Here is a 72,089-nt window from a genome sequence, read left to right as displayed (position 1 = left end):
TATGGCTTGACGGTTCACAGCATTAACGTGGGTCTCATGTCTGTAGCTGGTAACCCAATAGCAACACTGAGAAGCAGGCAGACTATTTTGACGTGTGTGTAGGTTGTGACATCACTCACAGTCAGACAGAAAAGCAACTTCCTGTTAGGTTCTTCAAAATAAAGTGTCTAAGCTAGTTCCAAATAATACTCAATCTGCAACCATAAACAAGCATGCAGTAAATAATGTGTTTGCCAAATGTTTTTAAATTGTAAATATTACTTATATTTTTACCAGTTAGATTACTATTAATTTTTATCATTATCGTGAAATAATTCACAACACTGATTCTGTTCGATTGTGCTGCGTATGTGATGCCTTGCTTGCATTGTGATTTCACTCCGGGTCCTACATTGATTGATTGATTGATTGATTGATTGATTGATTAAAGGCTATTAGAAGTTTGCATAGGAAAAGGTACAGTTTCATGACGGTACAGTTCACTGGTACAAGGTCTACTAAAAGGAGATCCTAGAAAAGACTAAGCTTATTCTCATGCGATTGTAATATTGTGCTGCTCGGAAGTTTGTTGAGAAGTGAAGTTCTGACAACCCGGTGTCATGGCCTAACCATTCACCAACATAATACACTGCTTTATTGATTATGCACCAAAAGGCAAATTATGACAAGCTAAAGTTTAGCATCGCCAGCAATGACAATATATCCCAGCACAAGTCGCCAACACATTCTTCTTGGGGATCAAGAAAGTATCCTCCCTACCTACATCCTAGCACTAAACGTGTCTCAAAACAAGGCTAACGTTATATTGACTTCTTCCTAATAAAAGTTGCTTACCTCTTGAAAAACTGCAATTAATTAATGCAAGTGACAACATAAATATAGCTAGCCAAGTGACTCACGTTTGCTTTTAATCTAGGCTATAATTACACATTTCACAAGTTGCTTTACTTGCTTACAGCATTACGATCTACAAGCTCACAACGCGTCGCATCAAGAAACATACCTCTGCTCTGCTTCTTTTGGCCGGCAGGAGTGAAACGTAGACGTCTCCAGGACGTCTCCAGAAACTGATGGAACAGCGCTCTCCTTGTCTCTTGTCCATTAGTTCTATTAGATTCCTCTCGAAGTCATTGTCCGTAAAATGTTCACTACACACTCGCAGAGGTCCGAGAATCGCTGGGTCTGTATTTTCGTTGTAACGTGGGTGTTTGATAGCTCTCAACCACTGCTTACAACGCTGCCGTCGTCGGTCCCCTTTTGGGAATGTGTGATAAGACACGGGTCCTTTCTTCCATAACATCCAGGCACAATACAAAACGACGGCATCTTTATAGACACAGACACACACGAAACAACTACTGCTACTACAACTAGTGCTACTATGAAAACGACTGCTGCTGCTAGTATGGCGCGCTGTTGTTGTTACGGGAGGAACAGAGTTGTTGGAGGAGGAAGTGGTTGGACGAGTCGCGCAAAGCCCCGTGGGTAGTGTAGTGAAAACGGGACGCGCCCTAGGAAGTGAGGTCATAGTTTCGCGTTTTGAAAAAAAATGTAAATATACCGCCAAAATAAAATCCCTTTTTGGTTTCCATGTCAGAATATGATAATATGAGGTTACAAAAGCCCTTGAAAACGACCGGAGCTCCCCTTTAAGGACGATTTTGAGGCAAGGGAGCATGGTGGAGCAGTTGGTAGTGCTGTCGCCTCACAGCTAGAAGATCCTGGGTTTGATTCCCGCTGGGGACCATGTGCGTGTTCTCTCCTCCGCGTCATCAGTGCCCATACCCTAGGTGGGGTTGTAAAAAGCGCCTTTCTGTGTCGAGTTTGCATGTTCTCCCCGTGTCTCCTAGGGTAGATACCCTCACAAAATACATGCAGTAATCCTGGTCTCTATACTGCCTCCCCCTGGCGGGGTGCCTGATGGAGGAGAAAGGAACTGGTTGGAATAACGTACGTGTTCCTGTCCAACGGGAAAAACAAACAAATATTATTGAACTCATGTCTCCATAGGAAAAAAAAGTCATTTTGGGGGTGAACTACTCCTTTAACCACTTCAGCCCTATAACATTTCAGCCATTTGAAAGTAGACAATCTGCAAGCTCACAATGTGTTGCAATGTGACGTAGGGTACATTTTAGAATGCTGTACTTTTACTTTCATTTTACTTTTATCTCTACATTGCATTATTGCTACTTTTACTTGAACACTGATGACCTTGGTGGTGTGGTGGATATTATAACGGTGGCCAAGCTTCAGGGACGTGCTGGCCATTGGGAAAAGCGGGACAACTCCCGAACGGCCTGTTCATTCCCAGCCGGTCCAGGGCGGCCATTAGGAAAAAAATAAAAATATAATGTCGGCCGTCGTTCCATTTTGGGGGCTGGGCGGCCAACAAAGTAAATCTTCACTGTCGGGCAGAAACCTCGTATCTCCAAGTTTCAAATTTGTAATATTTTTTTTCGCAAAGCAAAGCCCTGCTTCATCATACAAGGTCGTTGCACAAAAGTAGTGAAAACAGCAGATCTACAAGCACACAACGCCTCGCACCGCGAGGCGTTGTGTGCTTGTAGATCGGCTGTTTTCAGTAGTTTAAATCATTTTTTAAATGATAAATACAAAACAAACGGTTTTGGACATACAAGGTTTCCACCCAACAACGACAAAATATAACTCATGTAATTGGCCCACTGGCTTGTCACTTGTCACACATCTTTGAGTAGCAGCAGCGCTATAGAGAGAGATCTCTCTCTATAGTGCGCAATGAGGGCCTCTACAACTCTTTTTCCCGGGCTGAATCAGGGGCCCAGCACGTCCCTGCCAAGCTTCCTCTAGGTGCGTCCAGTTGACAAGCACTGGTTCAGACACCGCTAAAACTCATATGAGGACTAAAAGAAAAACATGATTGCATTGTACTTACTTTTGTATTGCTACGGGGGCAGGGTGACTTTTTTACTGTGGGTCGTTCTGATCTTTAAAACAAAACACACATTATATATTCTGGTGTTTGTAGTCAGGATATAATATTCCCCGAGTGAGGGTTCTAAAGAGAAAGAAGCAATAAGAAAACAGGCCAAATCATTTGAATACTATAGTGGCTTTGAACATCTAAGTGATAATAATAACTTTAACAAGTGTTCACAAATAGCATTAGGGAAGATTTCCATGTGGCTCTTTTTTAAATCTGCATGAATATCAAAGTCTAAGAATACTTTCTGAGTCAGTCCATCAAAACATTCTGAAATGCCATCAATTGTGGTGCGTTGGTTTATCTGTCTGCACAGCTTGCAGACAGTTTATCTGTCTTTGTAAAATCAAATGTCTTCTGGTGATGCAGCGTACACTGCAGCCCACAGGGGTCCTGTAAACGGAGGGCATGTCAATCTCCTTACCAGCACTTCTGAAGCTTTTCTGGATCTCTGGGCCCAATAGAAGGTTTTGAAAGTGTAATAAGTAGGGATGTCCCGATCACGTTTTTTTGCTCCCGATCCCGATCACATATTTTTGCTCCCGATTCGATCCCGATCCGATCTTTTGGCAATGCATTAAGGAAAAAGAAAAGAAAAAATGCTTTTATGTTGTCCCTTAAGGTTTTTTATTTATTTATTTAAATAACAGTATCCATTCTATCCAAGCTTATTTTTTCACTTAGTGCAGCATTGTATCAAAACAAATTAAAAAATAAAGCTCATCAGCTTATATATTCTTTAAATATGTAAAGACAAGGTGTTTCTCGATCTTTTTCTCCCGATTCCGATCTTTTTAAATTGACCCCCATCTCCCTGATTTCCGAACTCCCGATCTGATCGGGACATCCCTAGTAATAAGTGTAACGACCTGAGGCCATTTTTACAAATGCCTTCTAGATCAGTTCGTTCTCACACTTTTTTTCATAAATGTTCAAAAATGGCAGATGTACAAGCTTTACCAATCATTTGGGGGCCCCACTTGCAATATCCTCACAGCCAGCCAGTGGGGCCCCAGACTGCAGATTGAGAACCATCGGCGTACACAGTACAGTACAGTTAGCATTCTATTGTGCCTTGTTTTTGCTAAATGTTAATAAAGTATTTAATCAATCAAAAATCAAACACAAACACTATAATGTTAATGATCCACATCTCCATACACAACCTCACCTGTTTGCTGGATAAAATGTCTGCTGGCTCCTCTGGCTCAGACTTTGCTGGCAATGTGCTGGGCTGTGCTGCCAAACCCCACTCTATGTTTTTCTGCTGAAAAAAAAATAATACTAAAATCTTTGCTTCTGGTGGGGGGGGGGGTCCCTGGAACAAAATATTGTGAGATGAGGGACTGCGGCCAAATACACATCATGTGTATTGTTTGAGCACCACTGATATAGAAACATGTTTTTTTTTTGTTTTTTTTTTAAATGTCTGGATTTAGAACTAAGACGTTTGTACAGTCGGCCTCAGTTCTCAATGGGTTAAACCTTAAGACAAAGTTCAGGGTCATGTGAACCTCTTAGCCTCTGCTGATTCCTACTGTATCAGTGGACACATTTTAAATTACATCTACGCTCCGTGTTGATTGCTTCGCAGGTCGCCGTTTACTATCGTTTTCGGTTTTCAATTAGGCTCACTCAACGAGCGTGGCAGCAGATGAACGTGAAACATAATGTGTACGACCCCCTCGGGGGAACCTGACCACTGCAGACTGCAATCATGCATTGCCTATTATGTCTGGTTCTTTTGGGATTTCTACCGTATATACTGTAGCTATACAAACCCATTAACCTTATGTGTTTTGCAACCTGCGACCACAGGCCGCAGCTACAGTATGACAACTCTTAAATCTCAGGAGCAATTGCAACGTGCCATGTTTTCAGTGTTGCTGCAAACAGAAGCAACAACCAATATGTGAATAAATACCAACAAACACCTAAAACAGACTTAATAAAAGTGTAGTGTAGTAGTTACTCTCTCTCTCTCTCTCTCTCTTTCTCTCTCTCTCTCTCTCTCTCTCTCACATGCACGCACGCACACGCACGCACGCACACGCACGCACGCACCCACGCACCCACGCACGCACGCACGCACGCACGCACGCACACACACACGCACACACACACACACACACACACACACACACACACACACACACACACACACACACTCATCTCTCACAAGGTCAGTGTGAGAGCAGCAGAAAATGTTTTCTTATACATAATGGTAGATGAGCTGACATGAAATACATGACACAAAATAGACATATGGTACTGGTACACATCGTTCTCCCTCTCTGTCAAACACACGCACACATGTGCTTGCACACACACACACGCACGCACACACACGAATCTGGGAACATGCCCTGCCAATGCTTGTATGTGGTCTGAAGGAACGCAGTGTCAGACATGATGAATGCCACTGCGCACTCCTGGAAATGCTGGTTTGCCTCCAGAGTCTTCAAATGCCAAAATGTGAGTGGTATTACGAATGGTATTTTGCACACACACACACACACGCACGCACGCACGCACACGCACACGCACACGCACACGCACACGCACACACACACACACACACACAGGCCAGGGAGCCTGCATGTGCACTGATGTGTCGATGGTGTCGTCCAGATAAAGGCTAAAAGGGTATTTACTGATCCCGGAAGGGAAACGACTTTTCAGCATTTTGCATTTTAGCCAGCAGAGTGTGCATGCTGGGGGAACAGTATGGGGCATTGGGGGGAACAGACTTGTTAGGGGTTAAGAGTCTTGCTGCAGGGACACTTTGACACGAAGACTAGAGGAGCCGTTACCCCAGATGCCCTCTCTACCTACCTTTTTATGGCATGTTTGAAAGTTTGAATACTTAACTGTTATTATTGTTATTATTATTTGTTTTCTTGTGTGTGTGTGTGTGTGTGTGTGTGTGTGTGTGTGTGTGTGTGTGTGTGTGTGTGTGTGTGTGTGTGTGTGTGTGTGTGTGTGTGTGTGTGTGTGTGTGTGTGTGTGTGTGTTTTATCCCACGATTTGTTAACCCATTTTTCACCCAGTGCCAATTGCCTTTAAGCTCAGTGGTGGAAAAAGTACTCAATTTATTTACTTAAGTAAAAGTATCAATAATGCAATGTAGAAATACTCTGTCCGGAATTCAATAATTTTGTAAAAATACCAAAGTATTGTCATCAAAATGTACTTAAAGTAAAAGTACTCATTATGCAGAATGTCCCATTTCAGGATCTTTTGAAAATAGCAGATCTACAATTCTAGATTGGTTATTTTCAAATGGCCGAAATGCATATTATAGGGTTGAAGTGATTAATCTATGTTTTGAAATAATAATCAATCTACAAGTAAGTAGTAAGTACAGTTTTCAAATAAATGTAGTGGTCGTGGAGTAATATTTGGATCCGAGCTGTAGTGGAGTAAAAGTAAAAATAGTGAAAATTGGAAATACTCCAGTAAAATACAAATACCTCAAAACTGTACTTAAAGGGGAAGACCGCCCATTTTCAATATTGAACTATGTCATTAATATACCTTAGAGGAGTTCCCCCTCTTCTGTGTTGCCTGGAACTGGAGGATTGATTTTGGGGTTTGTATTGTAAATTACAACTTGATGACATCACACATTGTACTTTACAATACAAACCCCAAAATCAATCCTCCAGTTCTAGGCAACACAGAAGGGGGGGAACTTTTTTTTTATTTCCACACAACTCCTTTAAGGTATATTAATGACATAGTTCAATATTGAAAATGGGTGGTCTTCCCCTTTAAGTACATTACTTGAATGTACTTAGTTAATTTACACCACTGCCTATAGTAATCCTCCCTCTGCCAACCAGGGGAGAGCCCCGAACTGACGTGTTGAGTGCATGAGGAGTGCCGGGAAGACAGGGGGCAGTAAGCTACTTCTGCGGTAACCGCAAGATATGTGAATGAAGAAGAAGCTAGACCAATCACAGACGTCGATTTCACGGGATGTACATGTTTAGCAGTATGGGTAATGCAGTTCTTCTCCGTGTGATCTTGATTAAAACGTATTTTTACTAAAACTAGAGTGATTGCATACATACTCTGGGGTTCTACAGGAGCATAGAACTATTTTATAACCACCAGCCTAGTGGTAAGTGTACATTGAATTGCTACGACCTTGTGGCTGATAATGAAAAACCCTATGGTGAAAATGAGTGGGCTTTTTTACTTCCGCCACCTCACTGCGATGCTCTATATACATTGACTGAAGTATCGTGGTTGTGGTTGAGTACTTTGTCCACCACTCACTGACAATGATGTAAGGAGATGAATGCAGAACACAGATTCTGTTAACTCACAGAATAAGGAAGGCCATGACCGGGGTGTTTGAGTGATGTAAGATTTCAATTACAAAAGCAAATCTCCTCTGGCAGAGAAACTTCTCAGACAGACAATGGGAGGCCAAGCTGTCTGCTGAATAAGCCTACAGGGGGAAAGAACCACAGTTTATTAAACTGACTGATAAAGTGTCTGCCTTTAAAGGGATTAACTTTTAAAATTCCATTTTAACCATGACAGATTCATTGAGAACACAAGTCCTTGGTTCTCAAGTAACTGATGTTGTCCTTAATGCGTGAGGGGGCCATGATATGTGACTGAGGCTGGAGGAAACGTCCAAATGTCGGCGATTTTAAAACAGTAGAAAAGTGAGAAAATGAAGTCAATGTCGTTTTTTGTATTTTTCGTTTTTTTCCATATCACACAAGTTCGAATTTAGAACAAGGGTTTCATGTCAAAAGATAGTTGTTTTAAGGTACTACAATGGCTACTTTTATTTGTTAAACTAGGCTACTTTTGTAAGGAGTTATCCGTGTTTTTTGGGGGAGGAGATATTGCGCTCTGAGAACTCATTGTCTCGAATTACACACTTTGAGCACCGCCCCATACAGCATGGTGCATCTGGTTGTAGTGTGTAAACACTCTCAGTGACTAAGTGAGTCGCTCTCGGGCACACAAAGAAAGACGTGGCGATGATGGCTTCTCGTAATGGAACATCACGAACGCTTCTTACCTTTTGTGAACATTCTGTCCAAAAAGTAAAGGTCCTATACACTTCTCTCAACTGTTTACTTTTCAAGCGTGGAAGAAAATCCAATCAGCGTGTTGAAATAAAGAGTTTTTGTCAGCCGGTGCATTATTTTCCCTTCTATTATTCGTTGTGTCTATACCACGTGACCAGGGGAGGTAGCGTGTCTAAAAACAAAGGACCGGCTGACAAAATGAGCGATATAAACTTTATTTCAACAAGCTGCTTAGATTTTCTTCCACGCTTCATGGGGCAAGAAAAAGGCAAGAAGCGGGGCTTTGTTTTACTACAGACGAGTGGCCGAGCTGCGAGATACGCTATAGCGTTAGCTTCACGCTAGCACTGGCTGTTTATTATGAGAAGCAGTCGCCGTTAACACAGAGAGCGTTACATTTGCGCTATTTTGATAATGAGGCGTCAGCTTTATAGTTCAGTTGTTACTCAAGCTCACTGCAGCCCATGAATGGACAAGTTTCTCCGTTCTGTGTCCGAGCTAGAGTGCCCTAAAAAGTGTGTTTTGCAAGCCCGCCCGCCGCTTCCCACGTTCTTACTACAAAACGGGCTGCAAATGTGCTCTGTGTTGCTAATGCTCCCAAGAAAGAAAACGTGTAAATCCATTGATCCAAACTGTAGAAGACCGTGCTTCTGCTTTAGCTGTCTGCTTTAGCTGTGTACAGCAGATGCTCCACAAGCTTCGTAGCCGACGTTAAAGAGTACACTGTAAACACTTTCTTTTGTAATGACTTTTTTTTACACTGTAAAAACTTTTTCTTTTGTAATACACTATTTTAGTGAAAAATAAAAACTACAAAAAGAAGAAAATGACAGGATGAGCATATAAGGAGGGGAGGAGGTAGAAAAGACCACTGGCCACTATTTCTGACATGGCTGCAAGCACTATAGCACAATATATTACCACAGGTCTACTACTAAATAGTAGTTTTAAATAATTGTAGTGGAATAAATGTAAATTTGAAGTTGACAGCTATACCACTGTGGGTGTGGTTTGACTTGGGGGGAGTGATTTAGGGGTGTAGGTAAGTACCTCCCATTGTCACACCCACTTCTGGCTACCTAGAGGTGTCAAAATGTTCCTTGCATTCAAATGGCCTTTTAAGCACTTTGGGTTGTATGGTGCAACACGTTTAAAATGTCCATAACTTCTTCAAATATGCTCCAATTTCAACAAATGATACATCATATGAAAGCTTAGATTATGTACTTGGATAATCTGTACAAAAAAGAAAAATGACCAATGCAGACATAAGGAACAAAGTACCAGACCCATATTTCCATTACTTTTTAAAAAAAAGTTAAATTTCCCTTTAACTACCCCACCTGTCCGCACTGGCCCTGAACTAAGACACTACTGTCCTTTCCAAACACTTACCTGTGTGAAGACATTTTGTATACTGTGATGACAACCTCCAAGAAATATTCAAACTTCGATTGTCATGGAGTCTTACCACTCCTCAGTGTGACTGTAAGATTGCAGCAGGGAAACAAGCCCAGGGGTCTCACTGTGAGTTGAAATATTCATCTTGTTCTTCCGTTACCATATTACTTTAAAATGACCTGGAACGGTGCAATGTTCTGTTATTCACAGGTGCCACTCCTCAACACACCATATTGATTGTTTTGGATGTCACACTACCCACTGTGCTGAAATGCTTGATAGCGAGTGGACTCGCTGCCATCGAAGGGACATCATCAATAAAACCCTATGTAGCAATTGCTCCCGGTGAGCAGGTTGGTACCACGCACGGTTTCCTCCGCCATCTGTGTGTGAAAGTGTGTGTGAAGGGGTGAATGTAAAACGCTTTGGATAAAGGCGCTATATAAATGCACCATTTACCATTTCATGTATAATGGTGTCCCGCCCACTCCCCTCCCCATTTCCCCATACCGGCGGGCCGTATAACTATGCATTTTGGGATTCTATAATAATAAAAAAGGCTGAAGGAGCCCTACGACAGACAAGCCATACAAGCCTGTGTAAACAATGCAACATACAGATGTGCCATTTCAAAGCTTCACATATCCTGCCATTGGCAAGACAGTAGCTTTTCAGTGGAATGGCAGAACATTGAGCTTGTAGATCAGCTATTTTTGTTATTTTTATTAACACACTATAGTCCTAGAGAAACTGTATTATTATTATTCTCTGTTTCTAGAGTAACTAAAAGTTTGACGCCATACTCCTCCCACAGTTTTCGCGCCACACACTCGCGCCATATGTCAAATCGACAGGCTTCATCAGTAATTGTGTGGTTGCAATTTCAAAAAATGCAAACTTTCTAGTTACTTTCTCTGACTTCAAAGTTTAAATCTCCCTATGAAGGTGGATTCTGCTTTTCAATGGGAATGGAGTGGTTTCTTGCCATTTGCGGGTTTCTGCAAAAATACTCCATTCTCCATAAAAATTAGAAAGGCAAAACAGGGAAAGAAACCTGTGGAAAAAATACATTTGCAGGACAGGTAAATGGTGCATTTATATAGCACATTTATCCAAGGAACTTGACAATGTGCATTCACCCATTCACACACTGATGGTGGAGGAAACCATGCAAGGCACCGACCAGCTCACCGGGAGCACCCAGGGGTTCAGTGGCTTGCCAAAGGACATTTTGACAGGAGGAGCCAGGATTTGAACCCCCTACCCCTAGACCAGGGTTCCCCAATAGGCGGCCCGCGGGCCATTTGCAGGCCCGCGGGGGGCTACTGTCTGGCCCCCACCAACCCCAGTAATAATGGTGGTATAAGAGCAGCAACAACATTAGTATATCGTCATTGTCGGGTGGAAAACCTGTATCTCAAAATGCGTATGTTCTTTCGCAAAGTAAAGCCCTGCTTCATCAAACAAGGCCGTCGCACAAAAGTAGTGAAAACAGCAGATCTACAAGCACACAACGCCTCGCGGTGCGAGGCGTTGTGTGCTTGTAGATCGGCTGTTTTCACTAGTTTAAATAATTTTTAAAATGATAAATGCAAAACGAACGGTTTTGGACATACAAGATTTTCACTCGACAACGACGATATCTGAACTGTCACTGGAGTAGCGGGAACGCCACCGTCGCCCCCTGCAATGTTGTGGCCCTCGGCTTGGTACCATAGACATGATTTGGCCCTTGGGGAAAACTAATTGGGGAACCCTGCCCTAGACCAGCGCTACTCAACCCTTCGGCCCGCGGGCCGCATGCGGCCCTTTCCGCATGCGGCCCTTTCCGCATGTCTGTGCGGCCCGTCATGATCATACAAATAAAAAATATTTTAATTTTCTAAGCCTGTCAAAGGCGGTGATGTTTGAGCCTCGGTGCACTCCGTAGTCAGGAAGCGAATGCAGTCAACACACAGAGCGCAGCCATAGCGCAGCACTGACAGCACAGCAGTGCAAGATGCAGCTGCACTAGAGCTAGTACAACGAGACAGTCAGACAGACACATTTGCGGAGATTTTGCAGCAGACAACCGCAGACGGGCTACTGGAGACAGGGCGCATGGCGGTTGTGCGATTTGAACGGTCGTGACTGTCATGTTTTAGGCTAATGAAGAGGGGACTGCCCGTAGGCACGTTACACGTAGCCCTTGTCTCTGCGGCTCCGCCGTCATTGAAAAAAAGTCAGCACCACATTCCAACAGATAGCAGCAGCCAGGGAACTATGCTACCACAAATCTCCTCCAACGAGATGTTGTGTTTTACAAAGCTCAAAGCATCAAACTGTTTTATAAGTACAGTGCAACTGAGGCAGAGTTGAACTGAGCTTGAGTTATTTTTCCATATAACAACTCTCTTCACCAAAAATAGCCGATCTACAAGCAACACATCTTGTGGTGAGCTTGTAGATGGGCTATTTTTGGTGAATGTCCCCCAAGAATAGGGATACTGGGGTTTGAGTGATTGAATAATAAGTATAAACGTCTATTTACAGGTCTGGATCAATAACAGCCTGTCAGGTCATGGCTACAGCTTCAAGTCAAATTATGTCATTTTACGAAAACCCTTAAGAGACTTTTTGTCTTGTTTGAAAAACAAGATTTGTATTTTATTTTATAATTTATTTTATTTGTTACAAGAAGAAAGACTTAGTTTAATTTCTAGGATATTATTTGAGTCATTGATTTGAATTGTTGCACTCTGACTGTTACAATCTGTTCAATTCAATTCAAAGGAGCTTCATTGGCATGAGAAAACATACCTTTACATTGCCAAAGTTCACAAGCATTGCATACCCAGACACTGTTGTGGATATTAGTCTGGTCCTTCTCAGTGTTATTTAAGGGGCGGTTACAAAAAGATTGAACCAGATCTGTTCATTTTCACTTCACATTCTGTGAATAAAGCCTAATTTGATAAAATGTGATAATTTCATCATTCCATCCATGACAATCTTTTGGGTTTGGCCTGGCTTTAATAGATGGAAATGTGGCTGTTCTCAGTGCGTTTCCTTAATTATTAGACTTGTCATGAAGTGTGTTACAAAATCATTGTAAACGTCCAAAATACAACATCAGTCATTTTTAGCTTGCGGCCCTTTGGACTTTTGGCATTTTGCTCAGTGGCCCCTGAGCCATCTAAAGTTGAGTAGCCCTGCCCTAGACCATTGGCCAACCTGCTCTACCTCCTGAGCTACAGCCATAGATTTGGAAAAGAGCAGTAAAGCCTGAAGACTTGAAACTACACATCTGTAGCAAGGACACTGTCACTGTTGCCATTTTAGACATTGTGTCACTATGGATTTGAGGCATTGTAAATGATCCCAGAACAAATTTATGAAGCGACACCAAATGCTTTCAGAATGCAAACTAAGCCCGGTGCATGCACAGGGATGGAGATAATAATCATTTTTTCCATTGCTTCATGAAATTATTCCAGGCGTGACACACCGGTATTGAATCATAGAGGGACTCTACCACACATGCAAAATCATATTTTATTTTAGATACTTTTACACTCCAGGAACGTTTAATGGAAGACACTCTCAAATCGTTCTGTGTGTGTCACCAGTTTGAGGCGATGGGACTCCCCTGTCGTGGGTGTTTTTGCACCCACAACAGGGGTGTCGCACCAAATTCTGGGCCCTGGGTACCTTAGGGATTGACTGTGGGCCCCCCATGAATGTCTTCATAGGGGAGGGGGTTTAACCCATTTATGGGAATGCATTACACATTATGTTGTGCTTTAACTATTGAAAAATAGCAGATATACAACATACAGATCTGCTATTTTTGAAAAATCTTTGTCAGGGGTGCTCAAACTTTTTCATGTGAAGGACCCCCAAAATGACCACGGACCACCATCTCAAAATATTTAGTTCCAGGGACCCCGCAGAAGCAAAATTTTAGTTACGAATGTTCACTTAAAAAATACATATATTCAAAAGGTTTGCACAAGTTTTCATGACTTCAAAAAAGCAGATCTAGCCTACAAGCTTGCAGCGCGGCACTCTGTGACACAATTATTTTGAAAGGGGAAAGTTCCTCTATCTTACATTTCCTTCTTAGAAAGAAATGTGTGTGTGTGTGTGTGTGTGTGTGTGTGTGTGTGTGTGTGTGTGTGTGTGTGTGTGTGTGTGTGTGTGTGTGTGTGTGTGTGTGTGTGCGCGCGCGTGCATGTGCGTGCGTGCGTGCGTGCGTGCGTGCGTGCGTGCGTGCGTGCGTGCGTGCGTGCGTGCGTGTGTGTGTGTGTGTGTGACCACAGTGCACGCTTCCAGTAGACTCAGTAGGCTTCATGTTGGCACTAGTCCAGCCTATATTTGCCATTCTACTCTTGACCTGTAGGTCATACAATTGAGAAATAAAACGTAAAAATTAGAAAAGCTCCCAATTCCTTGAATCATGATGCAACTCTCCTTAACAGTCCACATGCCGCTCTGCTATCTTTTTTTTTCAAATATGCTCTTTTTGTCCACAAGTCACTCACACACAAATGGCTACAGATTACATCTGGAGCCTTGAGTCATATGAGATGTGACAGTAAGTTTAGGCCATCCAAAAAGGCATGTTACGTTAATCGTTGAGTGCTGTGTTAAACCAGTAATTACAAATCAAAGAAAGGGAACTGGTTGTGTTAGACCAGCAAAAATAGTTAATATAGCATCACCATCATTTTAACCACTTTATCCATTTATACGTTGGCTATTCAAAAATAGCAGATCGTCAAGCTCACAGCTATTGTGAGTGAGTCTTAGAGGTGTCCATACCTTCACTGTCTCAGCTCCTACAGTGAGTGGTGTGGTGTCCATACCTTCACTGTCTCAGGAGGTAGGAGGTGTCCCTGCCTCTGCCCTGCTGCTGTGGCAGAGGCAGGAGGAAGCAGGGGGAGGATGAAATGACAACTCATAATTTCAGTTACAAACCACTGGTCACATTGCGCCAAAAGTGTGAAATTGGTTCCGCTGATCTAATGGCGGTTAGAGTTCCTCTTTTGGACTTCCTCTTTCGGTTCTCCAACAAGTCGTTACAAGGAAGGCAGTTGAAGATGAACTAGCATGGCTGAGGACGTCTACGCCCTACCAGACCTGACCAAGAAGGTCGGGTATAGAAGAGAGAGAGAACGGGAGACGGAGGACAGAGGAGAGAGAGAGGAGAGGGTAGTAGACATCTATGTATCTGCAGACGACCTTGGCCGTGGCCCTGACCCTGACCCTGACCCCGACCCTGACCCAGGCACCCAGCCAGGGGCGGACTGGGCATCTGGCATACCGGGTATATGCCCGGTGGGCCGCTAGGCCAGAGGGCTGGGGGGCTGAAAAGAAAAAGAAAAAAAAAGAAAAAAAAAAATCAAAAAATATTTTCGGAGAGTAGTGAAAGTTACAGGTAAGGTGAGTGCGATATGAAACGTAAGCTTACCATAATCACAGTAATCCTTCCTTAATCATTTTCAATCATATTCAAGGGCTTTTGGAGAAATGTGACAGACACAGCCCTGCAGAGGGGAGGTGATTGTGTCAGACTCTGTGTCCAGCTGGCAGCAGTGTGAGTGTGTGTGTGTGTGTGTGTGTGTGTGTGTGTGTGTGTGTGTGTGTGTGTGTGTGTGTGTGTGTGTGTGTGTGTGTGTGTGTGTGTGTGTGTGTATGACACTTCACTTTCTCAACATCAGCTCTGGACAAAGGGAAACTTCTAGGTATGTAACTGTGACAGTGTAAAAGATGAAACCAAATGGACCCGTATGGTTCCATCTGTACCCTCTCACAGTTACATAAACACTGAGAATTACAGTGTAGATTGGGATCCCAGAGATCATATATACTGTAAATGGAGAGTTTATATAGAGCCTTTATCCAAGGCACTTTACAATGATAGTGCATTACATTCACCCATTCACACACACATTCATACACCGATGAGGGAGGAAACCATGCAAGGCACCACCAACCTGCTCATCGGGAACAACTAGGTGTTCAGAGTCTTGCTCAAGGACACTTTGACTCTAACTCTGGGGGAGCCCAGGGCGGGATCAAACTGTGGCTGCTCTATACCTCCAGAGCCACTGCCACACCTGTTTTTTTTTTTTTACTATTTTGTAAAACATTTTCAAATAGCCAATCTACAAGCTCACAACGTGTCGATGTACACTGAGAAAAATTTCTCTTCCCATTTACAAAAAAAAAAATCCATGCAACCAATTGCATCACTGAATTATGTAAATTATACTAGAAAATGTCTTGTATCAAATACTTAATTTGTTTAAGTAGTCAACTTATCTTCTCCCGTAAAATCTACAGCAGTAAATCTAAGGCAGTAAAATCTATTAGAATTATCCAGTAAATTCTACAATGTTTGTCACAGTAAAATATACAAGAAATTTTAAGTAAAGTCTGCATTCGTAAACTCTACAAGAATTGTCCAGTAAAATCTACAAGTATAATAAAAATTAATTAATTTAATAAATATTAATATACATTTTAAAGAATAACTTATTTTTTAAATTGTAATTATATGCCATTTCTGAAAATACTGTAAATGCTTATATTGTCCTATGAACACCACCAGCATGAGTCAGGTTTAATAACATTTATTCCTCATTGAATCTTCAGGACAGCTACAGTGCAGCGCTTCATTTCATATTACACAACAAAAAATTGTACATTTCATATTACACAACTAAAAATTGTACATTTAAGTGAAAATAGATGTTGAAATGTTGGACCTACGGTGTGCACATGCCTGATGGGCCTCATGTACTCGTTGGAACTTAGTTACCCGAAGCCGTTGAAGTTCACATTCGAGGTCTTCCAGAAGATATTTCTGGAGCTGGATGCAAAGAAGACTGTGTCTTCCAAGGTGTATGGTTTAAGATCCCAAATTAAAGGACTAGGCCAGCCCTCAGGGCTGGTTCCAAATATATTTAAGTGTTCTAAAGGGCAGTATGGCCTAATTTTTTCATGGAGGCTAGCCCTCAGGGCTAGTTCCAACATTTCAACATCTATTTTCACTTAAATGTAAAAGTTTAATTTATATGTTCTTTTGTTGGACCAGAAGCAAAGGAACTTATATGAAGCAGTATAGATTAAGACACGGCCACAGTGAAGTTCTTCACTGTTTACAATGTGATCGCCCCTGCTCCTTCAAAACCTGTGGTGCCCTCAAGTCACACTTGTCAAGGAAACATTCAACAAGTCAACTACCGAAGGCATTTGTTTCAAGTGTGAATATTGTAGTTCTACTCTTTCCAACGAGAAGGATTATTTCCAACATCTTGGAGTTCATCTTGAAAAAAAAGGAAACTGTGCGCTGTGTCTTCAAAGACTGTCATTATGAGACAAATGTTAAAGGAACCTTTGCATCACACAGCACATTCTTCAATTGACTTCCGTGCTGAAATTCTACACAAGTATCAGTCAAATATTACAGATGACATTGAAGAAGCACAATCTTGTGACACTTGAAGTGAAGTATTAAAAGAAGATGAAATTGAGCTTAATTGTCTTCCAAGGTGTATGATTTAAGTCTCAAATTAAAGGACTAGGCCAGCCCTCAGGACTAGGCCAGCTCAGGGCTGGTTCCGAATATATTTCAAGTGTTCTAAAGGTCGGTAGGGCCACATTTTTTTCATGGAGGCTATCCCTTAGGGCTAGTTCCAACATTGTTACACCAACATCTTAAGGTCAGTAGGGCCTAATTTTTTCATGGAGGCTAGCCCTCAGGGCTTGCCACGTCAGGGACGAAGAGGACCTCTGTTCCCTCGATGCCTTGTCTCGACCATCGGTGCCCCGGCTGACAAGATTTTCAGAACCATTTTAGCGATGGCCTCCTGGACCTCGACAGCATCGTTGTCATCAAATACCTGTGAAATAGAGACAACAGTGAGAATGTGCTAATATAAAGGAGCACTTGTCATCAGTTATCACTGTAATGGCATTTAAAGCACACTTAAACTTGGTAGAGGTTTAGAGGTTTTGGTTTTGAGTTAAGTTGCCCCAATGTATCTTGAGACGTGTTGTGAGATTGTAGAGCCACTATTTTCACTTATTTCAAATGTCTTTAAATAATAAAAAGTGACAAGAGCCAGGCCTGGGAGGTGAGCGAGCGTTGGCTTGTGCCTGGTGTCTGGATCTATCATGGTTAGCCAATAAGAGCTACATGCGACACTTCAGCCTAACCATAGGGCTCAGTAATCAAAAGAAAAAAAGTCATTTTGGGAGTTAACTACTCCTTTAACCCATTTAGGCTTAGAATTATTTAATGCTTTAACTATTGAAAAATAGCAGATCTACAAGCTCGCATGACGCCCAGTTTATGGTCAGGATGTCGTGTGCTGGTCAGTCAGACCTCAAAAGTAAGGGGAAAAAATAAATGTAAAAATGGGATATATTGGATACAGTGGGTTACAACATTTAGCGTCGCCAAGTCTAAAATGACACCTAGAGGTGTCAAGAGGTGCCTAGAGGTACCTCTGTCAAACACGCCTCCAAATTCTTAGCCGCGCCCCCTAGAAATGTGATATTTTATTTCAACGTGTAGTGTGGCTGTTCAGCCACGGGGTGGCGATTCTTCAATATGAGTCGACTATTCGAGTCTATTACTTGTTGGTTACTTGTTATCTCTACCTGCATTGTGAGCTTGTAAATAGTTTCTTTTCAAGTTATTTTTGCACTCAAATTGTAATTATTTGTTTAACCCATTTAGGCCTAGGATTATTGACTGCTTTAACTATTGAAAAATAGCAAATATACAAGCACATGTAGATCTGCTATTTTTTTTAAATCATGTTTTTTTTTGCAAGTCTTTGAATATATCTACTTAAAAGCGAACATTTGTAACTCAAATATTTGCTTCTGGGGGGTCCCTGGAATAACATATTTTGAGATGGGGGGTCCGTGGCCAAATACCTGTAATTTTGGGGGTCCTTCACATGAAAAGGTTTGAGAACAGCATGATTTCGATTTTAGAGGAAGGATTTAGAAGTCGGGTCAAAGATCGGGTCAAAGATATTCAAAGACTTGCACTCATTTTCACAATTTTTCAAAAATAGCAGATCTACAAGCTCACAACACCTCACACTGCAAAGTGTTGTGAGCTTGCAGATTGGCTATTTTCGGCAAATACTTTAGGTGTGGAGGGGAAAAAAGAGCATACTAAGCAGTAAGCACAGAGGTTGAGGTACAAAGGGTTGTGGGGGTCCCTGCTTCATCTCTCTCTCAACTAAGGGGTCCTTGATCTGAAAACGTTGAAGATCCCTTTGCAAAACAACTCTTTGCCATCAAATCTCTTAACATGTTCACAAAATGGAACTCGTGTTTCATTTGGTAAACACAGCCATATTTTCACATGACACACACATGCATTCATTGAATAAACACAACTAGCTTTTGGCTGAACACTACCAAGCATGAACAGAACACTGAAGAGCAAAATTGAAAACACAATTGTCGAAATGGAACACACTGAATGAATGTCAATTACTCTGGTAAATGAACCAATTCCCTTTTTGTAAAATGACCCAGTGTATGCCCACTTCTCTCATAGACAAACATAAAACAGCACACAAATATGCAGACAAAACATTTTATTGACTGTAGGTCTAAACGTTTACCCCCAAACACTCCAAACAAGCCCACAACGCGTTGTGTGCTTGTAGATCGGCTGTTTTCAATAGTTTTGTGCGACAGTCTTGTATGATGTAGCATGGCTTTTCTTTACCAAAAGCCGTACACATTTGAAACTTGGAGATACAAGTTTTCTGCCCGACAGTGACGATATTTTAGTGATTATGTTGCGAGGAAAACGTTGAGCCATTACATAATAGCCATTTTGGTTAGAACTGACTGAAAATAACTTTGTACTTTATATAATAAATAATATTTTTTCAAGTGTCCAAATAAATTCAAAATATTATCAAATGATCTCGCGGCACCCCTGGACTGCCGTCGTGGCACCCCAGGGTGCCCCATCACCCACTTTGAAAACCCCTGGCCTAGAGTGCCGCATGAAGCCCTGACAGGCCTCAAAGCCCACATCTCCATAAGCCTCCTCCATGGCCTGAAGCAGTGGGACCTGGCTCTGAATTGCTCGCCTGACCCGAAAGTTTAGAGATTTGAATATTTGTGTGTTGTGGATTGATGCTATGAGATTTTATGTGAGAAGTGTGTGCAAACCTGAAAAGTGTGTCTTGTGTTTTGACAACAAGGTGATGTGAAATTTACATCAGAGTGTAAAGAAGGAAAGTCAGAGTCTAATATGATAAGGAAATCTAAAGTAGTAACAAATTGAGTCAAGCGATTGGGGACAGAAGTAAAGGTTGTGAAAATTGTGCCAAATTTAAAAAAAATGTGTTTTAGCAATCGAAAAAAAACTGTAAGCTGATTTTGATACTATATACTGTATGTATATATATATTCTAGGGCTGGGAGAGAGAGAGAGAGAGAGAGAGAGAGAGAGAGAGAGAGAGAGAGAGAGAGAGAGAGAGAGAGAGAGAGAGGCGGAGAAGTCATCAAATGACAGAACGTTGTGACACAAACAATTACAAAATAATTGGTTCACACACTGTCCCAAAACAACATAAACGTGACATAATAATAATAAGCTAAATATAAGGAAACGAAAAAGACACAACTTTTGTTCACATGTTCAATTGAAATTGTTCTTTATTTGGAAACAAGGCAGTAGGCAACATTTTTCCAATAGCCTCATAAAGTTGTTCATAAAGATGTATTAGTTGTCCCAGACACCTGGACAAACATTTGATTGTGGTTTAATAATAATAATGTAATGCCATCATGGTCATAAATGTAGGCCTAATGCCTGTAGAAATCCTTCTCCATTCCTCCTCTTCTGGTAAATGTCAACGTCTCAGAAGAAGATGTGACAGCGAGGAGGTTTTTGAGAACCAAGCCTCTGACATGACCAATCGCTTTTGCTTTTGTGAAAGGGTCCCTTTCTAATTACAGAGTGAAAGGTCAAGTTAAAATGTCAAACTATTATTTACCACACTGTTTTTCAATACTTTTCGGTAATCATGACATTTTGTGAGAAAACATACGTTTACATTGCCAAAGCAAGTGTCAAAAAATTAAATAAAAACAGTCTATAAGGGAGAACATCACATGGAACATATACAGTAGGACGGTTGGAGGGGGAGCAGCTGACCATATAGGCGACCCTCTAGACAAGCTAATTGCTTCCAATACACAAGTATCTGTGCCAAACATGTTGAACCAGTTCTATTGTCCGCCCGTGTTGAATTGACGGCACACGCAGGCTTCATTGGTGTACTGAGTACATTTACTCGAGTAGGCTATTTTTATTCCACTACAATCTTTTGAAAACAGTTAGATACTTTGCAAATTTCGATTATTAGGCTATAAAGGCATACAACCACTTCAGCCCTACATTTAGGCCATTTGAAAATACAAGCTCACAATATTGCTTAATCTGCTCAAATATTTGTATAATCTACAAATGGTAGGCTACATTTGTGAAATGACTAGACTATAGGCTCCGTTTTCTTTATACAGCCTACATTTTGATACCAAAACGTCATTACTCAAGCCAATTAAGGCTTATATTTTGAACATGGGATTTCTAAAAGAGTATTTCTACTTTTACTTAAGGAAAACATGTGAGTACTTTTTTTCATCACTGACGGCCTTGCTGATCCCGCCCATAGACGATCGCGCCTCGATCGGCTTGCTCACTCAGCAGCAGAGCAGTTGAGTTCTAACTTCATCTAACTTTCACTAATAATTAATATTGAAATAAGAACAGCAGGATAACAAGTAGACTATTGTGACATTTACATTTGAAAGTTCCTGGTTTGTATATAAAGAAGTTACCTCAAGAGTCACCAGCCAATCGTCATTACTCACAAACAATTACAAAATAATTGGTTCACACACTGTCCCAAAAATAACACAAACGTGACATAATAATAATAAGCTAAATATAAGGAAACGAAAAAGACACAACTTAACCAAAACGAGACCTTTCCTATAATAATAATAATAACAGTGCAGGGACCCTGACGACACTCTCCCACGCCAAATACATTTCCTCATTATGGGGCCGTGGTATTCCATTTGGACATGATTTGGAACAGAGCAACAGAGAGATGGAGAGAGAAAGCGAGCGAGCGAGGATTACGTTTTGTTCTTCTGGTTTAAGTTCATCATGGCTCGGTCAATTATGAAGCCATTAAAACAAATAAAACGTCACCTCTTCCCGTAGAGCTTAAATCGGGCCTAAAAAAGTGAGCCCGGCCCAACCCAGCCCGACAGAATTTCAGCCCGGACAGAGCCCAAACCCGATACATAATTGACAATTGGAGACCGGCTCGGCCCGAAGACCGACATTCTAAACAAGCTTATATAATGCAGACGGCAGCAGCCTTTTTTTCCTCATACAATATTGGTGATTTGTTAAGAACAGTGTCATTCTACCATTTTCCAACTGTCTTTATAAAAGACATTGTAGCAAGCACCGTCCTAATTATGAAAAAAAACGAAATTGTTCTTTATTTGGAAACAAGGCAGTAGGCAACATTTTTCCAATAGCCTCATAAAGTTGTTCATAAATATTTATTAGTTGTCCCAGACACCTGGACAACCATTTGATTGTGGTTTAATAATAATAATGTAATGCCATCATGGTCATAAATGTAGGCCTAATGCCTGTAGAAATCCTTCTCCATTCCTCCTCTTCTGGTAAATGTCAACGTCTCAGAAGAAGATGTGACAATACTTTTCGGTAATCATGACATTTTGTGAGAAAACATACGTTTACATTGCCAAAGCAAGTGTCAAAAAATTAAATAAAAACAGTCTATAAGGGAGAACATGGAACATATACAGTAGGACGGTTGGAGGGGGAGCAGCATAGCTGCATCACAGACAGCCAGGAATGTGGGGGAGGGCTTTGACGCTGTTTGGGACAAAGCAAAGGTTTACAGTTGAAACACTGATGGAGTGGAGGACTTCTTAAAAAGAGTAAAACAGTACTTGCTTTTAAATAAACGTATTCAAGAGGACATACCGGTACATGCTTTTAAGCTACTTGAAGTACAAATAAAAGTAAAAGTACTCAAGTACATTTACTCAGTTACTGTCCACCGCTGGCCGCTGGCTGCTGGATGTCATAGCACCCCCTCCCCTGCTGCATAACAGTGCAGTCTGTCAGACTAACCGAAAATGTATTATTATTAGCTATTATTTGTGTTGTTGTAGGCCTAATTGAAACCCAGAAAATAGCCTAAACTGAACACATAGTGATCTATTAGCCCAAACCTCATTTGAAAAATGTCAGGAGTATATGAAAGCCTTTTAAAAATGTCTATAGCATATTGGCTATAAAACATTTATTGGTTTATAGACAAAACAAGACAGACAGACAGACAGACAGACAGACAGACAGACAGACAGACAGACAGAATAAACAGTCCAGTGTCAGTCCACTGTTAGACTGAAATAAATCATGTCCATTATGAGCTTGCAGATCGGCTATTTCGCTTTTTTTCTCCAGTGCGTCCAGCCTCCTCTTAAGGCACGCATGTTGCTTTCATCATCATCATACCATTTAAATATTAAAACAGCGAAATTAAACAAATGTATTTGCTAATCAACATCAGACTCAGTAGCCTAAACTTGACATTTGTTTAAAAGCATTCCTTTCTCCCTGGCTTTTGTTTCAATGTTAATATTATAGATTTAGATTCCTAGGCAACCAACCAGCAGCATTGGACAATAAAGTCTACATTACATGATAAAGTTTACACCGCTCTGACTTCTGACAGTGCCTGTCAATCAGTTCACACAGCTGCAGTATGTTAGATTGAGTAGACCTCACCACATGAAAGGCAGAGGCACGCATGGACTTTTAATAGCCTAATCATAAGCTAAATGCTCGGGTCTCTCTGAACCTCGGAAATAAACGGATAAAAAAAAACAAAAAAAGAATCCGAACGGGACGGAACTGGACAAGACCATTACGGGGCCACTCGGGTTTGGTTTTGTAATTTGGCATAACAAATATATTTCTATTGAATATATTATAGGCTTGACCATTTCTCTCTCTCTCTCTCTCTTCTGTTGGATAATTAGAGAAAGCGCATATATCTGACATGGCCGAACAAGGAACGCTGTCTGTCAGACAGACCCATGATGTTTACCAGGATAAGAAATAACACTAGAAAAGTTGTTATTTTGATAGAGAAATAGCCCATCCCCGTAGATAATGTCCAGAAATATGCTCCATAGGCTATAAATGTTCCGACCTTCATCTTCCAGGTGACTTTTGTTGGTGTTTCACTTCACCTCGCTAAAAACCTCCTTTTGCGGGACTCATTGAAATATGCGAACAGACGATAATAATATGGATTTGGGAGCATAGCCTAATTACAAAGCATGTCTCATTAAAAACAATATATATTTTATAGTTGAAGGGTAAATACACAGTATAGGCCTATGTAGGCTGGGAACATGACACAGTTCAGTTGAGATTTTTTTTTATTATTTTGGAGGTGGGGGTAGAATACTGTATAGGCTACAGTAGAGCTACATCACGAGTAGACATACAGCCTTTGCAGACAGCCAGGATGTGGAGGCGGGCTTTGACGCTGGGTGACGCCCTGCTCACATTGAAAGGGACAAAGCCGACGTGTGATATCGGCTGAGTGCCAGGAATGCAGTTTGGCCAGTGCTCTCATAACTGTATGCTCAATCCCTCAGGCGCCCCCTGGACTACATGATTATAAATGTTTATAATTGAGAACTGAGAGGTGCAGTAATCAATGATATATAGACACTGTGAAGTAATGACCACCAAATTGAATTTGTAAATACTAAAGTAAAATACAAATACCTCAACATTGAACTCAAGTAATTCTTAGAACTTAGGTAATACATCATTACACCAACACCAATTACATCAAATGCAAAGAAATAGTAGAATTAGTTGGCTAATCTAAGAAAAACATGGGTAGACACATGTTTTCAAACCAACAAGGAAACAAAGACAGACAAGCGAACAGCAGAGCTTTTCCATAATGAAACATGCTCTCTCTGAAACAGTGGAACTGTTATTAAGTGCTGGTAATAAGCTCATTGTCATGTGAACTGTTAACTTTATAATTATCCGTTTTAGTCCCATAGCCAGTTTTAAATGGACCCTTACAAATACAAATGAGACATTTAATTAACATTTAATGAAAAAGTCCTATGCCAAAATGTATTTTTACACCATTTAAAGTATAATTACTCTCTAGTATCTACAGTAGTCTCTTCTGTGGTTCATTTCAATTCATTTCAATCCCCAGCAAAATAGTTAAACTAATTGCTCTGCTATGCCATCTAGTGTCACTTGACTGTATTGCAGAAGATAAGCTGAAAGGACGGCCTCCTATTTTTAGACACTCCCATCTCCAGAGAGACCGGTGGGTGTCCAGAGGTACCTACAGATACCTGAGGCGACTCAATTTTCTGTGAACCACTGTATATGTATAATATTGGATTTCTGACTGACAGGCCTTTACTTTGGCTTTACGTTACTTTAATAGTTGTGTTGGTGTATGCTAGGCTTCTACCTGTCTCTGGGGACCACAGGGAGACCGACTGGGTGGGGTGGTGTCCTGTCTCTGCAGGGACCACAGGGAGACCGACTGGGTGGGTTGTGTCCTGTCTCTGCAGGGACCACAGGGAGACCGATAGGGTGGGGTGGTGTCCTGTCTCTGGGGACCACAGGGAGACCGACTGGGTGGGGTGGTGTCCTGTCTCTGCAGGGACCACAGGGAGACCGATAGGGTGGGCGTCACTGTTCTGGGTGAATAGAGTAAAATCATACATACTTCATTAAACCTCATGACATTTGGGCAAAGAGTTTTGAACACAGTAAGTGGTTCTCAAAGAGGATTCCCACTGAGGACTCTGTGGGTTCCTTTAGCGGGTCTAAATTGTTCCATACAAGTCTGTAACTCTGACAGTCTTCAAATGGAACCAAATGAACCCTAAAAGGTCCCTTTGGTTATGTGCAACTTCAAAGCCTAAAAGCCAAACGGATGTAATTTCGTGACAGCCCTACATTAAAGTCAAACGGTTGTGTTAGTGTGTGCTAGGCTTCTGTTCTACCTGTCTCTGGTGACCACGGAGAGCGACTGGCTTGGGTGGTGTCCTGTCTCTGCAGGGACCATGGGAGACCGATAGGGTGGGCGTCAGCGATCTGGGTGAATAGAGTAAAATCATACATACTTTGTTAAACCTCATGACTGGCCATTCTGGGCAAAGACTTGAACACAAGGGTGAGAAAAGGGTGCACTAAACTAGGCAGGCTTCAAATGAAAAGGTTTGAGCACCACTAACATAGTAGTCTCTCAAGAACAGACTAACTGAGCTCCATTTAAGTGAAAAGGACCTTTTCTTTGACGATGGCTGGCCAGATTGCTGACATAGAAACATAGGTTTTTCAAAAAACCTTAGAAGGATTCAAAAGACACTTATGGAATCGGGTCAAAATTCAATTTTTTACAATTTTTCAAAAATAGCAGATCTACAAGCTCGCAGCGTGGCACTCAGTGCCGCACTGTGAGCTTGTATATCTGCTATTTTACAATAGTTAACCCATTTAGGCCTGAACACAATATGACGCAATATTTTATGCTTTAAATATAAAAAATAGCAGATATACAAGCTCACAGCGCAGCACCGAGTGCCGCGCTGCGAGCTTGTAGATCTGCTATTTTTGAAAAATCGTGAAAATTAAAATTTTGACCCGATTCTATAAGTGTCTTTTGAATCCTTCTAAGGTTTTTGGAATGTCAGCAATCTGGCCAGCCATCGTCAAAGAAAAGGTCCTTTTCACTTAACTGGAGCTCAGTTAGTCTGTTCTTGAGAGACTACTATGTCAGTGGTTCTCAAACCTTTTCGTGTTAAGGACCCCCAAAATTATATTTATTTGGCCACGGACCCCCATTTCAAAATATCTAGTTCCAGGGGACCACCCAGAAGCAAAATTTTAGTACAAACGTTCGCTTTGAAAATACATATATTCAAAGATTTGCACACATTTTCACGACTTTTTCAAAAATAGCAGATCTACAAGTTCGCAGCGCGGCACTCGCCGCTGTGAGCTTGTATATCTGCTATTTTTCACTGGTTAAAGCATTCAATAATTCTAGGCCTAAATGGGTTAAAGCATAAAATAATGATACACAATAATGTGTACCCGTTCTGAATGGGTTAAATGCTTTTACAATTATCAGAAATATGAACATAAACACATGTTTTAAAATGACATCATACATTACATAGTTAGTTATCAATGGATGAGAATAGAGAATACAATCAATTAGAAATACATACAGACTCCTCAAACCCCCTAAGGACACCAGCATATTCAAGGCTTTCCAACGTTGTCCTTCACACTCAACTAAAATTCTGGGGTGAAAGTGGTCGCAATACAAGCACTACAGACGCTCACTTTTACCCCTGCTTAAATGTATTGTTCTAATAACGTGGGTCACACTGTGTTACAGTGGTTGTGTGATTATTATGGGATGCTGACATTACGTGCAAAGCGCGGGTTAGACAAGGAAGTATTGTTACAGGTGAAACATGTGCGTGTCCAGTCTTTTCCAGTACACACAACAGTATATCTAGTCTAGATAGCATACACTTCCCAATTACATTCCACGAAGAAATCGTTTTTAAGACACGAAAAACACACCCACGCTGCGTGACATTATAAGTCACAGTTACATAACACCCACAGCAAAACAATGGCATTTAGACGACACTCGCGATGCTCTGTTTTAATTAAACAGTCGGATTCCCCTGGTCCGCACCAGTTCTAAGTCAGCTGCTAGGCGCCAGCCGAGGCAGCCCGCCGGGGCGGCCGTCCCCCCGAGGGGAGCGGCGAGTACCGTAGCTGAGGAGATCCGCGAGTAGGGCCCAGCGCGCGTCCAGAGTCGCCGCTGGCCCGTGGCGCCCGCCCCCGCCGACCGACGGCCTTCCCCGGGCGGGTTGTGTCGGCGGCGGCGGCGGCTCGCTTTGATTTTTCTTCTAAATAGCTAGAACATGCCACCGCTGTTTTAAGAAAAAACAATCCTAAAAACACTTGCGGAACTGAACCTCAATCAAATGCAAAGCTTAAAGCTAATTTAATTCTTACCTTGAAGTTATAAAACGCAGCTTTATCCGAGGCTCTGTGGCGACCTGCTTCTTCTTTCTTCTCACTCAGTTCAAACTTTTTGAAAGGGGCGTGTACTTCTTGCTAGTTGCAGATCACATAAATTCTACAGATGTTCATTGGCTGTAGAAATTAGTACGTTTTGATTGTTGAGTTTGACTGTAAATATTACGTGATTGTATTAGTTGAATTTGTGTACTGAACAAGATTGGTTGGTTTTAAGTAAATAAAGCTATTTGAGGAATAAATGCACTTTTTCTTGTATTTTCAACAAGTGATATTTCACATAATACGGGACATATTTATGTAAACGAACAAACTTGATTTGTTATTGTAACTTTTAAAAGATTTAATTATGTTACATCTACTGGACATCAGGATCATTTCTTTCAGTGTAGATCGGTTTAGGGACAAGGACACCGGCAAAAAATAGGTCTTGCCCTGAGAATAATGATACAGCAGTTCTACAGTAGACGAGCAGCACTGGCCTTCCATCCATGATCATTAATATATACAGTGTGCACCCACATATCCTGTCCTCCCAGTTCTATACAACATTACAACATCACTTATGTGTAATATAGAGTCATATTAACAAATGCCACAGCTGATTTTCTGTGCCAGTCCGTGCTTGTTGGTTCTTAATTATGGACAGTTGTGTGCTGTGTGTGACTTTAGAGCGATCATGCAAGCTACAGGAAAACATGTAGCTTCCGTTAGTACAACTTACTCATTGTGGTTGGTATGTTGCCATCTCATAAGGAAAGGTGTTACACCACACATCAATGGAGACACGCGATGCTGCTCTGCTGCTCTCTTTCTTTCTATTTGTGTGTGTGTGTGTGTGTGTGTGTGTGTGTGTGTGTGTGTGTGTGTGTGTGTGTGTGTGTGTGTGTGTGTGTGTGTGACCACAGTGCACACTGCCAGTCGAAAAAGGAAGCCACTCACTTCATGTTGGCACTTGTCCAGCTCTTATATTTGCCATTCTACTCTTGACCTGTAGGTCATACAATAGAGAAATAAAACATAAAAATTAGAAAAGCTCCCAATTCCTTGAATCATGATGCAACTCTCTTTTTGTCCATGACCTAGTTGGACTCAAAAGCGTTTTCACATTAAACACACCACAACTTTAGGTACACAAGATCTCTGGAGACATATGAGATGTGACAGTAAGTTTAGGCCATCCAAAAAGGCAGAGATAATGTACACACCCTGCAAAGTTCCTCTTTCTAGTTATGTTACCGTACGTTAATTGTCGAGTGCTGTGTTAAACCAGTAAATCACTTGGTATCTGGAATGTGATGTTGCTGCAGGGTGGACTATGGCTAGCATATTAGTATAATATGATGCTGTTGCTGCAGGGTGAACTATGGCTAGCCTATAGTATGATGGATTTCTTAGTGTAGCAGCCTGATGATGGCCTCAAATGTCTAGTATCTCCCTCTGTCCATAGGGATATTTCTTTGGGTCAATGGTTAAGATATTGGACTTTTCACACGGGAGATCCGAGTTCGATTGCCGGGTGTTACATTAGCCCTACCACCCACAATTTCCGCCAGCTGCCACTGGTGTGTGTGTGTGTGTGTGTGTGTGCGTGTGCGTGTGCGTGTGCGTGCGCGTGCGCGCATGTGTGTGTGTGTGTGTGTGTGTGTGTGTGTGTGCGTGTGTGTGTGTGTGTGTGTGTGTGTGTGTGTGTGTGTGTGTGTGTGTGTGTGTGTGTGTGTGTGTGTGTGTGTGTGAGAGTGTGACTTCACTTTCTCAACATCAGCTCTGGACAAAGGGAAACTTCTGGGTATGTAACTGTGACAGTGTAGAAGATGAAACCAAATGGACCTGTATGGTTCCATCTGTACCCTCTCACAGTTACATAAACACTGAGAATTTCAGTGTAGATTGGGATCCCAAAGATCATACTGTGAATGGTAAATTGAGAGTTTATATAGAGCCTTTATCCAAGGCACTTTACAATGATAGTGCATTACATTCACCCATTCACACACACATTCATACACCGATGACGGAGGAAACCATGCAAGGCACCAACCTACTCATCGGGAACAACTAGGTGTTCAGAGTCTTGCTCAAGGACACTTTGACTCTAACTCTGGGGGAGCCCAGGGCGGGATCAAACTAAGTGGCCACTCTATACCTCCCGAGCCACAGCCACCCCTGTTTTTTGAAGCGGTGAAAGCCGCTTCCAATGAGTGGCTTTGTGTGTCCCACGCCCATATATGGTCATTTCAGTCCAGAATGAACAGGTTTTTTCAAAAACAAAATGTGTGTTTCATGTCCATATATGGTCATTTCAGTCCAGAATGAACAGGCATTCTCAAAAACTAAATGTCTGTCACCTCATGTCCATATATGGTCATTTCAGTCAAGAATGAACAGGTTTTATCTGTCCCGTACGTCCAGAATATCAGTCCAGAAGGAATAGGCTTTTTCAAAAAGCAAAATGTGTGTCCCATGTCCATATATGGCCATTTCAGTTCAGAATGAACAGGTTTTATCTGTCCCGTACGTCCAGAATATGTGTGTAGTGTCCCTCCCGGTCTGATGATTGGATACTTTGAGGATTGGTCAAGCTTCACATGATAATTCGGCCCTCAGGTTTTATCTGTTCTGTACATGCAATAGTTCTCACCTACTGCATCCACAACTAATGCTACTATGAAAACCTTATTCAAATAACAATTCAGAATAGAGGTTTTATCTGTCTATCTATACATAGAAAGTATAGATCTAGAACACAGAATGTATAGATCTAGAACACAGATTTCATAGCTCTAGAACACATAGAATAGAAATTCATCGCTTCAGTTCGAACCGAGGTTTGATTTTTTACTATTTTGTAAAACATTTTCAAATAGCCAATCTACAAGCTCACAACGTGTCGATGTAGATCGGTTTAGGGACAATTAAGGGCACCGGCAAAAAGTAGGTCTTGCCCTGAGAATAATGATACAGCAGTTCTACAGTAGACGAGCAGCAGCCTTCCATCCATGATCATTAATATATACAGTATGCACCCACGTATCCTGTCCTCCCAGTTCTATACAACATGTCACTTATTAAGTGTGCCTGCCATGCAATGGCAAAACACTTATTGTAATCCGCCATACTTAAGTCAGTAAGTAAGTAAGTAAGTAAGTCAGTCACCATAGGGGCTACAGTTTCAAAACTTGGAGCGGAGATGGAGCAGTATATCAAGGATTAAATAAATAAAAAATTCGTCAGTTGGCCTCATGGTGGCGCTATAACAGTCCACTTTACCTTTCGGCCTGTAACTCTTGAACCGTGGGTCGGAAAATGAAAATTCCTTTTCCCTGGATTCCTTGGGTCATGACGCATCTCCTCATATAGGCCACGCCCATTTGCGTCAGGATAGATTTTCCGCCATTTTGAATTTTCTTCAAAACACACTTTTTGCTCCTTTTCCTACATATTTTCTCCAAATGTCACAAAAATCGATACACACGATCTATGGACTCATGCGATAAACATATTTAAACGATATTTTGATAGTCCATACCGTTCTTCCGTAACAAGGTTCCAAAGTTAGCGGGAGGAGCCCGTTTTGTAAGAAGTAGCCATAAATCACAAACGAAACATCCAGTCAACACCAAATTTTAACCACAAGTGGGGGGCGCTATACTGAACATATACCCAAAAGCATTTCCACTTCGACCCATAGGGGGCACCACAAACGCGCAAAACGTAACCGCTAATGCTAATGCTAACAAATGCTAATGCTAACACATGCTAATGCTAACAAATGCTAATGCTAACAAATATGCTAATGTTAACACATACAAGGTTGCACACACTTAGCGAGCTGCAGGCACACTTAATTTGTAATATAGAGTCATATTAACAAATGCCACAGCTGATTTTCTGTGCCAGTCCGTGCTTGTTGGTTCTTAATAACGGACAGTTGTGTGCTGTGCGTGACTTTAGAGAGATCATGCAAGCTACAGGAAAACATGTAGCTTCCGTTAGTACAACTTACTCATTGTGGTTGGTATGTTGCCATCTCATAAGGAAAGGTGTTACACCACACAGCAATGGAGACACGCGATGCTGCTCTGCTGCTCTCTTTCTTTCTATTTGTGTGTGTGTGTGTGTGTGTGTGTGTGTGTGTGTGTGTGTGTGTGTGTGTGAGTGTGTGTGTGTGTGTGTGTGTGTGTGTGCGTGTGTGCGTGTGTGTGTGTGTGCGTGTGTGTGTGTGTGTTGGGGGGGGGGGGGGGTGTATGGGTGTGGGTGTGGTTTGTTTGTTTTCATTGGTGGAGTTTGAGCTGTCATATGCAATATAACAGTAGTGTCTCTACGTTTAGGGCGGTGAAGATGCGCATCTTCAAGTGTCGTGACCCTATCAAACTGTAAGATGAAATTAAATCATAAAGGTACAAATGGCTGTAGTTATATCTGATACTGATACCATTGAGCTCCAAGAGGAAGATCCAAACTACGAGAATGACCCCACAGCAAGACCTACTGAAGCAGAGGGACATTATGACCGCCTTGATCTCCAAAAGATAGACGACGCAGTCTATGAAGATCTTCGACTGCAGTCTGGTAAGATTACTGTTGCTAAAACTAAAAAAGGTTTCAAAAATAGCAGATATACAGTACAGTAGCTTTTAGGCCTACGTACATAAAGTACATCTGCTATTTCTTATAACATTTTTGATTCATCTTGAAAGTGTGCAAGCTACTGGTTTAGAAGGTAATTGTAGAATCGGCCTCTGGTCGTAAAGGGATATTTCACTTGGTCATTTTATCGTTTACTCTGGCTTTTGGGAGCACCCCAGACAGTTTTTAAGTTGCATACTGCCCCCCTAATACGTGAGGTCCCGTGTAATTACACAAAATTATTTTATGAAGCTATTATCGCCCCCCCCCCCCCTATTTTGCTATTGTGTGTATAGGTTTATGTGATGATGTGATCAATAGTCTAGCCTGTATATAAAATAAAGCCTAATACAATGGAGGGTCACGTTGTCCCCCTCCTTCTCGCCGGCAGACCAAGAACTTGAACTTATAAAAACTGCGGTAACACTTTATATTAAGGATGCTTTATGTTTATAATCATGTATAACAGCTTATAACAGTTTATAACCACGTTTATAACGCATTATTAAGTGCTGGTTATAATGCGTTATAATGCAAAGTGGAACAGCACATTATAACTACCATAACTTACTTAGTTATACAGGCACATAGATAAGTGCTATAATGTGTCATAATGCATTATAACCAATGTGTTTATTAAATATAATAATCATCAATAATATGCTATAGCATGACTTTGAGACCTTTAAGTAAAGTGACAACATTAATTAATGGTTATTAGCAATTGTATCCTATTATAATACCTTATAGCACAACATAGTGACCTTTAAGTAAAGTGACAACATTAATGAATGGTTATTAGCAATTGTATCCTACTATAATACCTTATAGCACAACATAGTTACCTTTAAGTAAAGTGACAACATTAATGAATGGTTATTAGCAATTGTATCCTACTATAATACCTTATAGCACAACATAGTGACCTTTAAGTAAAGTGACAACATGAATTAAAGGTTATTAGCAATTGTATCATACTATAATACCTTATAGCACAACATAGTGACCTTTAAGTAAAGTGACAGAATTATTTAATGGTTATTAGCAGTTGTATATAGTATAATACCCTATAGCATTACTTTTACTTTAAGTTAAATGACAATAAATATTAAGACAAAGAAATTCTCAAAAACATCTTTATTTCACTCATTGGCATATCTCAAATATGGCATGTGAGCTAAACACAACTGTCCAAACTACACAACAAAGTGTGTATACTGGAAATATAGGTAAACAGTTGCTTTTCCTAGCTTTACTCTGGAAAGTCTGAAACTCTAAAATTACAAAATGACAGAAACTCATGACATACATTATACAACATTAAAATAAAATGAAAATGATATGTTGTATCACTACAAAATAACATACACAAATAGTTTGAGGCCTACAAAACATTTAACCAACACAAACATAAGAAGCCTAATAAGCTGTTATATACAAAGTCTAAAACTTCACATAAAAGACCATAAGTGTGACTACATGTCAGCATTACAACCGCTTTTAAACATAACCTACTAAACAACAAAATAAAAACAAACTGTAACATAAATTAGCTTATGCCTAGTTAGCATGGCTACATAGCAGCTAGCATATTAACCAAACATACTGTACAGTTCACACTTGAGAACTAGAAGCAGTGCTCTTCCGAGCACAGGTCTCCACCAGGCCGTGCGTCCTGGTGGTGCTACTGTATAATAGGCCAATGTAAAAAGGGTGGCATATTATGTTCTTCACCTTAGATCTTTCATGGCAATCGGACGCTGCATGCATGATTTGAAGCATTGTGTTCCAAAAATGTGTTTTGCTAAAGTCTACCTGCTGGTGGCAGGCCAATGTGAAAAATGAAGTATTTGTTCCTTGACCTAGTGGGAAAATGTGTGGCAAATGTCACGGTAATCGCAAGATGCGTTGATGATTTGAGGCATTTTGTTCAAAAAACGGAGCAATCCTGCAAACTTTGGAAGCTAATATTAGCCAATCAGGATGGAATATGAAATATCAGACGGATCGGACTTGATCACATGACTATAGAGATGCTGTGTACCGATTTGCATGATTTTTGGATAAAATCTCAAGGAGTAATATCCAAAAATGTGTTTTACATAAGTCGGCCCAAAGGTGGCGCTATAAAAGGCTTATGTTAAAAATGCAGGGCAAAGGTTTATCCTTTGCCTCTAGGGAGTGCGCTTACAAAGTTTGAAACTGATCGGTGGAGTTATAGGTAAAACCACAAATCAGCCTGTTATAGCGCCACCATGAGGCTGATTTAAAAGAAAAATAAGTTGCATTTCTTCCTCTGCCTAGTGGGAACGTGTGTGTGCGATTTCATGATAATTGCACTTTGCGTTTGTGATTTGAGGCATTTTGTTGAAAACGGCTCAATCCTACAAACTTTGGAAGCCAATCTTAGCCAATCAGGATGGAATATGCAAAATCGGACAGATCCGTGTCGATCACATGACTGTCAAGATACTGCCTACCGATTTGTAGGATTTTTGGACAAAATCTGTAATAGTGCACTGAAATGTGTTTTGCGAACATCGGCCACTAGGTGGCGCTAGAAAAGGCCCATATGAAAAATTTAGGGCAGAGGTTCTAGATTGGCATCCAGGGAATGTGTGTGCTCACTTTGGCACCGACCGGGCCAACGGCGACTGAGATTAGGTGCTCACAAACTGCGAGGACGCACGGACAGACGCACGCACGGACGGACGCACGGACGGACACACGGACGGAGGGGAAAACATACTCTCCCTCAGCCTTCGGCTGGTGGAGACAATTATGCACTCATGAACTATCAAACAAATGCACACTTCTATGCTAAAAAGCAGCTTACAGACAATGCCATGTGTAAGCAAACCATGTGTAAACCATGATGACATCATATGAAGGACAGCAGCAACATGCGGCAATATCTTGAGAGTGAATGAGTTGTGCTTCCTGTTTGCACTTCCTGTTTGTGAGGTTATCAAAATAAGATGCAAGTTTGCAAGTACACAGATCCAGGGGTGTCAAATATAATAAAAAACAAGTTGGAAGGTTACATTAGACCTTTTTCAAGAGCTCAAACATTATATACTGATATATATATTGAATACACAAGTTTAATTGAAATGCCAGTTTCAAAATAAATGTGCACGAAATTACAATTAACCTTGAAATGTTGAGACAATCCACATTTTTTTTCTAAAACTAATCATAGCAGTCAAAGCAAATAATTCAATCTTACAATCTAATAACAACCTAAATAAATTAATACCACTAAAACTCTCATTTAATATGAAACCTTTGTCAATACATTACGCATTTTCTTTTTGACAAAAGCATTCTTCCGAATCGTGTACGGTCAGTTTCATATTAAATGTGCATTTGAGTGGTATTTGTTTATTTAAGGTGTCATTAAATTGTAAGATGTAATTAATTAATACTCATAGATTAGATTTATTGTTTTAAGGTTAATTGTAACTTCCTGCCCATAAAATGTGAAACTGCCATTTAAATCAAACTTGTGTATTCATAATGTTTGAGTACTTGAAAAACCTTCCGACTTGGTTTTCAAAGCAGTAAGCATGAGGCAGTTCTAGGCCACATCTGTTTCTACAAGACAGATGAGTGTTAACTCATGTATACCTTAATATTTGTACTATACTTTTAACCACCCCCTGGTGGTTGTTCTGTGTATTTGCACACGCATCTTATTTTGATAACCTCGCAAACAGGAAGTGCTTCTCATTCATTCTGAAGATATTGCTAGAGACAGCTGCATGTTGCTACTGTCCTTCATATGCTGTCCTTCATGGTTTACACAAGACATTGTCTGTAAGCTGCTTTTTAGCATAGAAGTGTGCAATTGTTTGATTGTTCATAGGTGCATAATAACTGCTATGTAGCCATGCTGCTATGTACTGTAGTAGCCATAAGGTATGCTGATTCATGTTACAATTAGTTTTTATTTTAGTTGTTTAGCATGTTTAAAAGCGGTTGTAATGCTGACATGTAGACACACTTATGGTATTGTATGTGAAGTTTTAGACTTTGTATATAACAGCTAATTAGGCCTCTTATGTTTGTGTTGGTTAAATGTTTTGTAGGCCTCATACTATTTGTGTATGTTATTGTGTAGTGATACAACATGCGTGGTATAATTTTCATTTGCATAATTGTTGTATATCATTCTCATTTCTGAGTTTCCGTCATTTTGTAATTTTAGAGTTTCACACTTTCCTGAGTAAAGCTAGTAAAAACAACTATTGACCTCTATTTCTAGTATTCACACTTTGTTGTGTAGTTTGGACAGTTTTCTTTACCTCACATGCCATATTTGAGATATGCCAATCCGTGAAATAAAGATGTCTTTGAGAATTTATTTGTCTTATTTTAGTGTCAATATATGATATGATACAACTGCTAATATCCATAAAATCATGTTGTCACTTTACTTAAAGGTCACTATGTTGTGCTATAAGGTATTATAGTATGATACAATTGCTAATAACCATTAATAAATGTCATCACTTTACTTAAAGGTCTCAAAGTGATGCTATAGCATATTATAGGTGATTATTATATTTAATAAACACATAGGTTATAATGCATTATGACACATTATAGCTAAGTAAGTTATGGTAGTTATAATGTGCTGTTGCACTTTGCATTATAACGCATTATAACCAGCACTTAATAATGCGTTATAAACGTGGTTACAAACTGTTATAAGCTGTTATACATCATTATAAACATTTATAACGAGTGTTGCCTTATAAGCACGTTATAATGCATTATAAATGAGCTTATAAAGCATTATAATGCATTATAAAGGCATCCTTAATATAAAGTGTTACCAAAACGGCTTATAAAAACATCATTTTGTCTTGTCAAAAAAAAAGAAAGAAAACATCAGCGTCACATTGACAACGTAGGATATTAATTAAAACTGTTCTGAGCCCGCCGATCGCAAAATTGATGCTGAACGTAATGCTCTCAGCAAATTGTAGAATGTAAACTATAATGAAAATAAAGAAGTTTAGCCTCTCAAGGTTCAATCCATCACGAAATAGGCCTATCCTTTCGGAACCACTCTCTCCGCGGCTATTCTGCTCTGAGATGTGGTTCCTGTTCATAGCATGCCCAAATGAGTTTTTTCCGGGGGTAGTTCGCCAGGTTATCAACCGCTCTTACCGTCACAAAGCGTTGTATCCAAAAAGCAATGGTCCTATACCCGTCTCTTGCATCTCTACTGTTTTAGTGGCGGGGGTAATCCAAGCGTTGTATTGAAACAATACTTTAAACACGCTCACTTTGTCAGCCCGGTCTGTATTTTTTGTCAGCCTGTTGCCATTTCTCGCAGGGAAATCTCGCGACACGCTCCCATTTCTCACTTGAGATTAATGGCGAGTCACATGATTGTGTCTGTAACATTTCACTGGGAAAACAAAGCCTAGCCGTCCGGGGAAGAGGGGAAGAGAAACCACGGCCTGGCGGCGACTTTACCGGCCCGTCTGTGCGTTCTAAATACACACTGTGGTCGGATGGCGTATTTCCCGCCCGAAAAATAGCATCCTAAATATAAGCAAAGATTTACACCATGGTCGGAGGTGGCGTATTTCCCGACGTATTTCGAGCCTACATTTTTTCCTAAAAACATTGCTGAATTTGACCCCGACCTTGAGAATTGTCCTAAATGCCGGTAAGAACAAAATATGGACGTATTTTGGTCGTAAAGTGCTTGATGAATTGGGCCCAATGAGTCCTCACAGTCAATTATATTTTATATACAAGAAAGCATTAACCATGCAAAATAAAATAAATAATGCAATATTAAAAAGACAAGACACAAGACATATATCGCCCATTTTAGGCACCAGCCAGACGCAGCATGTTGTTCAAGTGCAGCAAATGAGGAACAGAGGAGGGGTGCAAAGTGTATTTATTCTAGTGTATGTGTTCAATTGGGAGGGGCGACTGGGTACCTCGTGCCTGGTTGTGTGTGTGTGTGTGTGTGTGTGTGTGTGTGTGTGTGTGTGTGTGTGTGCGTGCGTGCGTGCGTGCGTGCGTGCGTGCATGCGTGCGTGCGCACTCACACTCAAAACGCGCCTGCAATGTAGTGCATTTGAAACTACATTGCAGTGCACATCATTGGGTGATCACTGCTTGCCTCCTGTGAATTGTTTTTTTTTATTAGTGGCCAAGCCACGAAGTGGCAAAGGCCACTCATTGATATTGTACTAATAATAATAATAAATATAGCTGCAAGCAGCGATAAAGTGGCCAAGCCATAAAAAAGTAGGAAAGGAATAAAGCAGTGGGAAAAAAGCAGGAAAAGCAAGAAAAGTGGGAAAAGGAATCAAAGAAAAACTGGAAGCAGTGCGCACCGAGCACAGAGAACAGGTCTCTGGCAGGTAAGATAGGTTTTTTTGGCCTCCTGGTGGCTCTACTAGTAAGACACCTGAGGGTGACTTGCGACCTCAGGGTGACATGCGACCTCTCCCTAAAGGGCGAGGTCGCGCCAATTCTTGGCCATCTGGCCAACCACAGCGTTTCTCTGACAATTCTAGTTGTTGTCATTCCGGGGGGAGTTTGTTCATGTTTTTAAGAGGGTATCAACCCTTGGAGGCACAGGGAGAACATGCAAACTCCACACAGAAAGGCCCTATCGCCAACCCCACCTAGGGTGTGGGCACTGATGACGCGGAGGGAGGAAAACGTCGCCCATATATGTCCTTAATATTGTTGAGATAATATCCTTAATAATGTCCTTAATATTGACAATATAGGAATCTCCATATATGGGCATAAAACGTACGTAAGTAATGCCAAGCAGGGCCTTGGTGAGTTAAGTGTAACCCGTGTCTGGACAATAATATAGTTACTAAAGACTAGGCACTCAAATAATGTGTGGACTAGATAAGCAGAAGACTCTAGAATCGTGGAGGGAGATGGTTGCTGTTTGTACAACAGAATGAAGCACAATGAGACGGATCTAACTTTCAAAGGTAAGAGATAGAAGTTTGTTTTCTCTTTTGTTGTTAGTTTCTCTATACCTTTTAGTTGTATTTAGTAGCAGACAAAGTAGTGAAAACAACTGCTGAACTTGTAAAATTGTATCAAAGAAAGTAATAAAATATCTGGACAACCAAAATGTATCTGATTAATAACCCTGCTGTCCCTGGTTCCACAATGTTTTGCCTATTTATCTCTGTTTTGTATTCGCAGTGATGTCATTACGTGCGCATCCCGCATCAAAAACTCATTCAAGTCGCCCTGGGACTCATTCATGTCATGATCCTGGGGTCCCGGGGATGCGCCTCCATTGGAGTCCATGTTAAAATAATGTACTTCTTCTACTTAAGTTGCTATATTAGTTTAGATAGTTTAATTTGTTTTGTATTGTGTAAGATAAACACTGTAAAGATTTATTATCAGTTAAACCTGGAACAGCTAAAAACAATTTTCACTAGTGGTTCTCAAAGTGGGGTCCTGGGTCCTTGAGGGAGTTCCAGGGGGTCCCCAGATAAATGATAGTTAGGAACCAAATAGAACTTTATGGGTCTGTAACTCGGTGAACAAATGGAACCAAATGGACCTGTTCCATTTGTACTTTAGTATTTTAACATTTAATATAAATTGGGGTCCTAGTGATATAAATATAATTAAATGGGTGTCTGTAGCCTAGTGTATTTAGAAATCCTAGTTTTAAGTTCAAACATTAGCCAAATTGTAAAATAAATATAAGAAATAGGCAAACATTTTGAAAATAGCTGATCTACAAGCTCACAGCGCTCGAAAACATTGTATTGAGGACGCAGTAACATCACTGTATTGGCTTATTTTATTCTCTGTACTGACCTATTATTATCTTTAAAATGTAGTTTGAAGCTATATTAAGGTAATCTATTATTGTTGTTAGCTGTTGGTATAATATTCCTACAGCGGAACCAGGGCTCCTATTTTAGTATATCATTTTACACTCAAATTGAGACCTCTTGAAAAACACCAAAACGTAGAACCGACTTCAATGAAAAAATAAAGGAAAAGGTAATCTGAATTACGGTAAATCCCAAATTATAAACAGTCTAAATTCTTATCTTAAATTCAAATCAATCAATTACTGTAGATGTAAATCAAATATCAACAAATGCAAACATTTCAATTGAACCAAAAATCATTCAAGTCAAGTTACAATCAATCTTTTTCTTTTTTTCTCTCTCGCTCTCTTGTTTTTTTATCCTCCAGTTTGTTCCTCTGTTCGGTTTGTATGGTCAGTTGACCACTTGCTGCTGTTTGCTTTTGCTTAGATTTCTCTGGTGTGTAGGGATGAACCAGGCAACAGTATTTGTTCTACCACCATGTAGACAAAGGCACACTTAAACTCTTTCCTCTTCTTTCAGGTTACAGGTCGACTCTCAAGGGCCGCTCGCCAGTCTGCATGCTGCTTTAGGACTCCAGGAAGGATGAACAGGCTGCAGACGATTCCAGCATCCAACTAACAGTTCAATTCCAATAACCAAAAAACCCGGCCTTGAAAACAAAGCCAGAAGACTCATTAGTAGTCTTATTTGACTACAGTTATCTTACTGAGACTGTCCCCCTTATTGAAGTGAAACCATCATAATAAACAAATGCTTCAAAAGTGTCATTTCCTATAACACCATGCTCACAATTAAGTTACTTTTAGTGGTATTTTAGTCAAGTGTAGCCTTACCAAGGGAGATGCCTCAAAGAACATTGCTGGGCTTCTGTGCAGTGAATGTAGAAATAATCATTAGCAGAACAAAAACGTTTTTTGCTAGTTTCTCTCTCAAAGCTTATTTCTAAATAAACCTTCTGGTTTTGCTCAATAAAGTCACTTCTCAAACAAAAATATCCGTTGATCACTTCAAAAAGAATTATTTTCACTCAGACAATCCCACAGCTCCTGTCCTCTGTCTCATGCAGGCTATAGCTGTATTCCAATCCGAAGGGTTCGCACTTTGAAGTGCGCATTTGAAGGGCTATGACGTCACTGGGCCGTGCCATGTGTAGGGCTTGTCCTGTGAAGTGCACTCCACAGTGCCTGTGGAATGGGACAGCGCTACCAAGTGCATAGCCGAGAACTTCTGGTTGCAAAAATCATTTCTCCGCCATTTTTTCCTCCGCGGTGCTTTTAAACTACGTATTTTACCTTCTTAAACGCCCAAACTGATTTTTTTGTGAGGCGGAATTAACTTTTACGACAATTTAGGATATTTTTAATTTTTTGGGGGGGTCATAATTCACCTAATAATTCACAGCTATTTTGACGTTCGAGGATAATTGAGAACCAGCATCACTCGAACCGAGGCGGGCAGTGAGAGTCATGTCATCCGTCCAAGGCATTCGATTTTCGGCTTGGGATGAGCGTTGCATGTCCTGTTGCTTACCTGCTCTACAAGCTCACAACGCGGTGCAAAGCGACGCTTTGTGAGCTTGTAGATCTGCTGTTTTCACTAGTTTGGATCCAGGGCAAACTAATTTCTTTTTTGGGTCACGTACAGGCTAAAAAGTTTGGGAAACACTGGCTATAGACCTATACATGATTGTGATATGATGTATTGTGGCTACAACTTTCAGACAACCCGTTTCAAATAGTTTTCTGTTGATTAGATATTAAAGAAACTTCTGTTTTTGGTTTTGTCATAATTAAAGGTCTGACAGTCACATAACTGTATGATGAGATTGTTCTGAAGCACAAGATCATTAAATAAAATAACAGTTTATTAACACGCTCTATTACAATTCACACTGTAACTGTAACATGTATCATGATATTCATATTATGCTTAATGTAAAAGCGGCATCGGAATTAACATCATTTCAGGTCATTTATTTGACAGAGAGGAATATGAAAAGCCCGACCTTCGTTTAAATGATTCGTATAAGGCTTATTGTGTGATATGTTTGTGGTTGAAAGTGTGTTTTCCCTGCCTCTCTGTGAACAGACTCAGGGAATCACATCACCGTAATCTGATCATCATCATTAATAGCAGCAATTAAGCAATACAAGCCCCAAAATAAAAACGCAACATTTCATATCATGGTCAGGCATAATTCATAGTAAATCATAAAGCAAACATTCAAATTGCTTCAACGCATAATGTAATTCTTTTTAAGGAAATATGACAAAGATCTGAAGCTTTATTTAGTTATTAGACTGAAGACTGAATGCCGAGTTCTAACCCACAGATATTACACTAGGATACATATAGGCGAATAGACCTATTTGATCAAATGGACCCCAATACAGTATTTTCTCATTCTGAAGTGTATAGGCCTATAACCAAGCAGAAACTGCGTTCTGTTTCCCGACATGGAAGGTTTCCTTTAGCACATGACATAACTACTATGCTGTTCTTTTATGTTTCATACCGTTGCATTATAGCAGGTTGATGATCACCCGCAACATCGCGGATGACCAATCTAAATCCATTGCTTTCAGCTGCCACAGCATATACAGTAAGCCTACGTTTGTGGTGCATTGGTGAGAGAATAAAACATTTACACTAAATGTCATTTAGCTATTACAGTTCTGAGCCTCTGTTTTGTATATTACAGAGCAGTGGAGAATAAAGCAAAAATAATTGTTCCCCCCGTTTATTTATTTATAGCCTATAATGCGAATTTAGGACTAAATCACAAATTGTCAATATGCTATTAGCCTACTGTTTCACGTAGCCTATTCATAACATCTGTAATTAAGGGAAATACTCTATATTCCCGATTTGATGTTGCCATAGCCTAGTAGGCCTACTCTCCATTTCTATTTTCAGTTCATTCTGATGTTTGATTATATTCTGAATTGGTTCCTCGTTTATTAGTGGACACGTTCACACGTATGGGCCACACGTTGTTATAATAGTTAGTTAGTATAATAGTTATAATAATTTTAAACAACACTCAAATACCAAACCTGGTGCTCGAAGTTCTTTGCCACGGGAACTCAGTGGTAGTTAGATTGTTTATTTAATTGGAAATAACATAACGCACATATACAATACACTGGACAATCTGAATTAATAACGGTATGCTCAATAGAATATGCAATGAATGGTATAAATGGTATAATGGTACAAAGTGTTACTTGAAAACATTAAAAACAAAACATTCAATCAAGCATTATACAGAGCCAGAGGCAGTTTCTTTCCTGTCTAATCATATTAAGAAAACAATTTGATGGATTGCCTGTTAATTAAGACACAACAACAAATCATATGTCAGTCATGTTCCACCACCAATTCCAAGGGAGGGGAGCAGAGCCGTGGAGCCGAGAACAGGTTGCCTTCAGAGGGATTCGATGCGTAGAGCTGCCCGCCCCGAGACGAGACACGGCGGTTCTCAGAACCTTCCGACAACGCCGTTGCATATATTTTAAATAGTCATGATTAATTATGAAGTTTATACACCTAAATACTATACCGAAAACACCTTACAATTAAACTCTGTGGCACCAAACAGAAGTTAGACAGCTCTTTTGTGGATAAAAGTTTAATGCGATGGACAGCAGACACTGTTGTTTTTGTTTTGATCCGGGTTGAATCGTGGAGTCGCGTTGCATTGTGGGACGCTGCTATCCAACGAAGTGCTTGAAGTGACCATCGGCTGTACGCTTCAAAACGGGGAGAAAGTAGTGCACATTCCAAGGGTAGGTTACCCTAGGTTAACGCGGTCTACTAAACGGGACAGCACTAGGCGCGGCCCAGTGACGTCATAGCCCTTCAAATGCGCACTTCAAAGTGCGAACCCTTCGGATTGGAATACAGCTATTGTCAAAAACAAGGAAGCATGTCTCTACACTTCCTGGTCTGAAAAGCACCTGATTGGCTAACTCAGCCAACTCACAGCAAGCAAAGTTCTTATTGGCTTACAAACGCCCCCTTTTAGATTGACTGCTGCTCTCACCAATCACACTCCATGTCATGTTACCACCATCATTTTAACCCCTGAATTGCCAGTTCAGTTCAGAGATGACACTGGGTTTAGATTATTTGTTGTTTCGTTTTTCCAGCACATATTTAGGTCACTAGTAAATATGTTGATATCCTATTTATTTGTTACAGAGTAGAAAAATGTTTTAATTATTCTCTCTGTTCATCCTTAAGTCATTTAACCCTGGGTTACATAAGGCCTTGGTTCAATGCCTGTGGATCTCCATATATGGGCATAAGGGGGTACCCTAACATTCTCATTTTCGGCCTGGGATTTATGACATCAGAAATCTCCATGTATGGGCATAAAAGGTTGTTTCTTTTTCTGGGAATGACCATATATGGACTTTTTTTATTTTATTTTATCCTTTATTAATAATGATATGTATCCATATACAATAAATGCTATGCCCATACATGGAGATGGGCATTAAAAAAAAATTACATTAATTAATAATGCCAAGCAGGGCCTTGGTGAGTTAGGGCCTTGGTTTGATGCCTGTGGATCTCCATATATGGGCCATATGTGATGTGGTACAGAATGACTCATATATGGGCATAAAAAGTATGTCATGTGACATCACTTCCTGTACAGACAGTCAGACAGACAGCCATTGACTCCGGCCTAACAATGGCTACTGTCTATGACGGTAGTCCCATATGACATGATGGACTGGACTATCTCCATATATAGTGTTCTCCACATCTCCATGTTTAGGCCAAACAGGTTCGCTCCATTTCTCCATGTATAGGTCCAAATGCCCAACGTTGAGCTTGACGCCCCCATATGCCGCCCCGTATCAGATCGGAGGAGGATACAGCACATTGCACCTCATCCATCTTTTCTTCTCTCTCCTTTTGATATCTTTATCCTCCTCCTCCTTTTTTTAATTTTTTATTCTTCTCTTTTTTTGTCTTTCTTAGTCTTGTGTATCCTTCTCTTTTTTTTGTCTTTCTTAGTCTTGTGTAGCCACCCCGTACAGGAAGTGATGTCACGACTCACTGACATCACACTGACATCACTTCCTGTACAGAATACGTACGTACACTCAAGCGACAAGGTTTTTCAGGGTAAATGCGACCTTCGGTCGCAATAATAGGCCAAACGGCAATCGGACGCTGCATGCAGGATTTGAGGCATTTTGTTCCAAAAATGTGTTATGCAAAAGTTGACCCGCTGGTGGCGCTATAACAGGCCAATATGAGAAGGGTGGCATCTGTTTCTTGAGCTAGTGGGAATGTGTGTGCAACATTTCACTCATTTTGGATAAAATTTGAAGGAGTAATATGTGTTTTACATACCATCGGCCTCCTAGTGGCGCTATAAAAGGCAGATGTGAAAAAATGCAGGGCAAAGCTTTTTCCTTGGCCTCTGGGAAGTGCGCAAACAAAGTTTTACACTGATTGGTGGAGTTATAGGTAAAAACACAAATCGGCCTGTTATTGCGCCACCATGAGTCTGATTTGACACTTCTTCCTCGGCCTGGTGGGAATGTGCTTGCACAGTTTCATCAAAATTGCATGCTGTGTTCATGATTTGAGGCATTTTGTTCAAAATGCACCAAATCTGCAATATTTGGAAGACGATCTTAGCCAATCAGAATGGAATATGGTAAATCGGATTCCTTTAGAGCACATGACTGTATTTTCAGACAAATCTGTTGGAGTACTGTCCAAAAATGCAAAAAATCTGCTTCATGGTGGCACTAGAACAGGCCTATGTGAAAGATGTGTAGCAGAGCATCCAGGGAGTGTGTGTGTGCAATTTGGCAGCTGCCGGGTCAATGGCACAGGAGATTAGCTGTTAACAGATGGACGCACGGACGGACGGACGCACGGACGGACGGACGGACGGACGGACGGACGGACGGACGGACGGACGGACGGACGGACGGACGGACGGACGGACGGACGGACGGACGGACGGACGGACGGACGGACGGACAGACAGACAGACAGACAGACAGACAGACAGACAGACAGACAGACAGACAGACAGACAGACAGACAGGGGTCATAATATAGTCTCCCCATGCCCTCAGCTACAAACTGCTGCTGTCCTGGAAGTGGAAGACAAGACAAGTAGGTCAGGAGTGGCTTATTGTCAGTATCAGCCAGTAACATGTGAAAGCCTGTCCATTGCATTGCAGTAGACCCCTGGGAGATTGATTGCTGAGGTGGAGCGCCACATCTACTGTACCATCAGCTCCCAGTAACTACTATGTGCACAACTTGACACACCCAAACCATGTTACTCATACATTGAGTTAGCAATGCCCGGGATCATACCCATGACCTTGTGGTCCAAAGGCAATGAACCAAAGGTTCATATTTCTAAAACTGTACACAACTTGTATGCAAAAGACTGTATATTCAATGAATTGATCACTAACTATTCACCTGGACAGATTATGATGCTGTACATGATGTCATTGTAATCCTTGGCCATCAAAACATAGGTGTAGACATCACATATTCTGTATTATCATGCTTGGTTCAGGATGATGCAAAATACATTATTTGGTAATGGCCGATATTAAAACAGCATTTTCTCGAACCACTACACTAGACAGCCATAGATATTGTATCAGTCATGTTTGTTTAAAAAAAAAAGTTCTGAAAAGTTCTGACACTAGACAGCCATAGATATTGTATCAGTCATGTTTGTTTAAAAAAAAAAGTTCTGAGTGCCTTCGATTAAACAATGATTTAATCACTGTTTGCCACGGTTTCTGAAATGTGTGTGATTGTATTCTTTCACTCAGAACAGAGAAATGACAACCGCGGTCATCACTGCAATCAATTGCACAACGGCCGGTAGACAGGCGTAATTTGACCAATATCTAGGGTGTTGCATGGAGTGGAGTTTGTCCAGGGTGCGTGAGAAGATTTTGTTCAAAACAGAGCACTCCTGCAAACTTTGGGAACCAATCTAAAGGGCTATCCATACTCTCTCCGAAACTGAACTTTTCATCAGAAAGGTCCAGTTCAACTACAAAATGACGTTACTCGCAAGTTCTGAAAAGCATTACCCCGATTTAGAGTTCGGAAAGCTTCACGTCGGAAAGTCTAAACTCTCAGATGAAAAGTTCAGAGAGAGAGAGAGAGTGTATGGACAGGCCTTTAGCTAATCAGGATGGAATAAGATACATCTGAAAGGCCTGTTTCGTTTAATGACTATAGATATACAGTGTACTGATTTATGTGATTTTTGGACAAAACTTGTAGTACTTGAGTACTGTCCAAAAACGTGTTTTGCACAAATCGGCCTCCTGGTGGCACTATAAAAGGCCAATGTGAAAAACTTGGGGCAGAGGTTCTGCTCTGGCACCCAGGGAGTGTGCGTGTACGGTTTCGCTGCCATCGTGCAAGAGCGAAGATATAGTCTCGGCCATGCCTTTCGGCCTGGTGGAGACAAAAATACCATCACTGCATCAAAATAATCAACAAACTATGACCACCGGAGAGACAGGTGACAGCCAGAATGTAGACCTACCGGGGAGCAGGATGGGTTGGCGCCCCAGCCTGTGAGGAAGAGGCCCAACAAACCCACGGTGAGCCCTTTAGGAGGGCCACTCAGGAACCGTCAGTAATGTCTGGTACTGGGAGTCTGGTGAAACACTCAGATCCTGGACCTGGTGAGAGCAGGAGTGGACCTGGTCAGAGCCTAGTCCTTCCACGTGCCAGATTGCCTCTCCCAGTCTCTGCAGAGTAGTTCCGGAGCGTGGTCCTGTCTTTCCCAAATAGGACTGACCGTGGGTAGCTATACTGGGACGTAAGCCGGGACTAGACCCTATTCACGGCCCGCCCACTCAGCAAATTTCTCAGCAACTTCCTGGTGCTGACGTCAGCTTTGAAGGGTAAACTAACACAGAAATCGCTGGACTTAAAGCCAACAAATCATTATTTCAGATTCAGATTCAGATTCAGATTACTTTATTAACCATTGTGTAATACACATAGGAATTTGCTTTGGCATACTACATTTTTGCATTCAAATATTTTTTTCACATATAACATAAAAACAAAAAACAGACAAAAACACCGACAGAACGCAACACGTAGTCACCACAGCAGCCATGGGCGGCGCTATCTTGGATCGAACGGTAAAGTAAATTATAATGCTTTAGGCCTTTTACTATCTTGTGTTCTTGATCATGCTAGCCGTATTTTACACTTTACTATTCAGAAATTGCATTACATTTTTGATTTCTGTGTTAACTCTATGGGCTTTTAGGGTTTCCCTTTCAAAGCATGACGTCAGCACCAGGAAGTTGCTGAGTGGGCGGGACGTGAATAGGGTCCTTTGATCAACGCGGGCTGGGTCACCTGGATGCTGGATGAGGGGTATGATGTTACGAGACCCGAAACCCCGATGAGTTCAGGCTACATCACTGATGATACGTCCCAGGTGCATCCATTTGATGTTTTTCCGTTAAATGCTATACAAACTGGTACATTGCCTAAATTATTAGATAATATAAGAAAGAGACAAACATCTTACAATAAATGCGAGAAGTCTCTGCATGCCTCGCCCCGACCCAATGCGCGGTTTTCCGAAACCGGTGCAAAACGTTCGGAATCTCCTTATGCAGAGCTGATAGTTGACATTAGGCTGTTCCGGAGGAAATCGGCGCAAGCGCTGACTCATTGTGACATCACTTCATAAAAGGCTCTGACATCACGTACGCCACATGGTCAACAAAAATGGACGCATATAGAGAGATATCTCCGTATATGGGCATAAAAGGGACACAGACAGATACAGAGATCTCCATATATGGGCATATGGGGATAAAATGGACGCAGATAGAGTATGGGCATAAAAGGGACACAGACAGATATAGAGATGTCCATATATGTCATCAGTATGACGTGTTCTGATGTTCATATATGGGCATAAATGGACACAGGCAAACATATGGTCAAAACGGCTCTTATGACAACAGGTATAATGAGGTTTGCATTAAAGGGAAGGGCATTCACAGAGATCTCCATATATGGGCATAAGTGGACAAAGGCAAACAGATGTCAAAACGGGTCCTATGACAACATGTATGATGGGGTTTGCATTAAAGGGTGGGGCATTCATTCCCTATTTCAAGTTCCCCGCCGTAGCAGGTAGTGCAGTGCCTGGCCTCGACCCGACCCGATACGCGATTTTCCGGAACCGGCACGAAAAGGTTTGGATTCTGATGTCTGACATCAGGGTTTTCCGGAACCGGCACTGTGTCTGCATAGATGTCCATATATGGGCATAAAATGGATGCAGACAGACAGATACAGATATCTCCATATATGGGCATAAAATGGATGTTGACAGATATCTCCATATATGGGCATAAATGGACACAGGCAAACAGATGGTCAAAACGGATCCTATGACAACAGATATAATGGGGTTTGCATTAAAGGGCGGTACATTCATTCCCTATTTACATCGTTCCCGAGTTGGCCAGGTCGCTGACTAGACGCTTCTAGTTTTGAAAATAGACAATCTACAAGCCCACAACACCACACAACGCGAGGCACTGTGAGCTTGTAGATCTGCTACCGGTATTTTCACAATAATCTGTGAGAATCGAGTCAAACTAAATATAATGCCTCAATGCCATGAACAGAGGTCATCGCCATGCTGGCTTGTGGTGGGTGAATCCTCTAGTAATGTTTGCACCGTCCGTCAACCATCTAGCCTAGTTCCAGACCCTGAATCACTAGCCACACCCCTTTAAATTTTTGTTTTGGCGATTCAGGGGTCTAGAATTCCTCTCATTGAAGAGGCCTTCCTCGTTCGAAAATCCGTACGGCGAATCAGCGTCGTGAGACTTGTGAATCAGCGTCTTGTGATCAGCGTGGGTGGGGGTTTCCCAGAACTCATGTGCGTTTCCAAGTAAACCAGCACCGCCACCGCACCGCGCATCGCATCGTGGTAAAATGCGGTAAATTGCAACCGTATCTCGCTATGAAACACCAGTAGCAGGCATGTTATTGGAAGCGTCAGCCAAATATCCAGCTCAGGAACGATGCAAACTGTCAGAGAGGGACGCTATACATGTTCAGAATCGCATTTACCAAAGAGGACGCTACAACGACTTTATGTCAATCATTTATTTGAGCTAAAGTTTACAGTAAAGTTATCATACCAAAATATTGATCATGCAAAGAGCTCCAGTTATAAAAGATAAAAGTCTTTCACTAAAACAATTAAGTTCAGATCGGACTCTCAGAGGTAGAGAATAGCAGGGTCGCGGGGGTGTTAGAGAGGGAGGGAATGGGAGAGAAGAAGAGAAGAAGAGAAGAAGTGAAGTTTTACTCCACGTGCATGCTTGTTTTGTTATTTGATGACCTGGCTCAATAAGTCCATCCCCGTAGCCTAAAACAACACTTGATTGGTCTATTCCAGTCAAGGATCCCTTGTGCGAGACCCTCACTCGACCAGGAGGTGGCGCTGTTGTTCTTCTGAGTCAGAGGATACTTCCGCCGTATCTCTCATCTGACCCCTGGGTCATAGCAAATAGCTTCCACCCAGACGCCTGCCAGGGAACGGACCTCGGAGAAGCCAGGTGTGCGGAGGAGAAACAAGATAACATTCATAGCGGTTGCCACAAATCGTCTACTGTCTCAAAAGCTAGCCTAGGAATGTCTGGGATGAGTTCCGATGCACCCGACCATGAACACTAAAAGATAAGTTATGTTACTGGCCTCTCCAGCCACACATTCAAAGCTTAAAGGGTAGAGGTAGAAAATAAAATAGACTTTGCACATAAGCTCTAATTTCACAGTAGAATGATAATACAGTGTATAAAATATAAAAATGTTGTCGCAAACACAGTGCATGAACTACATTAAGTGAGGTAATAAAATAGTGGTGCTAATAAGAAAAGAAAGGCACACTTGGTGATATCATATAATACTGCATATAATATTTGATATATTTCTCCAGTCCCCCTTTGAGACCCTTCCTAATAAGGGTCTCACTAATCTGGAGATCAATTGCATACTTGGAGGGGGAACGTGCTTTGGCACACAATGTTACATGAACACACATCTTAACTAAACTAACTGGAGCTCTTTTTATAAAAGAATGTCCATTGAATACACATTACAAAAAATGGGTTGGACTTTAAGAGACCCCCTTTTGATAAAACACAATCAATACAAACATGGGTTGGACTTTAAGAGACCCCCTTTTGCCAAACCCTAACTAGATGACAAATGTCGCCATCAATACACACCCAGGTCTGAATATAGCTCAGAGAAGGTCCCTTCAGGGTAGCCTTTCAGAACCAGGTGTGTAGATACAAATCCTAATACCAACTTAGTAATTTAAAGAAGAAGCATTGAGGAATCATCGTCCGGTGTCAGGGGAGACATTTCGACATAGTCTGTGAACATGCTCATCTCATCAGCCCCAGGTCCCTGGAGCTGTGGGTATGGTGGGGGATCGTCGTTGTAGTAGTCAGGTAAGTGTATTAGTTCTACACTACTGGGGCCAGTCAGTTGAAATGGTTAGGGGAAGGACATAGAAGTCAGGACGCGTAGAGCCATTAAAACAAACCAATTTGGTTTGTTCGCAAATCCTCCACTTTGCACGGGAGGGAGATGTTTTAGCCCCCACTGGAAGTCACTTGAGTCATTCAGCAGACGCTTAACTCTACTCACGTGGGCCTTGGTAGTTTAAATGCCCCCTCCAGAGGTTAAGTAGGGCTCCCGCCGTGTTTTGGGTCCAGTGGATATTGTCCTTCTGGGCGTGGAATAGTGAGGCCGGTATGGGAGGGATATTGGGGAACTGGTCAAAGGCATGGTTGATGGCATTGATGCGATCCCGCTCCGGTTCGGAGAGGTTGGGGGAGCATGTGATCTTGGGATAATAGATAGAGGCCCTGGGGAAGGCTCGGGTGGCCTGTCGGAACAGGTTGCTGACATACTTATTAAAGGTGGATGGTGTGCCCCTAGACCTGTTGTTCAGGCCGAATGATAAGATCACCTTCTCTACCTCTGGGAAAGGTTTAGGTAATCTCGCAAGAATCTGGGTAGCGTGTATCAGGTTGGCCCCAGGGTAGGCATCCACTTGGATTCTGCTGTCCCTGATCTCTGGGAGAATCCTGTTATTAGAATCCCCTATTAGGAGGATTGGCCTGGTAGGCCTAAGGGACCATGACCCCTTGTCATTGTTATGGTGGTGGATGGTTTTCAAAGGAGGGCCCTGGGGAGTTATTATTGGTGTTGTGGGTTCCAGTTGGTGAGGGGGGCCTCGTTTGCGGGGCAGTAGGCGTGGTGAGGCCGATGTGCCCGGGGTGGGCTCTACCCGGGGAGACTGCAATAATTCCCCAGAACGCCTGTTTAGTGGGGGAGAGAGGTTCTGGGTGGCCCTAGGAATAGACGCCTGAGGGGAGGCTAACCCTGGGGTGCTCAAAGGAGGAGCTATGACGGGCAAGTGCTGAGTAGGATGCTGCGGTGGCGGACCCCTAGTCTGCCCCCTACCGTGCCCCTGGGGACCGCTCAGAGCATGTGGAGGGCCTTGATAATTACCACCTGGAGGGTTGCCCCCTCCCCCCCCCGTCCACCCCCTCTGCCTCTGCCGATAAACTGGCCTTGCTGGTAATTAGCAGGGTTTTTGAAACACTCATCTTTAAAGTGACCAGTTTTCTGACAATACCAGCATTTGAGATTTTGCTTATTAAAAGTGGGACGAGAATTAGAAGGTCTATTGGCTTGTTGATCTGTTTTGTCCACTGCCTGGGCGTTCATAGCCTTTACTCTTTTGTTGGCGTTAGTGTTGTCTTCTAGATTCTTAAGTTGTAGTTTGAGGATACAAAATAATCAATTCTAACATTTATGACTTTAGAATTAATGAAAAATCTTATGAGATCACTTATGGTGTCAAAATTATGGTTGCATGGGGTACAGACGAATATCCCACTGCAGGCTCCAGAGTAAAAGGTCCGCTGGCCTATTTTCCGTATGCGGGCAAGGGGTCAATGTATGTTCTTGAAATGGGGTGGACTTCAAAAACTTCTCTCTGTATTGGTCTATTTGTTGCCACTCACCGTTATCAGTTAAACAAATGGGGCAAAGAATTTGAAAAAGCTCCGCCATACGGTGTAGGAGTTGACCGTAATTCATTAATTTTTCAGTAAAAGTAGCAGTTGGACCTATCACTATTTTAAAACTCCACTCTGTGCTGAGGGTAACACTCCAACCACACAGTTCACCTTCTAACGTGAAAGAACCGCAGTAAGCCAGTGGATGGAATATTGAGGACTGCATGAATCTAAAACATCAGACATTGAAAATTCCCAAATTGTAAACTCTCAAAGGTTCTCTATTCAAAAAGGACCTCGGTTCATATAAACAGAATTCTAACGGGTGGTGAGTACAGATAGGCTCTGCAATTGGACGGAATGGGTCTGTTCTGAAATGTAATCTATTGAAATGTATAGAACTATTAGAGCCTGTTGTCATCCAGTCTCCTCTCCTAATGAAACAGAGACAGCACTGACGGGTTTCAACCTCAATTATCCTTGTTCCTAATTGTGCCCTATTTTCTAAAATCTCTGTAAACACACAATTGCAATAATCAATGACGATGTCGAAACACCATTCAGAGCTGGGAGTTGAACTATAACCTGTAAGTTTACCAGCTCTTGTAAAGTAGGCAGCTACAGTAGTACACATTGACAATAGGACTTCTTAAATTTGACTGTTCAGCTCACAATATTAAACATACAGGAATTGTCAGACCTTCAATGATTGGATTGGGATTGTCAGCAGGGGGAACAAAGTCCTGAGGCGGAACCCGCGCTGCAGCAGGTACCCCAGATGGGACGTCTGGGCTCTGGGGCGGGGCTGGTGCTACCGTAGATACCGCTGGGACTTCTGGATCCTGAGGCAGGTCAGGCACTGAAACAGGGGTCGCAGGAAGTAACAATAGGAAAGGAGTTGACTGATTAAGAGAACAATGCTCAGCGTCTGAGGGCAAGAATGGATTAGCCTGCTCAACTTTAGGGAGTGGAGTCAATGGAGTAGTACAAGTCCGACCTGTGCACTTGTGGTCTTTCCAATTAGGAATAGTGCGGCCTGCCTGTAAGTCACTCAATATTAGTCTTGCTCTGAGTTTGGTAATTTGGGACGCCCAAGTGTGGGGCCGTCCATATCCTAATCTCACCACTACACTGCTGTCTTCCGAATTAGTGGACAATTCACAGAACCTCTGGATTTCTGGGTTGTTCCAGATTACAGTCGGGTTTTTAGGGTCATATGTCACCGAAATTACTACATGTTCAGAGCAGCAAGAGCCGTTGGCCGCCGCGTCCACGTCCATGGACGCGGCCGTGGACGCGTCCATGGACGCGGCCGCGAAAAAAACGTCCGTGGACGCGAGGCCGCGTCCACGGACGCAAACGGCCGGCCGTCCCGGCCGTGGACGCGGCCGTGGACGCAGACGGCCGGGGACGCGGCCGTGGACGCGGCCGTGGACGAGGCCGCGGCCGTGGACGCAAACGGCCGGCCGTGGACGCAAACGGCCGGCCGTGGACGGGTCCATGGACGAGGCCGCGAAAAAAAGGCAGCGAAAAAGAAAAAAAAAGGTGGCTATTGTATGTATTTTTTGATGGAGATTTCAAATATGACCTTCTTTTTTGCATAGGACAACTCTAACCTGCATCAATTGGTATTTTATAATTGCCAATTGTACCCCATCCATCTAAAAAACAAATTGGATGTCTATTGTATGTATTTTTTGATGGAGAATTCAAATATTAATTTCTTTTTGGGATAGGACAACTCTAACCTGCATCAATTGGTATTTTATAATTGCCAATTGTACCCTATCCATCTCAAAAACAAATTGGATGTCTATTGTATGTATTTTTTGATGGGGAATTCAAATGTTACCTTCTTTTTTAGATATGACAACTCTAACCTAAATCAATTGGTGCATCAACCTACTTACTATCTATCTATCTATCTATCTATCTATCTATCTATCTATCTATCTATCTATCTATCTATCTATCTATACTTCACCTTTAGTCCAGAAGAGAGTTCAGCCTCAGGAACTTGCACACATGGAACTGTGTCATGACTGTGTCATGGAGCTAAAACAGAGCTATGTTAAATACTCACAATGACTCTGATGGACCAATCAGGGTGGTGGTGGGGGGAGGGATCAACAATAGACAGAAACTGGATAATGCTTTGTTAACTGTCCCACCTAAGTCCCTGCTAGTCTGAACAAACATCACCTTCCCTCTCATAACACTACTACTACTACATTTATATAAAGCTGCTCTTGCATTTGAATTCAAGTCTGACACAAGTTAAGGTTAACTTAGGTAGTATTTCATTTCGCTGGCTTTTAGGGTCTGTGTGAGTGTGTAGGCTCACAAATTATTATAATTGTCATTAAGTGACTCTGAGATCTATCCATCCATCCATCCATCCATCCATCCATCTATTTATTTATACTTACTGTTTACATTTTCTATAAATATTTATTTCTATATAAAACTCAGTTGTGTGGAGTTATTGTGTGCCCTTTCTTGTTGCTAAAGAGTCCATTTGTTCACTAGACATTAAGTCAAGGTTACTATTTTGAGTTGAAGCTAAGTGTTTTATTGCTTTGTGGTTTAACATGATTTAAAAGGCAAATTCATTGTTATGGTTACTTTAGAAGACTGCTTTTGCATTCATGAGTTAAGAGAGCCAAGCTAATTCAAAGAGTTAGGTTAAAGGAACACAAAACATGACCTAACTCACAGCTGCCATTGGACAGACAGTTACAACATACTCTTATCTTTCACAGAACAGACAATTATCATTTATTTTATCTATTTGAGACTATGTAGCTGCTCTAGGGGAAATAGAGCATTATATCAGCCTATTCAATTGATAATGACCAATGGGTGCCAGTTTCTAAGTAGTTAAAGCATATTAACATAACAATATATGTGGCCTAGACATGGATATTGCCCAATCAACTCGTAATCTACAGAAATGTCCACCACATCACACAGTATAAAACCTAGTAGGCTTAGTGGATTACCTATGTTAAATCATGTCAGGTTAGTTTGGTTCAAGGTTCAAGTATAATAATTTATGAGCCAAAAATGTGCACAAATGTACAATCACATCTAGGCTAGAATGATAACATAAAGTCCTGACTACTCCTTGTTATTGTGGTCCTAAATACTACAATGATTAGTTTGGATGCATTGCTTCTATCATGTCCAATTAAAAATAAATACATTACATATACAGAAATCTGCCTTCTCCTGTATTGTATTAGTGACATTCATTATAAATAGTAAAATAACAGGACAGAGCAAAAAAGGCCTCTGCAAAAAAGGCCTCTGCAACTAACCTAACCTAACACACACTATGTGTTAATGTTGATCAATATAATAATGTAAAAATACAAAGTTAAGTAGACCTAAGTAAGAAATAGTAAATACATTGTAATAATACATTGAAGGGGAAATGTAGGAAAACAAATGCAACTCAGCATTGAATTTATGGCAAACATTTTGCTACTCAACCCTTTCCAAATAATATACAATTAAGAAGTGGGATGTTCCACTTAGTAAGAGAAAGAATTAATGACATATATTTTTTTTAAAAGCTAGAAGACTCACCTATTATAGTAACCATGTGAATTGCTAATAATGTTATGGGTCAGATGTGTAAAGATCTATCACATTGTATTGTTCTTTTCAGACTCAACAATAATAATGATGATGTTACTTAAATGCTGATCAATGTGTGAATCTGGCTCTTATCAGGTGTGTGTTTTCTCTCCCTGTCCTGTGCTGTCCTCAGTTAAACCAAGACAGTACTGTTGTGACCAATGTGGAAAAAGCCTTCAGCTCAATTTATTATCTCAAAGTAGACCAGAGAATTCATACCGGAGTGAAGCCATTCAGCTGTGAACAATGTGGGAAGTATTTTGCTCGTCTGGACAATTAAAAGATCATAAGCGTTCACATACTGGAGAGAAACCTTATTGTTGTGACCAGTGTGGGAAAAGATTTGTTCAAAAGGGGATTTTAAAAGAACACCAGAGAATTCACACTAGAGAGAAGCCCTATTGCTGTGACCAGTGTGGGAAAAGCTTTACTCGATTGTCTTATCTCAAAATACATGAACGAATTCACACAGGAGAGAAACCGTACAGCTGTGTCCAATGTGGGGAAAAGTTCAGTTTAACGGCTGCTCTGAAAGTACACCAGAGATTTCACACCGAAGAAAAGCCTTACTGCTGTGAACACTGTGGCAAACGTTTCACTGTAAAATCTAGCCTCGTACAACACAAGAAGATTCACACTTGAGAGAGACCTTACTGCTGTCACCAATGTGGGAAAAGGTTCACTCTGAAGACGGCTCTGAAAAGACACCTGAAAATCCACACTGGTGAGAAGCCATATACTGCTGTGTCCAGTGTGAGAAAAGGTTCAGTGATATTCATCATCTCAAAGCACACCAGAAAAATCACACTGGAAAGAAACCTTATTGCTGTGACCAGTGTGGAAAGAGCTTTCCTAGACTGGAACATATCAAAATACACCAACAAATTCACACCGGAGAGAAACCTTATATCTGTAACCAATGTGGGGAAAACTCTGTCAGGTACATGTCTACCGTTAGAGGCCACTGGCATGAGTGCCTTTTTAGCTCTGTTGGGGCTTGGTGAATGTACTCTGTTGTTGTTTTTTTAATTATTATCTTTGTAATGTATGGTCTTCTTACCCTGTGGGCCTTGAGCCTGTAATAAAGTATTGCTGTGCAGTGTGAGTGTCTGATTGCATGTGATCAGATAAAGACACAACAGAGGCCTTTTTTGCTCTGTCCTGTTATTTTACTATTTATAATGAATGTCACTAATACAATACAGGAGAAGGCAGATTTCTGTATGTATGTAATGTATTTATTTTTAATTGGACATGATAGAAGCAATGCATCCAAACTAATCATTGTAGTATTTAGGACCACAATAACAAGGAGTAGTCAGGACTTTATGTTATCATTCTAGCCTAGATGTGATTGTACATTTGTGCTGTTTACATTTTTGTCTCATAAATGATTATACTTGAATCTTGAACCAAACTAACCTGACATGATTTAACATAGGTAATCCACTAAGCCTACTAGGTTTTATACTGTGTGATGTGGTGGACATTTCTGTAGATTACGAGTTGATTGGGCAATGTCCATGTCTAGGCCACATATATTGTTATGTTAATATGCTTTAACTACTTAGAAACTGGCACCCATTGGTCATTATCAATTGAATAGGCTGATATAATGCTCTATTTCCCCTAGAGCAGCTACATAGTCTCAAATAGATCAAATAAATGATAATTGTCTGTTCTGTGAAAGATAAGAGTATGTTGTAACTGTCTGTCCAATGGCAGCTGTGAGTTAGGTCATGTTTTGTGTTCCTTTAACCTAACTCTTTGAATTAGCTTGGCTCTCTTAACTCATGAATGCAAAAGCAGTCTTCTAAAGTAACCATAACAATGAATTTGCCTTTTAAATCATGTTAAACCACAAAGCAATAAAACACTTAGCTTCAACTCAAAATAGTAACCTTGACTTAATGTCTAGTGAACAAATGGACTCTTTAGCAACAAGAAAAGGCACACAATAACTCCACACAACTGAGTTTTATATAGAAATAAATATTTATAGAAAATGTAAACAGTAAGTATAAATAAATGGATGGATGGATGGATGGATGGATGGATAGATCTCAGAGTCACTTAATGACAATTATAATAATTTGTGAGCCTACACACTCACACAGACCCTAAAAGCCAGCAAAATGAAATACTACCTAAGTTAACCTTAACTTGTGTCAGACTTGAATTCAAATGCAAGAGCAGCTTTATATAAATGTAGTAGTAGTAGTGTTATGAGAGGGAAGGTGATGTTTGTTCAGACTAGCAGGGACTTAGGTGGGACAGTTAACAAAGCATTATCCAGTTTCTGTCTATTGTTGATCCCTCCCCCCACCACCACCCTGATTGGTCCATCAGAGTCATTGTGAGTATTTAACATGGCTCTGTTTTAGCTCCATGACACAGTCATGACACAGTTCCATGTGTGCAAGGTCCTGAGGCTGAACTCTCTTCTGGACTAAAGGTGAAGTATAAATAAATAGATGGATAGATAGATGGATAGATGGATAGATAGATAGATAGATAGATAGATAGATAGATAGTAAGTAGGTTGATGCACCAATTGATGCAGGTCAGAGTTGTCATATCTAAAAAAGAAGGTAACATTTGAATTCCCCATCAAAAAATACATACAATAGACATCCAATTTGTTTTTGAGATGGATAGGGTACAATTGGCAATTATAAAATACCAATTGATGCAGGTTAGAGTTGTCCTATCCCAAAAAGAAGGTAATATTTGAATTCTCCATCAAAAAATACATACAATAGACATCCAATTTGTTTTTTAGATGGATAGGGTACAATTGGCAATTATAAAATACCAATTGATGCAGGTTAGAGTTGTCCTATGCAAAAAAGAAGGTCATATTTGAATTCTCCATCAAAAAATACATACAATAGACACCTTTTTTTTTCTTTTTCGCTGCCTTTTTTTCGCGACCTCGTCCATGGACCCGTCCACGGCCGGCCGTTTGCGTCCACGGCCGGCCGTTTGCGTCCACGGCCGCGGCCTCGTCCACGGCCGCGTCCACGGCCGCGTCCCCGGCCGTCTGCGTCCACGGCCGCGTCCACGGTCGCGTCCACGGCCGGGACGGCCGGCCGTTTGCGTCCGTGGACGCGGCCTCGTGTCCACGGACGTTTTTTTCGCGGCCGCGTCCATGGACGCGTCCACGGTCGCGTCCATGGACGTGGACGCGGCGGCCAGCGGCTGTCTCTCGTTCAGAGAACCCTTCAGGTTCAGATTCTAGAGTGAATGGATCTCTATCGGGCAGCAGAGACACATTTTTAGGTGTCACAAGTTTGTCCATGTGTCTTCTGTCACCTGTCGAGAAAGCACAGTTAGCAACACAGTTAGGGCAGCAAAAAACTCATGAGGGTCCTTTGGGGGGCCCCCCCCATCGATGGTGGATTCTCAGGAGCATGAATGGAGAGTATCCTGTGGAAAGGTTAACTGCGGATCTAAAGGCCATGAGAGTGTCTTCAGTGAATTCGTAATTTTTTACTAGCACATGCTTTGGTCAGTCATTCGAGATATAAATTTGTCTGGGTCAAAGTAAAATATAAAGTCACCAACCAATATACTGATGAGAAAAAGAACAACGGCTCATCATTCACTGGGTTCGGGTTAGATTACTTCAAAATCGCGAAATGTCCACTTTTCTTACCTAAAAATGTATGTATGTACCATTCTACAAAATGATTACCCCTGCACTACTTGTTTGAGTAAAAATATCCCTAGTTAGATTTCAACCACGACGTCCGGCTTGCATCCAGAAAACTCATCCGTGATAACAAAACATATACCTATAACTTCTCCTGACCTTTCACAATAGTCTATAACTAGACTTACAAACCGATGCGATGAGGGACACAGATACACACCAGGTCTATCCTTCACACATCTCCCCCTTTGAGACCCTCTTCAAAAGGGTCTCACTAATGTAAACACTATGAATTTATCATTATCTTATCAAAGAACCAACACCAGCGCAACAGGAACACATACGTAATTACATGTACTATGAAAAAACACCAATATCCCTGTCCCTTTTAATTAATATTTACTATGCCTGAAATAGCTACTGTACACCTGCTCATAATGATCACCACCCATTCAAAAACTGCCTTCTTGTAGCAACCTGTTATTAATTAACCTAAACTATGCAATCATTACCTGGCTCGCAAACCGACCTGACAAGGCAGAAAATATGAAATCAAATCTATCGTACACTATGATGAGACGTACCTCTAATGTTTTGACACCTCAATGCGTTGATGAAACACCCCAAAATGCGAGGAAAGGTTCTTTAAACATATGTTGTATCTACGTTGGCTGTTAGATGTGTGTGTGGGAGTCTAAAACAGTCATATGCCCAGCGCCATCGACATGTATGTCGTATTCACATGAGAAACCTTGACAAAATGATTAGGCAAAAACTCAATCTTATCTGGCAGCCGCTGCTCTGGACAGGCTCTGGACAGTGAGATGATGATGTCCTTGACAGCTGCACAAAAACGATAAGTTCCAGTGTGTCTGTAACAGATGAACACAATTGTCAAAACAAGCTTCTACCACTTTTTCTAGTCACATGTTCAAATACTGGATTCTGATTGGCTAAATTCCGGAGGTTATGGCAGAACAACCGCCGCAGTTGTGTGAGGACGAGATCAATGCGCCTCAGTGTACATCCGGGGACTTCAGGAGGTAGTCGGAACACCTTTCCCCCAACCAACATATGACGGTCGTAGCGGTCCTATGTTTACTAACGTGCGTACGACGTCGCCGATTTATTTGGATCCAATGCAATCCGCCAACTTTAAAGCCCCTTTTCTCTGAAACTATGCCTTTCTGGAAGCGAACAGCCTCTATTTACGGCCGGAACGGTCCTTCTAACTGACGTTAGCTTAGCTGTATGCTAGACATCTTTCTCTGCATGGAGTTGGCGTCATCTGGTGGTGAGTAGAAGATGTTGTTTGTGGAACTATTTGCTGTCGTCGCGGAAGTTTTATAGGCAATAATGATTGTAACTTAATATCCTTGCAAGTTACAACTATGTGTTTTCTTTCATGTATACGGAAAAAAGTGGTAGAAAAGCTATTTACCACTCGGGGTCGGACATTATGCTCTGATAATGTCCTGTGTGAGGGTGTTATCGGACTCGGCTTCGCCTCGTCCGATCACCCCCTCACACAGGACATTATCAGAGCATAATGTCCTCTCACTCGGGGTAAATTGCTTACTTCCCCAAGGCTTGCCGGAAACGAAATGTCTCTCATGTGCCCTTGCATTGCTCCATCAAAAAATGCAAAATGTGCTGTCACAGTTCATAGGTGGCAGTTCTTTCAGTTGCTTTCAGCTCAAACTGTGATGTGGCTTGGTGGAGGACCAAGTTCAAACCACACACTCCGTAAACCTTTCGGATGTGAAAGTAGATACACCTCTAACGTCTGGGCATGACTGCGTAAATGAAGTACAATTGTAGTGTAGGTGCTAGTTTGGATAAAGAATATATAATCGTGCCCCATACCTAATTATTCCATATCTAAATAAAATGTTGCTACCCATGTGCATGATCCCTAGCACTAAAGATCATATGCCGACATGCGCCCCACCCTGCTTTCAACACATATTAGGATGATTCAAACGTTAGGAGTCATCAGGCCCTATTTTATCTAATACAATAAACTGTAATGACAACCAGAAGCATAACAACTTATCTCATTTAACAGACATCACGTGTGATGATGTGTCTCTTTAATCCGCACGGCGTGGCGTCGACTGGTGCTGGTTCCCGGCCTGTCAATCAGAAGACTCAAAAACATCCAGTTACACACTATTCAACGTAAGAGAATGGATTTTCCCAAGCTAATTGAAACATCCCCAATGAGTAAAACAAATAATCACCAATAAGTAAAAATATACTAAAACAATGTCAATGTCCAAATATTACAAAAGTCACTGGGCCTATAACCTATCCTAAAATAAAAATTCTATGTATACTCCCTCTGCTAAACAATATCATTCCAGGGAGCATCTTCCGCACAATGTAACACAACAAACCTGCCATCTGAGTTTTCTTGGGGCTCACCGTCAACCTCAATAACCTGGAGGCGAGCGGGGTGTATACCCAGCTGTGTAGCCTTTGCTTCCCTAAAGCTGTCGATGTCGTCAAACGCTTCCAGCTGAGAAGAAAATGGTATGGACTCTGAGGCAACATCAGGAGGCATGGACTCTGAGGCAACATCTGGAGGTATGTATGTAAAGGATGACATACCAATGGGACCGATAACATCCCAGCCGTCATCTCCAGAGTCAACCTCAGCTTGTGCTAACAATATCTCATATATGGCGTTTAGTTCTTCCCTTAAACTACTGACCTCATCTGTCCTTCGGCGCTTAGGCACAACTGCCTCTTCCGCCCCTTCTACGTCTTCAACTAGAGAATCACGGTACCTTTGGAGTTCAGTGATGTAACTAACCTCAGGAACAGTACCAAATGTACTAGTGAGAAGGTCTGGCATCACAGATGAGTCGTCCGACGGCAAAACCTTCAGTCCTTGCAACTTCTCTTTAAGTGCCATAAGTAGGCTCTGTTTGGCCTGTCTCAGCTTGGGGGTGTTATCCTTTCGGCTAGCAAAGTCAGTAAGGCGCCCCCAGGCGGCGCCGAAAGTAAATGGTTGTTGTTCAGACATGGTGTTGTTACACTGTTTCACAGCTTACCCGCTCACTATAAGTGAGTGTATACTGATAAAGTTGACGCTAGACCCTAGCTTTAACAGTTATAATTAAAAGCGTCCTTTATCTGTCACAGGAAACATGCAACAACACTTTTAGACAAAAGCCACAAGTTAGGATAGTCACCACTGAGCTGAAACTGAGCAAAAAACAGAAAAAATGGAATATACAATGCCTAAAGTGGGTGTTTCCTTCCTTATTTAGGGGTAGGATGAGAGCCACCTACCTAATTAGCCAGAAAAGTCAAAAAGCTGAAATAACGGTTGGATTTGTCAAATAAGGTGCGCTATAGCGAAACCCATAGGAATGAAAGCGGGATGTGCCCTAGCGACACCTATAGGAATGTACCATGTACAGAATGAAAGTGGGATGCGCTCTAACGACACCCATAGGATGGAAACACCGCACACAGGCAGAGACACCACAGCATGCAGTTCAGACAGAACAAAGTGTGATCAAACGTTTTAACAATCATTTATCAGCCAATAAATCTCAAACACTCGCCAACACAATAGTTTCCAAACAAACTCAAAAGATTATACTGTATCATAGAACTTTATAAAAACCAAAAATCAAACAAAGTCCTAAAATAACAAACTATACATGGTAATATCAATCAGAATTTAAAGAATCTACCACAATAATCAAAATTGTGACAGCTAGCACGGTCAAGAAATTATAAGCGACCAAAGTTGTAATTATGTCAGACCCAAACCATCAATCAAACTCAGTGCCCACGCACAGCGGCGCAGAAACGCAAAAAAGAAAACAGAGTAAATATGTCAAGCCATCACATAAAACACCTTAACTGCTAGCGATTACATGAAATATTTAACAAACACACACAATCACAAGCATTCACTACAACCAACGACAACCAATAACAACAATAACATAGAAGCATACACAACAGTTAACATCAAACTACAGTCCCCTAATTATTTGTGAAATAAATCACCAATCATCGCTTGAAAAAGCCTTCTTGAGGAACGTGTTGCAAACCCACACTGCTGTAGTAGACGCAATCTGTCAAAACACTATATCAAACTGCAGTCCCCTAATAATTTGTGTAATAAATCACAAACACCGCTTGAAAAAGCCTTCTTGAGGAACGTGTTGCAAACCCACACTGCTGCAGTTCCACCAACCGTAGTCTCCTATTTATTGTGAAATAAATCACCAAACACGCTTGAAAAAGCCTTCTTGGAGAGTTGTGTTGCAAACCCACACAAGCTACGGTTGGCATCCCCCGGCGTGCGTCCACGCCTAGGCGTCAAACTCTACCTTCCACACCTAAACATGTGTGAAAGTAAGTACAACCGGTGCACCGTTAACCAAATTAGTATCACACAGACTATCAATATCTTGATATGCAAATATTAACACACTAAATTTGGATAAAAGTCCTGCAGATCATCACAGAGGTTCAAAACAATTTCACTGACTTTCAAATAGACAGTCTCCTAAACCAATATTGCAGATTTTTATGAAAAAGGTTCTGCTCACCTGTAGATCATACGGCGCGCCTTTTGAACCCCTCTGTGAGCGACAGAACGATGAGACCACCCAACTGGTCTGTCCGTTGTGCGATCCTCAATGCGACACGTCGGGGTTCACCAATTTGGAAGCGTCAGCCAAATATCCAGCTCAGGAACGATGCAAACTGTCAGAGAGGGACGCTATACATGTTCAGAATCGCATTTACCAAAGAGGACGCTACAACGACTTTATGTCAATCATTTATTTGAGCTAAAGTTTACAGTAAAGTTATCATACCAAAATATTGATCATGCAAAGAGCTCCAGTTATAAAAGATAAAAGTCTTTCACTAAAACAATTAAGTTCAGATCGGACTCTTAGAGGTAGAGAATAGCAGGGTCGCGGGGGTGTTAGAGAGGGAGGGAATGGGAGAGAAGAAGAGAAGAAGTGAAGTTTTACTCCACGTGCATGCTTGTTTTGTTATTTGATGACCTGGCTCAATAAGTCCATCCCCGTAGCCTAAAACAACACTTGATTGGTCTATTCCAGTCGAGGATCCCTTGTGCGAGACCCTCACTCGACCAGGAGGTGGCGCTGTTGTTCTTCTGAGTCAGAGGATACTTCCGCCGTATCTCTCATCTGACCCCTGGGTCATAGCAAATAGCTTCCACCCAGACGCCTGCCAGGGAACGGACCTCGGAGAAGCCAGGTGTGCGGAGGAGAAACAAGATAACATTCATAGCGGTTGCCACAAATCGTCTACTGTCTCAAAAGCTAGCCTGGGAATGTCTGGGATGAGTTCCGATGCACCCGACCATGAACACTAAAAGATAAGTTATGTTACTGGCCTCTCCAGCCACACATTCAAAGCTTAAAGCGTAGAGGTAGAAAATAAAATAGACTTTGCACATAAGCTCTAATTTCACAGTAGAATGATAATACAGTGTATAAAATATAAAAATGTTGTCGCAAACACAGTGCATGAACTACATTAAGTGAGGTAATAAAATAGTGGTGCTAATAAGAAAAGAAAGGCACACTTGGTGATATCATATAATACTGCATATAATATTTGATATATTTCTCCATTATGTTGTGTTTGATTACTAGTTCGTAGTGCTCCTATTCTGCCTGTTTCTTTGGTTAGCAAGTAGCACTAGCAAGCAACAGGCTAGCCACTAGCCAGCCACAAATAACAACACTACGTCATGTGTTGGTCAGACGGTGAACCAATCGCAGAAGACTGCCTCTTTGGCAATGCCCATCCCAGCAATCGCCCTCGGTGGGAGAGACCTCAGACTGAATAATAAAGTGAAACGAAATGTCAATTCAGGCTGAGTGTCAGGCTATCAACCATCTGTTTAACCCTAGCAATGCCTTATGACCCACCAACCACGGCCCAGCAACGACCTGTTTTACCCTAGCAACACATACTGCACCACATTACATGTCACAGATGTTGACACATCAAAAGCCACTCTATATGTGATATTATTTTGTCAGCCAAGAACATACATTGCTTGTAATCTATCATAAAGCATTATAACTTGTTAAAGATCCAGTGCCATGATTTATGCTCCCTAAAACATGATGATCAGATATTATGATTATACTAGGAGGAAGATTCTTTCCAAAAATTGTACAGAAAGTGTTAAAATCACGTTTTTATGTGGCCACCAAGTATGTCTGGTTTCCAGGTGGGTGGTAAAGGAGGAGGGGCTGAGTTTATGATGTTATTAACTCAGAGTGTTTCAGTTGGGCTCAGAGGCTTTCAGCTTTCAGGAAGTAACCAACAATACACAGGGAAGGCACATTTGCACATTATAACCCCAGCCCGTGGTCTATTAGAGTGATGTTAACTTCATAGACACATACAAAACAGAAAAAGTACAAAACTACGGCACCACCTCCTTAAAAGGTGTCACTTGGCCCGGACTGCTAGCCTTGCGGTCCGGGCACCTAGACAGACATCGTGTCGCGGGTTCGAGTCCCGATCCCGACGACCCTTGTCGCGTGTCACTCCCTGTCTCTCTCTCCCCAGTCTATCTACTATTATAGTATACTACCAATAAAGGTAGGGAGCCAAAAAGAACTAATAATCTTTAAAAAAAAATAGATTAAACCTTTGAAGTTTCCTCATAGATTTGTCTTGTGTTTTTCAGCCTCTGATGAGTCAAGGAAGAAGAATGCTTTCAAAGCTGCCACAGTGTGTCTGGGGGTGCTGTGTGTAATCCTAGTGGCTGTCATCGCTGGGCTGGGCATGCGCAGTGAGTGTCATTCTATAATGAACACTATACTGTATGTTCACTTTCCAAACATCCAAAGGCTGCATGTAAAACTTCACATTTTCTTCATTCTCCTTACAGATTCTGAACGGACTGAAGAGATCGACAACCTGACCAACCTGACCAAAGACCTGGACCGTCTACAGTCCAAATATGACAACCTGACCAAAGACCAGGACCGTCTACAGTCCAAATATGACAACCTCACCAAAGACCTGGAGCAGATGACTAAACAGAAGGATGAGTTACAGTCCAGATACAACAACATCAATGAGCTGAAGAGGAGGCTCTGTGGTCAGTGAGACATCACTGTTTTTCATTGTTATATCATGTGTTGTTCATCATTTAACACTAATATGAACAAATGAAAAACACTGGCTTACGTTATTTATTTGTTGTTAGAATTATCCGGATGGCAGACCTTTGGCAGAGGTTGTTATTACAACTCTACTGAGCAGAAAAACTGGGAGGAGAGCAGACAGTGGTGTAGAGACAGACAAGCAGACCTGATCATCATAAACAGCAAAGAAGAACAGGTGTGTGTTAGAGCTTGGATACCCGACCGAAAACCCTAGGGGCCCGACAAGCCCGACGGGCTCGGGCTCGGGTCGGACGCATTTTCATAATTATTTGTTGGACGTTGATTCGGGTCGGACAGGAAAAGGATGTTTATTTTTCGGCGCTGTTGTGTGCAGTCGCAGTGCACTGTGCCAGCCTCGTCCGTCCGTCCGTTCAACACACATCACATCACTCAAGTAAATCCTGGCTTTTTTATACTTCTTCATCGTGGCGTGTTCTGTGACACAACGCCTCACATCCGCGACGCGTTTTGAGCTTGTAGATCTGCTATTTTCCAGGCGCAGAAACTTGCAGAATGAATGAATTATTTAATAATCAACGTAGCCTACTATTGAAACACAACACAAGCCACAGTGTGGCTTAATATTCACATTAAGGGTAACAAGCAGGCACACTGCGCCTGCATGCACTGCACATTATTAGAACAAGTTTGCTGCTAGTGTTTGCTGAGTGTAAATCAGTGGCTTCCTCAAAGAAAAAGAAACAAGGCGAAAAAGAGTTGGAAACATGAGGTTCGGGCCTCGGCGCGGGTCGGACGCATATTAATGATTAATGCTCGGACGTCGATTCGGGTCGGACAAAAAACTGTCGGACACGGGTTCGGAACGGACAGAAAAAAATGGGCCCAATCTAGTGTGTGTGTGTGTGCGTGCGTGTGTGTTGTAACATATCTGTTGTACAGTGTATTTCAGTAAAAAGATGTTTTTCTGTTCAGGACTTTGTTAACAGTGTCAAAAAGACCGTGTGGCTGGGTTTGACTGATAGAGAGGTGGAAGGACAGTGGAAATGGGTAGATGGAACACCACTGGCCTCCACACCAACGTAAGACATTATACTTTCATTCTATTATTTATTTCTTACATTTTAACTATCACATATTTCCACATATTATGTTCCATACATTAAAGCAGAAAACCTCCCATTTTCAATATTGAACTGTGTCATTAATATACCTTTTGTGGAAAAAAAGGTTCCCCATTTCTGTGTTGCCTAGAACTGGAGGATTGATTTTGGGGTTTGTATTGCAAATCACACCGTGATGACATCCACACAACTCCTCTAAGGTATATTGATGGCACAGTTCAATATTGAAAATGGGTGGGTTTCCCCTTTAAATCTTTAAAGGGTATTAAATGTTACATTTAGAATAATATTAAAGTCCAAACATGCAGCACATTCACTAAAGCAATTATACCTCACTTCAATGTCCAGTTAATTTGTTTAATATGTAGAATATCTTTTTGATATTGTATCCTTGTAAAGGTATTGTAATGTGTTAAATGTTCCTACTTCTCCAGGAACTGGATCGATGGTGAGCCTAATGACAGTGGAGGAGGAGAAGACTGTGCTGAGCATTATAGTCCTTTGAATGGATGGTATGATGCACCATGTACTATATATAAGCATTGGATGTGTGAAAAGGTTCTGTAGTTGCGACCGCCAGGTCGCATATACCATCAAAACCTCCACCTGCTGTCTGTCTGTCTGTCTGTCTGTCTGTCAGTCAGTCAGTCCGTCCATCAGTCAGTCAGTCAGTCTGTCTGCCACGTCACACTTTTGCCCTGCTCATATCTCCGCCATCGTTGCCCCTATCCATGTGAAATTTTCGACACACACTCCTTGCCTGCCAAACCACAACGTCCACCCATCAATTCTCACATGGCCCTCTTCTAGCGCCACCATGAGGCCGACTCTTGCCAAACACATTTTTGGACACTGCTCCTACAATTTTTGCCCTAAAATCACGCAAATCGCCTTCAGGCCGATTTATTAAAACACATTTTTGGACACTACTCCTACAGATTTTGCCCTAAAAAAACGACTTTGGTAAAAGTAAAAGTACTCATTCCAAATAATTACTCAAGTAAAAAGTAAAAAGTACGTGCTTTGAAAAGTACTTTTAAAGTAAAAGTAAAAGTATTTTTACCGTATATTTCTAGAATTTGAAGGATATTAAAATTAAAAGATCCCCACCAAACATACGTCTTAAAACTGGCCCAGAATTGGTTTCCTACTATGATGTGAAATCTAAATGCAGCAGTGTTTTTTTTAGACTCAGTACCAGTTAGATAATATTTGACTCTCCAAGAACAATCATTATTATTATAAAAATATATCTATATCCCACGATTGACCACCAAGTAGGCCTACACCATTATGACTGATGTTAAAATACAGATAAGGTTTCCTAATAAGAATGTAGTTTTCATTGTTCAATTATAATTACTAGAAGCTGGGCCGCCCTTCCAGCGTCTAGTCGGCGACCTGGCCAACTCGGAACAATGTAAATAGGGAATGAATGCCCCGCCCTTTAATGCAAACCCCATTATACCTGTTTTCATAGGACCCGTTTTGACCATCTGTCTGCCTGTGTCCATTTATGCCCATATATGGAGATATCTGTATCTGTCTGTCTGTCTGTCTGTCTGTCTGTCTGTCGGCGTCCATTTTATGTCCATATATGGAGATCACTGCAGTTATAGTTCTGGGTCCATTTTATGCCCATATATGCCCATATATGGAGATATCTGTCTATCTGCGTCCATTTTATGCCCATATATGGAGATCTCTGTATCTGTCTGTCTGTGTCCCTTTTATGCCCGTATATGGAGATCTTTGTGATTCTGCGTCCATTGTATGCCCATATATGCCATATATGGAGATATCTGTTTATCTGCGTCCATTTTATGCCCATATATGAGATCTCTGCACACACAGTACCGGTTGCGGAAAACTCTGATGTCAGACATCAGCTCCGCATACGGGCATTCATTTTATTCCCATAAATGGAGAACGCGCGTGCCGGTGGGACGAACGGTTCACGAGATACGAGGATTACATACATACATACACACTCACAGAGATTTTTTGTTGACTCATGTGGCGTACGTGATGTCAGAGCCTTTTATGATGTGATGTCACAATGAGTCAGCGCTTGCGCCGATTTCCTCCGGAACAGCCTGATGTCAACAATCAGCCCAGCATAAGGAGATTCCGAACGTTTCGTGCCAGTTAGGGAAAACTGCGCGTCGGGTCGGGTCGAGGCCCGGCACTGCACTCCGTGCCGCGGCGGGGAACGCGCATGTCGAATCTGAAGCCGGTGGGACGAACGGTTCGGCCCAGCGTCTAGTCGGCGACCTGGGCAACTCGGTAACGATGTAAATAGGGAATGAATGCCCCGCCCTTTAATGCAAACCCCATTATACCTGTTGTCATAGGACCCGTTTTGACCATCTGTTTGCCTGTGTCCATTTATGCCCATATATGGAGATATCTGTTATCTGTCTGTCTGTCAGCGTCCATTTTATGTCCATATATGGAGATCACTGCAGATATAGTTCTGCGTCCATTTTATGCCCATATATGGAGATATCTGTCTATTTGCGTCCATTTCACGCCCATATATGGAGATCTCTGAATCTGTCTGTCTGTGTCCCTTTATGCCCGTATATGGAGATCTTTGTGATTCTGCGTAAATTTTATGCCCATATATGCCATTTGCGTCCATTTTATGCCCATTTATGGAGATCTCTGTATCCGTCTGTCTGTGTCCCTTTATGCCCGTATATGGAGATCTTTGTGATTCTGCGTCCATTTTATGCCCATATATGCTATGGAGATATTCAGAGATTTTTTGTTGACTCATGTGGCGTACGTGATGTCAGAGCCTTTTATGAGTGATGTCACAATGAGTCAGCGCTTGCGCCGATTTCCTCCGGAACAGCCTGATGTCAACAATCAGCTCCGCATAAGGATATTCCGAACGTTTCGGGCCGGTTTCGGAAAACCGCGCGTCGGGTCGGGTCGAGGCCCGGCACTGCACTCCGTGCCGCGGCGGGGAACGCGCGTGCCGAATCTGAAGCCGGTGGGACGAACGGTTCTCGAGATACGCGGATTACAGACAGACAGACACACACGCAGAGACTTCTCGCATTTATAGATAGATAATACATCTCACATCCACAGACAGACAGATTTTAGACTGTTATACTTATCTCTCTCTCACACACACACACACACACACACACACACACACACACACACACACACACGCTAAAGGCTTTTGTGAGGCAAAAAAAAAAAAAACGTTTCACTGTTTCCATACAGAACTTTATCCAGC

General features: G+C 41.5%; 1 protein-coding gene across 1 annotated transcript; it reads left to right on the top strand.

The window, feature by feature from the left end:
• Positions 1–31,974: 31,974 nt before the first annotated feature.
• LOC308304160 (uncharacterized protein) lies at positions 31,975–67,692 on the top strand (the record flags this gene model as incomplete). The annotated part of the gene is made up of 3 exons (XM_080748719.1): positions 31,975–32,215; positions 67,268–67,372; positions 67,472–67,692. Exons 1-3 carry the CDS (start codon positions 32,050–32,052, stop codon positions 67,690–67,692), a joined length of 492 nt encoding a protein of 163 aa, XP_080604845.1. The 5' UTR covers positions 31,975–32,049.
• Between the last annotated feature and the right edge of the window lie 4,397 nt (positions 67,693–72,089).

Source organism: Nannobrachium achirus (assembly GCF_963921795.1).
Source record: "Nannobrachium achirus genome assembly, chromosome: 19".
Taxonomy (NCBI): Eukaryota; Metazoa; Chordata; class Actinopteri; order Myctophiformes; family Myctophidae; genus Nannobrachium; species Nannobrachium achirus.
This window is presented reverse-complemented; position numbering and strand designations above follow the sequence as displayed.